We start from the raw sequence: 72,089 nt of genomic DNA, 5'->3' as shown, positions 1-72,089 counted from the left end.
ATCCTTTCTATCTCCTTCCCGCTATAGAAAATCTGCTTTATTTTATCTTTCAAAGCAAAATTCTTCGTAGTCTGATAATAGAAATTATTTTTCTCCATTGTTAGTAGAGCTGTATTACATTTTCAAAATGGTGGATAGTGTGTGCAATTTGCAGTGAAGAGCATCTTCATTCATTTGTCTGAAACGTTTAGATTCCATCTTGTCTTCTCGCCAGATAGAATTTCATTTGTTGCTCACGCGAGAGTGGTGCTCTTAGCGGACTCACCACGTCACTGACAAACGACGAAAGCCTTGCGTAGCACCTGATTTACTGACGAAAATGGCAGATAGTAAACAGAGACAGGTGACAACAGGAGACGGGAGTGAAGACGTTAATAGTATCCCATACCCTTTACGATCGCGAACGGTAGGTTCCCGTGTGGAAACTGAACTAACCATGTCTGTAACAGGGGAAAGTGACCCTGAAGTCCAAACTCGTCCCGCTGCAGCTACAAATGACCTCGGTGCGTTAATGGAAATGCTGAAACAACAGTTTGACGCAGTAAATGAGAATATAAAAACACAAAATGAGACTATAAAAACACAAAATGAGACTGTTAACGCCCGACTAGATGCTGTAAGCGAATCATTAAAAACACAGCTAGGCACAATCAAAACAGATCTGCATAAAGAAATTACGGCTGAATTAAATACCCATTTGGGTGAGGTGCAAACTAAGATCAGTAATCAAATTCAGAAAATGCAGAAACAGGTGAAAAGTGAAATAGCTGAAGTATCTGGAACATTAAACACAAAAATTCAGGCAGCTACCAAAGAAATAAACTCAGTTATAAATGCAGTATCTGACATTGAAGGTGTAGTAGAGGATCTGTCGAGGCAGATAGACTCAATCAATATCAAAGAACAGGTTAAGAGCACCGTGAAAGCACACGCGGAGGCATTGTCGGAACACTACGGTGAATGGATAAAGGGTAAAGATATTTTTATCGAAAAGAAGGTCAGGGAGGAGCTTAGGGAGACTGTCAAGGATGTAACTTATGAAATCTTAGCTGCTCCTGGTAAGTCGGGAGACACAGTAGTTTCTGAATTGGGACAGATTCGGAGGACACTTACACGGGATCTTCCCGAGTGGAAGCAGCAAGTAGTGGACGAAGTAAGAATGCTGAGAAACTGGGTAGAAAATCCGCACACACATACGCAAACTATAGGGAACAACTCTTTAGACGGTGACGAATGTCAGTCAACTCCTTATCGTTCACCGCCTGATTACATGCAAAACAACAGTCCTGTTGAGTCCCGAGTAGGGAAACTAAATGATCCGCCCACAATTGTGAGTTTAATGCAAGAGGAAAGTGTGATTAAGCATCGCACTTTTCCTGTTTTTCATCCGCAGAAGCGAGAAATACACCCCATCGTGTTCCTAAAGAATTTTTCCGGCATATTTCCCAGGAGCTGGACAGACAGACAGCGTATTCAGTTCGTCACTGGCTTTATTCCTGGTGATGCAGCATTATGGGGAACGGAAATGGTAGACACGTGTAGGAATTATGAAGAGTTTGAGAAAATGTTCTTGGCAAAATTTTGGAGTAATGGGGTACAGCAAAGATTAAGTAAGGAGGTGTATGGTGCGGAAATTTTCAATGAGAAGCATGGAAGTCTCCGGCAATACTTTGAGAAGTATCTAGCAAAAATTAAATTCTGGGATTCTCCGATTTCTTCCAAGGACGTAATTATGATTCTCAAAAGCAAACTCCCTGTGTCTATTAGAGAGAAATTAGTAAATGTGTCCGAAGAAGACACGGATGTATTCCTTTCTGTGCTGGATTCCTTAGATTTAATTAGCGAGGATGTGCGTTTCAAGGTTGGCAGCGGCAAATTCTTCCCTGGCAGCCAGCAGAATGCATCGCACGCGGACAACAATGCGCCCAAGGAGAGAGCGAGCTACTGCGACCGCTGTTACCAACCTGCCAGCGGTTATCAAAACGCAAACGGCAATAACTTTAAACGGAAGCAGAAACCCGATTACAGTAATCAGCAGAGATACCACCCAATTTACAACCACCAGGTACAACATCAGTACGGAAACCCACCCTTTAATTCTGCGCCTGAGCAGTATGGAAATTCTCCACAAACTAGTGGTAATTTTTCAAATGGGCCAGTGTACAATCAAAGTTATAGGTCGAAATAAAGCAAGTGGCATGGGCAAGGCGGAGGCCACCCAGCACAACATAAGAACAACTATTCACAGGATAGAGGACCGCGGAACAATTTTCAAATGGCACCAAATGCGAACTTTCCTTCACAAGGAAATGGTTTTGCCGGCAACCAAAAGATCGGGCGACATCAGCCTTCTCAAGTATTCTATTCACAAGGGAATGCACCCAGTGGATTTGACCCCTTTACACCGGCATTTGTACCACATAACCAGCACCAATATGAAACGGAACAAACACTTAAGGCCATGAATGACAAACAGGTTAAACATCCTGCGGAAAATTAGAGGCAGCGCCTTTCAGCCTCCTAGAGGTCGCTGCCGGTTCCAGTGGGAGTACTAACGAATACTCTGATTCTATGTTAATGCGATACGGTACGACCATGAGACCGACTTACGAGATGACCTTGCACCTGACCTAGAAGCTCAAGACATTAATGACATTTATGATGAACAGGTCCAGGCTTCGATTAAGATTTCTATTGCCAACATTCCTGTCACAGCCGTTGTTGATACAGGAGCAAACATCAATGTCATGTCACCATGTTTCTTCAGACAGGTGTCTTCTGTTTCACAAGTTTTATCATTGGCGATTCAGGGCTGCTCCATATCGGGAGCGATTGGTCCATTGAAACAGAGAGTTAGTTTACAGACGCAGCCTCAACTGCAGATAGAATCTGTTTCGGTTTCTTGCTTCTTACGTACTGGAAATTCCCTTGTGTGAACTGTTAATGATAAGTATTGTGTTGAACAGCGCACTGACTACATGGTAACGGCTACTACATGTCATCTTTAAGTATTAAATGCTATGTATGAAAAAATTGTTTATAGTGATGGACATTGAACTGATATTTCTTCAACAAGCTGAAGCAGGAAATTGGGGTTGCACCAAGAATTTCAATTTAATTTTAAGTTAGTATTAAAAAAAAAAAGTGCTTGCGAGGCGATTGCCCGGAGCTATATAAATATGTAAAGGTGAGAAATGGGGAAGGATGCGTAAATAAGCACTTCTCTCAAGGTACAAGAAGATAGATTTATTTTTAGTAATGTAAGTACTTGAAGTTCTGTTGTAAAAGCCCAAATTACCTGCTTAAAAAAAAAAAAAGGTACATGTTCAAACACTCCAGACAGTGGACAGGAGTAGAAGAAATAGCTTAAAGTTCAGTTAAAGCGTGCTGTTAAATGGAAAAACAAGTGGTAACCCACATGTGTTCACGCAAGGAGACAATAAGCTGTAGTAAACTAAGTTAGGTGAAATACAGTACAAATAGAGGCAAACCATGAAGCATCAATAATGTAGCGTAAGTACTCCACGAGGCCACTAATTGCTATGAAAGTAAACTATTTCCCTGTGATCTGAGCCCAATGTAAAGAGTATATGAGGAATGTTAGCTGACGAATTGATTTCAGTAGAATCGAGGTACTAAATAACCACACAGCAAGCCCCCTGTATCATAAATAAGTCCAAGTAAAGATCTTCAGAAGATCTGTAGTGTAATCTAGCGACCATTCAATACCCTAATTGAAGGCTAATCTAAAGAACAAGCAATGCAGTGATATTTAAACTTAATATTGACTATAACCTGAGTAAGACGTAGAAGTAGCAAAGCATGCTGTAAGGAAGGAGGTTGAAGTTTAGATATGTGCTTATGTTTATTAAGATAATTTTATTTACATGCAGATTTTATTGCAAAAATGTCTCCTAAGACACTCCTCTTATGAAATCCATTTTCCTTGTGCCCGTTTCTTTTGATCCTGGTTCATTAACCCAGACCAAGGGTCGACTTGTAAAAGGCACGTGTGCTTCGAAGCAAAGCAGTGCTTATGAGAAATGAGACACGTAGCGTGATGAACTTCGCTAGCTTTGGTAATGTTTGTTATGGACCGGTTGCATAAACCCAGTGAACTGTCGGTAATTCCATTCATGCAAAAAAAATAGTAGACACGCGTTACCCTATTTTTTTTTAACAGAGAACGATTGCTGAGTACATGAAGCGAAGAGGGAGAACTATTGTTATCCAGTCTGCCCTCAAATATAAAAAAATATTTGGCAAGCACAAAGGAAAGCACAAAAAGAAAAAAAAAGATTCAGCGTTAAATGCATACTCGTTAAGTAGTAGATATTCTGCGTGGCAGTAGAAAATGATCTTGGGTGCACTAAAGAATAAATGTAACGAGTGTTGCGAAACCTGTAGTTTTCATAATGAGGAGATGAGCACTTAAAAGAAAGTTTGAAAGAATATTTTTAGGTTCACTAGTGAAAGCAAATCTTGAGATATAAAGAGTCCATTCATAAAGCAGTTGTTCACTGGACTTAACAAAAGGAGTGACCATTAATTGTAAATATTAGCTCGTAAGTGATATTTTGTAAATAGTAGAATATAAGTCTTTCTATACCAGTGGAGGAAACGTGCAAAATTGATTGTTTTGTAAATGAACTCCATCGGCGAAGGAACTAAGCACGAATGCTGTGTGAAGATGCACACTAAAGTGCGACGTGCATAATAAACATAACTGTGGTAGTGTTGTACTGCAAGTGTAAAAAAGAGAAGTCAAGGCTACGACAACAGGTGCAACGCAAAGTTCAGTGTTGTTCTAAGTGCAGCGACAGCTAAAACATTCGTCGTCACTTACCTGTGAGCCTCATGGGAGGCAGTTGACAGAGAAGTATGGAGGCAACTTCAGTGTCCGGCTCCTCCGATGGGAAACGCGCGCGAGGTGTTTGTATCGATGCACTCGTGTGATACGAAGTTCACAAAAAAAAAAGGGAGCAATCGACGACCAGCAGCTCTGTTACAGCCTGAGTGCGAACGGATACTAAGTATTGGAGCTCACGCAACACTGTGCAGCCGCTGTGAGTGGCTGACGTGTGGGTGACGAAACAATCCAAACTTTAAACTGCTAACCGCCATGACTTCAATCGTACATACTGGAGGAAAGACATTTGTACACTTGTGTGACTACATTTTCATATGTAAATTAAGCAATTTTCTTGAGTTGAAGTTAAGATGAGTGAGAAGTAGATTGTTAGATTACTCAGGCCTTAAAGCCATTAATACCGGCACTCCTGAACACTGCTAAAATGAATTATAATCCTGTCTCTTGATGGACAAAGAAAATGAATGTGCACTATAGGAAGACCCTAAACTCCAGACCAGTCCCGATCCTTAACAAATGTATCCAGTAGCTTGTAAGTCATACTAATAATTTTCCACCTCTTCTGTTTCATATTGTAAATAAAAACCCGGGAAGCCACTTGAATTCCTGGCACCACAGTGGAAAGGACAGATGTACTGCATGATGAACGCCGTAGACAGCTAACACAGAAAGTGAAAGCATCACGAAGTGTAGTGCTACGTTATTAAACTGTAATTGAACCACAAGGAGTCAACAGATGCTCGAACATTGTCCACTCTAGTTTAGTGAAAATAAGCACTCACTGTACTTATGTATTAGTTGTTAAGCTCAAGAGAAAGTAATTCCTGAATTCTATCCCCTGAAGTGCGAAATGAACGTTCACTTATTGTTATAAGCAAATATGGACCAAACTTAAATATGCACCTAAATGTTAATCTTGGTATTATGGAATGAAGTGACTGATGAACAAAGAATGAAAAACTTTATTTTGAAAAATGATAAATATCTGATATATGTTTATAAATGTGATTTCAATTTATGTACTTTGTACGCCAGTAACGTTATGTAAATGTCACACCAAAAATCACGAATATCTCATGAGGACATGAGGATCGAGGTAATCCTTCGGCATTCCCTCTCTCCTCATTGGAGGCAATGTGATATTCGCTATTTTTGGCTTAATTAAAACAGCAAATTCAGCCAGAAGGCAAATACTTGTTTATAAAGAATGATTAATATATAATAAGGCGTCGCATGGCGACGGTGGAATTTTCTAGATAATGTAATTCGTCGTCTTTGGGCGGCAATATAAACAGAAAAGTACGGATGGATATGCGATCCTTCACTATTTAGTTCGCTGGAGAACAAATGAAGCCTTCAGCGCTAAGAAGACTTTTACTGTTTTTCTCGAGTAAGACGGACGCAGATTTGTGGCGGTCTGATCTAATTATTTTTACTAAATAAATAAAAACGTGTTCCGTCTAAGTTTTGAGTGAAGTGTAGGAAGAAGAACTGTTGTAACTTACCGTGACGAAGCACGAGCGACTCAAGAGGACAATGGCTATATAAAAGAGCGCTCAATGGACATGATATGGACATAAAAATCTACCGTCATTGTAGTATTAAGCTTAAGGTACGATATATGTTTTAGTTATAATAAATATTTGTTCTGGGAATACTGAATCATTTAGCAGTGCTCATTTCTATTATCTCCTCAGTATTATTTTCATTTTAATTATGCATTTTGCTAATATTACAGACTCCAAGATCAGCAGTCCAATGTGCGTGTTACATTGATAAAAAGGAAACTGTTTAATCGTCTTCTTGCATCAGCTTTAATATTGAATTTGTCTTTTGTGTGATGTTGCAGTTGTTTTTGCGCCCTTAAGAACTTTCTGGTCCCTTAGGAAATTTTTTTTGTCATAACAATAACTTCACAACCGGGTATGATCGTATCTACGATCATGAAGTAATTAGAAAGACGATAACGCAACTTCTTAATCAATAGCACGCTAGTTGTGACTGCCTCAAGCCACGCGAAATCGCAAGTAAAAACCATTCACATCTCATAATGCAATATTTTATGACAATGGTCAATCCATGATTCTTACGCCAATTGTGATTGATAAAACAGTTAGTTAAATCTCAATTTCCAACTTTCCATTGAATAGCAACATCACTTCTATTTTGTAACATCACAAGGCTTGAGCGCAACGAAAATACATCATCCGAAGTTTCTATTATTGAACTTTAACTACAGCGAAAGTAAAAAGCGAAATAATAACGCAAACTAATATTCAATAATCTTTAAAACATTTTCTCATTGACAGTAACATTTGTAGAGGTATGCATGGTAGGGCATATGTAAAGACAGGAAGTAATAACTTCAGTGCTACTAGAGGATAAGAACTACGGCGGAAGACAGAGACTGAAATACAATGCAATAAATAATTGAAAACATTTGGCGCAAGTGCTGCTCTGATAGGAAGAGGTTTGCAATGGAATTGGCATTGTGGTGGGCTGCCTCAAAGCAATCAGACAAGTGTTGGCAGAAAAAAAAGAAAAAATAAATGCAAAGAAATAGAAACCACAACGCAGACAATTAAAGACAGACTATTAAAGATCCCATTGTTGGAGACAACACTGTGTCAAGTACAGACTCTTGCTGAAAGCTCGCCCTAAGGCGCCAGTTACAGGGATCCCATAGCAAATGCGCCAAGGAAATCAAATATTATTTTGGCAATGGTGGGGCTTTTGGGTAGCGGTAATGTGCCACCAAATATAGTGTGATAGAATAAAGGCATTCTCAATAAACAGCTGTGATGGCACTTTCTCATATAATTACAGATCGTTGTCCTTATTACGAGAGATCTGTGGAGGCGATTTGCAAGACAGTAGTCAGTGCAGTAGGGGCGTGCTAGGATATCCCTGACGGTAAGGCGCTTTGCTTTGAAATTCAGAGATCCCATGTTAGTATCTCGGTCCAGAACGCAACTTTAACCTGACAATAAGTTTCGTAAGCACAGACGCTTACGTAATTAAGTCTCTCGTACTTGTAAGCACGACTGCGTTCCAATTTAGCGGCAGCACATACTATGAAGTGGCAGGAGAATAAACACGAGTGACGGCTTTGATACGCACAGCTTATGACGTTTCTCGTATTGAAGCTCATAGCGATTTTGACTTCGGTGGAGCTTCGTGCAAACTAATGCCCTTTGAAGGACGGGTATGAATTGTATTTTGAGGAAACATGAAACCGTGCGTTGCAAATTATTTTGGCAGTGCGCGCACATTAATATGTCCTAGACAGCGTATTGGCTTTGTGTTACCAATACTACTTCATGACTGAACCTTTCCAGCCGGCCGGTGTGGCCGAGCGGTTCTAGGCGCTACAGTCTGGAACCGCCCGACCGCTACGATCTCAGGTTCGAATCCGGCCTCGGGCATGGATGTGTGTGATGTCCTTAGGTTACTTAGGTTTAAGTAGTTCTAAGTTCTAGGGGACTAATGACCTCAGATGTTAAGTCCCATAGTGCTCAGAGCCAACTAACCTTTCCACCAGATGAAATTAATTAGTCTTCAGTACGGATTTACAGTTGTCTTCAAAGAGTAACGAAGACAAACGTGGACTACAAAGTATTACTTAAAGGAAGCGTGTTAGGTCTCTGCTGTCTGGTTCAGGTCACTGATAGCTCCATGACATCGTAAGCACAAACTAGAAGTGAAGAAGGAAATACGCTATATAGATTTCATTGAAACAGTTCTTCGATTTGCTTTAAGAGCTGTAAGTAAGTAGCGGAAAATATAAATCTACTTCCCAGGCGTGAAACTTAACACCAGTTCGCTTGGCTTCAAAAGTCATGTGTAACTTTTTTAATAAAAAGAGAGTACTTTGATACTACATGTAGTAACTTGAATGTAACAGTATTTGCCGTAAGTATATATTGGTAATGAAATTGATCTCTAACAGATGGAAGTTTTCCGACGATAGGTCAATAGTAAAATAAAATCTCACGTGTCACTAAGTTGTTTTGAGATGCCGCATATTCCAAAGTTTGTAATGTGTAAAGATTCTTCTTTTTCGTAGGACCCTTTAATGGTTGTGTTGTCAAGGTATTTCACGCATCTTCCAGGAGATGTTCGCACCAATACCCTAGCTTTCCATTTATCGAAAGCTGGCATTCTGCCGCTTTTTGGAAAGGAAACGTAAGCTGGAATGTGGGAGGAGACTATTGTACCTGTAGTGGAGCGTAAGAAGCAACGCGAGTACCGAAAGAAAATAACAAAAATAACGCTTATTGGAACACGTAAATAACATGTTAGAGAGATATGCTCTTCAGTCAGTCGTCACACTGTTCAATGGTTCTTCGTAAATCACTATAAAAGAAAAAGATTAAAACTGAATTCAAAGGTAATGCTAAGGATATTATTTCCTTTATCACAAGGTCTTGATTCGGGAGATGTTCAACGTGAACTTCGTGTCTCTAATGTGAATCTTCTAACTCGTAATAACTAATCGACTATAGTTTCTGCCTCGTGATGGCTGTGTGTTGTGTGATGTCCTTAGGTTAGTTAGGTTTAAGTAGTTCTAAGTTCTAGGGGACTGATGACCATAGATGTTAAGTCCCATAGTATTCAGAGCAATTTGAACCATTTTTTTTGACTATAGTTTGATTGGGGGACTAAATGGATGAGCTTATATTACTGGGAATAAATTCACGTCACGACATGTACGTAAATAATTAAATTTTGTGTTAGGACGACCCGAATAAAATTTTCCGCTTGGAGTTCTGCATACGTGCAGTTTTGTAGACGTTGACGGAAGATCCTTTTTTCTCACAGTGCAGCTTATCTTTGCGCAGTATTGTAAACATTAATGCTGTTACATGATGCTACACATTATCTCAGTAGCGTGCGATCTAACAGTCACAAATGTGTTGCTGAAAGCGTCTCGATTCAAGACATTAATTACAAGGACGGGTGACTTTACGTGGTAAGAAGCCATCATATGAAATAAAGAAAGTGTATCCATTATATTATTCTTCGTATTTTACGGAATACATTTGCCTTCTGTCTTTTTTTTCCCTTAGTTCTAATGATGGTTGCCTAGCAGCTGAAATCGGTCAGCTTTGGTATTAATTTCAGCGATCTAGGAAGTATCACTAAGGGACTGGTGTTATTGATTGTCTTCGCTGCTGTTATGGAAACGATTTTTATTTACACTTTGATCTCAAAAATTTTGAGAGCGGCAATACTAAAGATATCTAAGCTACACCTCACTTCCGGAGTTCGCAAAACAAATTCATTGAAATTACACGAATGATTCTCCAGATGATAGCATGTTAAGTAGTGATGCGAGTGTTCTATTATAGGCACATTTTCCTACATTAGGTATAACATCTTAAATTTTAACGCATCTATAACGGAATTACACCCTGCACCGAGCAGTCAATCTTCCAGTGATACGAAGAAACTATTGGTAGTAAGAAGATGAAGAATGAGAAACACATTTGCAGTAAGGCAACGCAGAAAGTGAAAATAGTTCGGAAAACATATTTAGTTCTTCGAAGTATAGTGTGTTCCATGATGGTTTTTACAATAATGATCACCTACATTTCAGAAGCAGCCCTAGGTACAGCATAATGTTCACTCACAGGTTAAGTTTTAATAGACGCTCAAGTTCAATTTGGCGACTTCGGTAGTACTTAAGATTTCTAAACGACACCCCTGTTTCTCTAGTGCCCGGCCAAAAATGTCCTCGTTAACGTATGAAATTGCTTCTCTCGCTAATGCGAGCTCATAGTTTCTGCAGGTTCGGCACGGGGCTCGGTAGACGGCATCCTTCACAATGCCCTTAAGAAAAAAAATCCAGTGGGTTAAAATCCGGAGACTCTGGGAAACGAGTCCTTTCTATCCAGCATAATGTTCACTCACAGGTTAAGTTTTAATAGACGCTCAAGTTCAATTTGGCGACTTCGGTAGTACTTAAGATTTCTAAACGACACCCCTGTTTCTCTAGTGCCCGGCCAAAAATGTCCTCGTTAACGTATGAAATTGCTTCTCTCGCTAATGCGAGCTCATAGTTTCTGCAGGTTCGGCACGGGGCTCGGTAGACGACATCCTTCACAATGCCCTTAAGAAAAAAAATCCAGTGGGTTAAAATCCGGAGACTCTGGGAAACGAGTCCTTTCTATCCAGCTACCCGGAAACATGTCGTCCAAAGACTTCTTAACTATCTACAACCAATAGGAGGGTTCCCATTCTGCGGCAGCAGGATATGAGGTTGCAGTTCTTCAAGCTGCGGAAATACAAACTGTTCCAACATTTCCCCCGATAAGCAGTCTAGGTTACTGACGCCTCTGCAAAGAAAAATTGTTCCACTACACCGTCACGAAACAGACCACACCATATAGTTACCTTTGGACTGTCGTTCGCAATTCCCCTGATAATGTCTGAAAGCAAGCTTCTTCCATGGAAATCACCTTTTACGGATAGTCTGGGTCACCGTCGATGTGACTCAGAATCTCAGTTGCAAATGTTTTGCGATTTTGGCCTGTCATCGGGTTGAAGCACATGCTCCATCGGCAGCTTGTAAGCATGAAGATTCAGTCTCTAATGAACCACCATGTGCACCGTGCTAAGAGGTAGTTGAAACTGTCGAGACACTTGATGGATTGATTTTGTTTTGCCCCGAGTAAATACATGTTGCCCCCATTTCACATCTGTATCACCAACTCTCCGACGTCCAGAACTCGTGGTCTTCATGACACTTACGGGTAATCTGAACCTCGTGTACCACTGTCTGATGGTCGCGCGTGAAGGTGTGCTCCTGTGATATGTCCGGAAGTTCCATTGGAACTGGGTGTCATATTCGGTATCAAACATTTCACGCATCGTATTGTAAATTCGTGGGTGGCTGTTTTGGTCAATAATTAAACTAAAAAAATTACCTTACGGCCTATGTGAACCGAATGCTGAAAACCGCTTCGTTCTAAGCATCCCAGTTCCTGAAACACAAATGGTCAATGCTGTAAACTCCATTTTGGAACACCAGCACCGTTACGGCAAACGGTAAAAAGCTACACGACCTTGATGTACAAGAAGATAAGAAAACTATCGTGCAAGGATCTCCTTGCGAAACACTGACGATTTCTAGGGATGGACCTACCTCATCATTGGTGTGCAAAGTTTCCCGTAAATCTCAGCATTTAAGGGAAACTGCACATATCAACATAATATTTTGATGTAATGTAACTGTTGTACGTATACATCAAAATGTCAATGAAATTCGTACACATTCATCACTGTGAAAGTAAATGCGTTTTTGCTCTTAATACGAACACCATCAGAGCTCTACTAAACAAGCGTTAGCTATGTACTCTTATTCGCACAGCTGGATGCGAATACACGTTTAATCGAGCAAGACTTATCATACGGAATTCTTGTGTTGTGCGCATGCGTATAATGCCTTTCACCTTTATACCCTGTACACACCTCAGGCCCACATCACTTGCATGTATCATAATGGAACCAATTATCATGAAAATCACCACCACATCCAGGGGAAAAGAATTTTTTACTGAATCATTTTCCTGAAGAGCTACGAAACAACAAATTTTTGCAGTGGTAGGTTTTCTCCGTTGTGTAAAATGGTGTTCTCTTATTTTCTGTCGCTTTAGTGTTTCCTTCTCCATCTTATATTTCTGTCAACGTTCGAGGGGATTTTCCACCTGCAGTGAGGGAGAATTCCCCTTCGTTCTCTCAACCTAGGATGCTTTTGGGAGAGGAAAGATGTCAGAAATGAGTGCAAGTGACTGCACAGTTTCGTCTTTAGCGAAATTCCTGGCTCGGTTTCCGTCGCTGTACTACCAAATTCAGAAGCTCTATCGTACTTGATTCTGTGAATTGAATGCAAAGATGTTGTCGTCGAGTGACTGTATGAGGTTGGAGGATGACTTACACAAAATGTCTAGTTGGTGAGATGAATGGCTTGCTTCTCAAAACCTTGACGAATGTCAGTTAATGCAAAGGAGTAGTTCAAAATGGTTCAAATGGCTCTGAGCACTATGGGACTTAACATCTGTGGTCATCAGTCCCCTAGAACTTAGAACTACTTAAACCTAACTAACCTAAGGACATCACACACATCCTTGCCCGAGGCAGGATTCGAACCTGCGACCGTAGCAGTCATGCGGTTCCGGACTGAGCGCCTGAACCGCTGGACAACCGCGGCCGGCAGAGGAGTGGGAAAAACAGTCCCTTTACATTGGTAGTGTGTTACATTATACACACACACGTCGATTAAATATATACGCGTATTGTTGCAAAGTGATTTGTAACCAAGCGAGCATGTAAGTGCGGTAGCAGAGAATAGAAATAGCCGGCTTGGGTTTATTGGGAAAAATTTTGCTCATCTACAAAAGAGACCACATACAGAACACTGTTGTTGTTGTGGTCTTCAGTCCTGAGGCTGGTTTGATGCAGCTCTCCATGCTACTCTATCCTGTGCAAGCTGCTTCATCCCCCATTAAGTACCGCAGCCTACATCCTTCTGAATCTGCATAGTGTATTCATCTCTTGGTCTCCCTCTACTATTTTTACCCTCCACGATGCCCTCCAATACTAAACTGGTGATCCGTTGATGCCTCAGAACATATCCAACCAACCGATCCCTTCTTCTAGTCAAGTTGTGTCACAAACTCCTTTTCTCTCCAATTCTATTCAATACCTCTTAATTAGCTATGTGATCTACCCATCTAATCTTCAGGATTCTTCTGCAGCACCACATTTCAAAAGCTTCTAAAAATGTTTCAAATGGCTCTGAGGACTATGGGACTTAACATCTGAGCTCGCCAGTTCCCTAGAACTCAGAACTACTTAAACCCAACTAACCTAAGGCCATCACACACATCCATGCCCGAGGCAGGATTCGAACCTGCGACCATAGCGGTCACGCGGTTCCAGACTGAAGCGCCTAGAACCGCTCGGCCACAATGGCCGGCACGAAAGCTTCTATTCCCTTCTTGTCCGAACTATTTATCGTCCATGTTTCACTTCCACACGTGGCTACACTCAATACAAATACTTTCAGAAACTACTTCCTGGCACTTAAATCTACACTCCTGGAAATTGAAATAAGAACACCGTGAATTCATTGTCCCAGGAAGGGGAAACTTTATTGACACATTCCTGGGGTCAGATACATCACATGATCACACTGACAGAACCACAGGCACATAGACACAGGCAACAGAGCATGCACAATGTCGGCACTAGTACAGTGTATATCCACCTTTCGCAGCAATGCAGGCTGCTATTCTCCCATGGAGACGATCGTAGAGATGCTGGATGTAGTCCTGTGGAACGGCTTGCCATGCCATTTCCACCTGGCGCCTCAGTTGGACCAGCGTTCGTGCTGGACGTGCAGACCGCGTGAGACGACGCTTCATCCAGTCCCAAACATGCTCAATGGGGGACAGATCCGGAGATCTTGCTGGCCAGGGTAGTTGACTTACACCTTCTAGAGCACGTCGGGTGGCACGGGATACATGCGGACGTGCATTGTCCTGTTGGAACAGCAAGTTCCTTGCCGGTCTAGGAATGGTAGAACGATGGGTTCGATGACGGTTTGGATGTACCGTGCACTATTCAGTGTCCCCTCGACGATCACCAGTGGTGTACGGCCAGTGTAGGAGATCGCTCCCCACACCATGATGCCGGGTGTTGGCCCTGTGTGCCTCGGTCGTATGCAGTCCTGATTGTGGCGCTCACCTGCACGGCGCCAAACACGCATACGACCATCATTGGCACCAAGGCAGAAGCGACTCTCATCGCTGAAGACGACACGTCTCCATTCGTCCCTCCATTCACGCCTGTCGCGACACCACTGGAGGCGGGCTGCACGATGTTGGGGCGTGAGCGGAAGACGGCCTAACGGTGTGCGGGACCGTAGCCCAGCTTCATGGAGACGGTTGCGAATGGTCCTCGCCGATAGCCCAGAAGCAACAGTGTCCCTAATTTGCTGGGAAGTGGCGGTGCGGTCCCCTACGGCACTGCGTAGGATCCTACGGTCTTGGCGTGCATCCGTGCGTCGCTGCGGTCCGGTCCCAGGTCGACGGGCACGTGCACCTTCCGCCGACCACTGGCGACAACATCGATGTACTGTGGAGACCTCACGCCCCACGTGTTGAGCAATTCGGCGGTACGTCCACCCGGCCTCCCGCATGCCCACTATACGCCCTCGCTCAAAGTCCGTCAACTGCACATACGGTTCACGTCCACGCTGTCGCGGCATGCTACCAGTGTTGAAGACTGCGATGGAGCTACGTATGCCACGGCAAACTGGCTGACACTGACGGCGGCGGTGCACAAATGCTGCGCAGCTAGCGCCATTCGACGGCCAACACCGCGGTTCCTGGTGTGTCCGCTGTGCCGTGCGTGTGATCATTGCTTGTACAGCCCTCTCGCAGTGTCCGGAGCAAGTATGGTGGGTCTGACGCACCGGTGTCAATGTGTTCTTTTTTCCATTTCCAGGAGTGTATACTGGATATTAACAAATTTTTCTTCAACAGAAACGCTTTCCTTGCCATTGCCAGTCTACATTTTATATCCTCTCTACTTCGACCATCATCAGTTATTTTGCTCCCAAATAGAAAAACTCCTTTACCACTTTAAGTGTCTCATTGCCTAATCTAATTCCCTCAGCACCACCCGAGGTAACTCGACTACTTTCCATTATACTCTTTTTGCTTTTGTTGATGTTCATCTTATATCCTCCTTTCAAGACACTGTCCGTTCCGTTCAACTGCTCTTCCAAGTCCTTTGCCGTCTCTGACAGAAGTACAATGTAATCGGCGAACCTTAAAGTCTTTATTTCTTCTCCATGGATTTTAATACCTACTCCGAATTTTTCTTCTGTTTCCTTTATTACTTTGTCAATATACAGATTGAATAACATCGGGAATAGGCTACAAACCTGTCACACTCCCTTCCCAACCACTGCTTCCCTTTCATATCCCTCGACTCTTATAACTCTCATCTGCTTTCTGTACAAATTGTAAACAGCCTTTCGATCCCTGTATTTTACCCCTGCCACCTTCAGAATTTGAAAGAGAGTATTCCAGTCAACACGGTCGAGTGCGACGAATTTTTGAATACTGATTGTGTGCTTTGGATATCTATCAGTCGGATTGAAGGAAGACACCAAAGTAATTCAGATGCTTGCTGCTGGAATTGTTACCGGTAGGTTCGATCAACACGCGAGTATTACTGAGATGTTTCCTGAAGTGAGATCGGAGTCCCTGGAGAAAATACAACTTTCTTTTATCGAAAAAATATTGAGAAAATTTAGAGAGCTGATATTTGAGGCTGACTGCAAAACGATCATATTGCGGTCAACGTACATTTCGCGTAACGTCCACGAAGCTAAGACATTTACGGCCAGTATAGAGGTAGAAAGACCTATTCCCCGCGCTATGTTTGTAAGTGTAACAGGACAGTAAATTACTAGGGATGATAAAAGGTACCCTCCGCAATGCACCACACGGTAGCTTGAAGTATTTGTCTGTGATTGTAGCTGTAGAAGTGCAGTTTCGTCCCTTGCTCTTACGCGGGTGAGAGAAGAACTTCATACCTTACAAACAGCAGGACTATGGCGATATTACCGTTCCTTGACAGGAATTGGCTGCCTTCTCTACTGTTTCAGTCCGACTGTGGGGCTCAATGGCACGTACTCTTACCCGAGAGATCACTGCTAGGCAAATAAAATGCACAGATAGATACCAACAACTTACTCAACGACAGCTGTTACCACGTGGTAAAGGGGACAATGTAGATTCAACGGCTTATTTAATGAATTAAATTACAGTGACATTTTTGAAGCCGCTTGAACGGCTGGTAGGTTTCTTTCTAGTGTAAAAAAGAAAATCAGAATTTATTTCCTCATATATCTTAATTAACACAGCAGAATTGAAGAGCACCTACTGGAAAGTCTGATTTCTTTGCAACTAATGAGCGTTGCTACAATGGCCAGCCATCTGCAGTTTCAGGGAAAGTGCCACTACCTCAGGAAATTTAGTGTTCGTGTTCTGACACGAAGCACATATTCTTGACCGAAGTACCTTCGCGACAGCAATACGTGCGGTGGGATGCCACATGGTCGTTGTCTCCATGGACGCAACTTGCGTCGATACCAACATGTTTATCTTGGAGATTCGTCTGTATTATGATATATGGCAGCCAATATGAGTCCAAATGTGTGATGTAATAGTCATGAAATAAAGATAAATATTAGAAAAGAAGAAACCAAAGACTATCTAAGACAAAAAGGAACTATATGAAAGGGACAGATATCGGTAGACATAATGTATATGTTCAGACAGATAAACAAAGACAGGTACTGAAAAACTGGACGATTTATTCAAGAGTAAGAGCTTCACAAACTCTGAAATTCAATAGCACGTTGGTCCACTTCTGTCCCTTATGCAAGGATTTATTCGGCTTGGTATGGATTGGTGTAGTTATTGGATGTCCTTCTGAGGGATAGCGTGCCAGATTCTGTCCAACTGGCGTTTTACATCGTCAGAATGCCGACCTGGCAGGATGGTGCCGCCCATAACGCTCCAAATGTTCCCAATTGGAGAGAGACATAGCAACCTTGATCCCAAGATAGGGTTTGGCAAGCAAGAAGACAAGCAATAGCAAAGCGGGCGGGTATTATCTTGCTGAAACGCAAGCCCAGGATGGCTAACCATGAAGGGCAACCAAATGGGGCGCAGAATATCGTCGACGTGCCGCTGTCCTGAAAGGATGCCTCGGATAACAACAAAAAGGTCCTTCAATGAATAGAAATGGTACCTCAGACCACGCCGTGTGGTGGCCAACAGTCGGTTTGCTATACCACCACTGTCCGGGGCGGCTCCAGACCCTTCCTCGCTTGTCATTGAGGGTATTTTCGAATCGCGACTGAGCAATCAAGACTTTCCTACTGAAGATTCCAGGCCGTATATGTGTCTGCAGCAGTGGGTTACCAGCGGTGGGTTACCAGCCTAAATCGCCAGTTGAGAGCGTTCGGAGCGCTATGGGCCGGGCCCTCCAACCAGCTTCGGATTTGTACGATGCAACGCGCCAGTTGGTTATAATTTGGCACGACATCTTTCCGGAGGACATCGAACAACTGCTTGCATAAGCGTCAGATACGAACCAACTCGTGATTGACTTCTCTTGACTAAGTCATCGAATGTTTCTTAAATTTTATTCATTTGTTTGTCTGCACATGCTCTAAAAGTGTACCGATATCCGCCGCATTCGAATAATTCCTTCGTGTGGCGTCAGTCTCTTGTGTCAGTGTGCACATGCATTAGTACATTAAACTTGTAACATTAACAGTACAGTGTTATGGTAATAATGATTAAAATTTCCCATACTAATATAAAACTTTCAATGCAGCATATCGTCTAACTAATTGCGAATATATCTTTTCTGCTATTGTAAGATCTGGTGTGGTACTCCTTTACACAGTTTTAGATGTGATAATATTCAGTATACCTGCACTTAGGTGGTGGCACCTTGCACCATTTGTTCAGACATTAAGCCCGTTCACTACGTTAGGTTAAGATTCTGTTCAGAGTCCACTCTATCTTACGTTGTTAAAGGGATCCCATAGGTTTTGGGGTGGCATACTGCTTAATCTTCTGATAATTCTTTACTTCATACAGTATGGATGTGAAACTTTTATGCCGTTGTTGGCCATTTCATTTTCCTTAGTTGTCTTCACGAGCAGCGGTGCTTCCTCGTAAGTATGATTCACATTTAATGAAGTTGTTCTAAATTATCTACTTAAAACCAGTTTTAAGAAATAACATCTGTGCTTCAAAACTGAAGAGGCTTAAAGCATGTGGGCGTAGAATCAGCACTGCGTAGATGACGCTAGCAATTATTATTTTCTGCAGCCACCGGTTTCGGCGTTAGAGGAGACAAGTTTCAAAGCAGAAGAGCGAAGAGTTAATGAAGATGTTCCCGACGCGATTCCACGTAGTTTAAATAGTATATTGTTGCTCATCTTCATGTTCTCAACAGTTTTAGAAACCTCTTCTTAAATGACAGTGGGCAGTGTAGGATAACCTCAAAGTACTTTCCCTTGACGAAAGTGTTATTTGTATGGCCGGCCGGAGTGGGCGAGCGGTTCTAGGCGCTACAGGCTGGAACCGCGCGACCGCGACGGTCGCAGGTTCGAATCCTGCCTCGGGCGTGGATGTGTGTGATGTCCTTAGGTTAGTTAGGTTTAAGTAGTTCTAAGTTCTAGGGGACTGATGACCTAGGAAGTTAAGTCACATAGTGCTCAGAGCCATTTGAACCATTTTTTGTTCTTTGTATGTTGAGTGTCCTTCGGAACAGCTTTTTATTTTTGTGTAATCCTAAAGGAACCACCAATGTTGTCAACATATAGGCCTGATTTCTCAGGTACTTTATATCCGTCCATATGTCCGTCACGTAAGATGATAACGATAAAACTGAAAACGTAAACAAATTAGTCTACACGAATTAAGCGAATATGGAATATGATTTCGGTGAAATGATACATGGTTCATCGTTAACGTGTAATTGTGCTGGGGGATTCGTATTGAGGTCGTAAAATGTTTGCGAAATACCCTCGGTGAGTTAGTTACGAACTGATAACGCGCACGTTTTGCAGCCTGCCATTGACATTGATGCTCTGTGATCTCATCCTCTACATGAAAGCTGACCATTCGTCTCTCTGCGTGGAAATTAGTTGTAGCGGTAAACTGGTTCAGTATTAATCCCTGCTTGCAGAGCGAGTTGGATTAACCCTCAGGGTTTTTCCCGAGAGACACTTCGGCATGTACGAGCTGTAACAAACAGCCCATGCATCGGAATCTTATGCTAGTTAACGCGCGGACGTCGATAATTGGAAATTCCTCCACGTCGACGCTCCTCTGCAGGGCGGTACGAGAATTTGCAATGACGGGCAGAGCATGGCAAGTGCCATATCCCGAATTCCCAGAAACTTCGCTCAGTGGAAGAGGACTCAAAATAAGCGTACAAGTGTCTCGGCTTATCAGTAGATAATCGACTGTCTCTACTGCAGTCGAGGTTTTAGAGGTACTTCATGTGGCTTTTACCGCACTGTAATTTCAGCAAAAATGATAGCACAGTGGAGAGCTTTCCAGGAATCGCAATATTGTGCCTCGTTTCGATACCCGATTATTGCTTTAGCCGTAAAGCTAAGGAGGCGGTGGGGTCTAGCCTTTGTGCCACCGCTACGGTTGAAATACTTATTTACTAAACGGGATGTACAGTACCTGGAATACTTATGACCACCGTTTTCTCAGTAATAGTCGAGTCTTTACGGATAAACCTGGAAAGATGAAACGTTTTCAATACTTTGAACCCTCTTCCACTGACCGAAGTTACTGAGAAATTGTGATTGGCACTTCCCGTGTTCTCCTCGTAAGCTTCATAGACTATGAGGTTTGGAACGTCACAAGCTATGTTTGGTGTTACCACATTGGGGTTTGTCGTCAGTTATTGCCAGAAAACCAGAGACACACCTGAGCTACCGCTCAAACTGGCCAATAAAATGTCATAAACAGGAATGAAAAATGATTAAATAATTATTCTTCGTGCATTTACAGTACAGATGGAAGAAAATATGATTGAATTTGTAAGAGATTTTGGTGGCGAAGGGGTACGAAGAATATTACAAAGTACCGCCACCTCTTATAGCAACTATGGAACTAACCTAGCAGGGCACCTAGCGAACTGAGCTTGTATGAATAACACGCATATCTCCTTCATTGCTACTTTTACTCTGCACCAGGGGCTTGCGGTTTTTGAAACGTAACGTAACAGAGACCACGAAAACATGATACAGCCGCTGGTCTTAACAGATGAACAATTTTCAATTCTTCCCGGCATAGTGTCTCTTGGGTCAGCGACAAAGACCCCGAAAACGAAGGATTTATTTCAGTTTTTAGTCGCGATGTTTTATTTTGCTTAATGGCTGCCAATTCCGATACACAGTACCACGATATGGCGAACATTTGGTCAAAAAATCGCAGCACATAATTAAAATTATTATTCAGGAAACACGTACAAAATATTTTCTCTCTGTTATATCAAACGTATGATATGAAGTGCAGCCCTAACAGGCAGTCATCATGTTCGTTCCCAAGTAGGTGGGTAAATGTCAATGCCACGCTTTAAATAGATACAAACTGCGGCCAGCAGTAATAAGAACGTCCGCGATGTACAGGGTTCCTTGATTTTCTTTCTTCAAGAAGAGTCACACTGTAAAAAACAGGGTGTCGACGATTGAAGTCACAGTTTGAAATCGCTGAAGAAAGTGTGCCACTGCTAAGAATGAAGTCAAATTCGAACAGCTTATTATTCACGCAGAGGTAAACATCCTGGAACAAACAATAATAATAACATACAATGTAGGCTTTCACGGCCGGTGTTGTCTTCAGTTGAAACTTCCGGGCTGAGAGGCCGTGGTTGATGTATAAAATTTCCACCTAATGTTTCGTCTCCATCTGCGGGAGGCATCTTCTGAGGTCGTCCGGCTACTGCCACTGAGGCTCCAGGTACTCTCGCATTTATATAGCGCGTATAGGGGACCATCATTCGTCACATGTTGCCGACGGTATGCGTGTCAGTGGAAGTCATCATCTTTCTCGATTAAGAGTAATCGATTGTCATTCTGCTGGCGCAACGTCGACATCCATATTTTGTCTAACTTTAAAATTTCTTCTTTTCTATTAAAATTGTTATGGTCTTTCTGAATAATAATAACAATTTGACCAATAGATGGCACTGTAAGCGTCAGAATAAGCACGCCAACAGAGTCGCGACACTCGGCTGTTCCTTAATTTTCGTACGAGACGCCCCAACACTACTGTCCCTATGAAACTCTTTTACAAGAACGGTGACTGTGCGTCAGTTGCCTTGCAGAAGTTCCGGACACTCAAGGCTACGAAAAAAGAGACGTTGGTCCGATGTCTGATAAGAATCTGGAGAAAATAATTACAAAATTCGAAAAAACATGTTCTTTTAAAGTGCAGTGTAGGAGGAAAGCAATTGATCCGACGTCTGTCGAAGGTATGCCCAGAGCACTGTCCGAGGGGTCCAGTGACGGTGTGCAAACAGTTGTCCCACCATCGAACGGGCATGCGAGCACAGTGCATAAAATCCTACGAAACATCGTGCATTGCTATCGATGCAAAATCGCCAATATTCAGGAGTTGTTTCCTGCTAACGTGCCAGCAAGACATAAGTTCGCTCTGGAATTTCTCGGTCGAGTGGAATGAGACATTCAATAACTATTGAACATTCTGTGGTCAGACGAAACCTATTTCTAACTACAACGACATGTCAGTACGCACAACTGCAGAATACGAACAACGGAAAACCAATTTATTTTGCAAAAGTGACTGTGTGCTGCTAGTTGACGGCATAGTTTATCGTAGGGCCGTATATTATTCTAGTAGATGAGTCCTGTTTGTCCTGTTACTTGTACCGTCATCGGTAAACACTATGAGAGTGTTATCTGTCTCGAGCTGACTGCAATGTAAGTAAAAAGAATTACACCAGACGCGTTTAGCTTTTATTTATAAAGCATCTTCTGTGGCAGTCTGTTAATTGGATATATACGTTTGTACATTTATTTTATGATTCGTTTAGGTTAAAAACAGCGTTTTCTTTATGAAGTTAGTCTGTAAGCTACTAACGGTGTTTCTTTAAATAGTCGCACCTTCCCCTCTTGCTAGGAGTGGCTGATGTCGGCCGGCTTAATTTCACGTCTGCAGTTTTCAGCATTGTACGTTATTTCCGGCGCTGTACTATTTATAATTGACTTTCTTAACTGTTTCTCATCCATCATTGCTGCAGTGTTTATGCCTATTCGTTTGTTTTCGTGTTGTGAGTGTTGCCAACCTATGAAACGATTTTGTGTATGTATGTGTGTGTGTGGGGGGGGGGGGGGGGGGGGGGGAGAACGACAGAGATTGCCTGGACAGTGATTATGGGATAGATCTGGGAGAAAATGGTGGTGGTAAATGGACCCTGTGGTTATATTTGTACTTTTAATGTTATATTAAGTGGTGAATCAGTTTAAAGAGTGTGTGGTTCGCCGAGGTTACCTGATCATTTATGAGCTGTTTCTTTTCTGCTTTCGTTTTATGGATGTGGTAGTTTTCTTGTAAGGTGAGGAGGTGTTTTTTTAATTGTTTATCGTTATGATATCCATGTCTGTGGTTGTAATTTTATGTTGGTGTTGATGTAAGTGTTCTGCAAAAGTTGAATGATTTGTCCTATACTTCTATGCTCTTACATGTTCTTTGTATCTGGTGTCAAATGTCCTGCTGGTTGGACCTACGTATCTTCCATCACACCTGTTGCCTTTCAGTTGGTGTATTCCTGATTGAAGATACAGATCAGTTTTTCCTGCTGTTTTTGGGAACTATTTCTGAATTGAGTTGTTGATTTGGTGTGCTATTTTTATGCCTTGTTTTTTGAAAATACTGGATATTCTGTATGTGTATTTGTGGTCGTATGTCATTGTGTGCGATCTTTTATTTTCTGCTTCTTTCACACTTTGTGCTGTTTCTAATCTTGTATATTGTGTATTTCTTTGTGTGTGATATTGTCCTTGTGTTGGGTGTTTGTTCTTTTCTGTTTCTCGATTTTATTGTTCAGCTTTGCTACTAAGTTCTCTTTGTATCCTTTGTTTGTGGCTATTTGTATTATAGTATTCATTTCTTTCTTGTAATTGTCTGTATCTAATGGTACTGTGTTTAGTCCATGGAGCACGTATCTAAGTGCTGCCTGCTTTTGAGAATTGGGGTGTTGTGATGTCTCGTGTATAATTGTGTATGTTGTCGGTTTTCGGTATATGGCAAATGTGTGTTGGTTGTTTTGAATCTTTATGGTGATGTCCAAGAAATTTAACTGTCTATTTTGCGCTTTCTCTATTGTAGAACATATCTTATCATGAACAGAATTTATGTCTGTGTGTAACTGGTCAGTTTTATTGTTTGGTTCATCTATCAGGCAAAAACAATAAAATCCTTGTCGTTCTCCCCCCCTCCCCCCCCCCCCCCCTTGGAAAAAAAAACACCTCTTACGTCTCTATCTACACGCAAGGCATTTTCACTCTCTCTCTGTCTCTCTCTCTCTCTCTCTCTCTCTCATACACACACACACACACACACACACACACACACACACACACACACACACACACACACACACAAAATAGTTTCATAGGTTGGCAACATTCACAACATGAACGAAAAGATACGAATAGGCATAAACACTGCAGCAGTGATGAATAAAAAACAGTTAAGGAAGTCAATTATAAAGAGTGCAGCGCAGGAAATAACGGAAAATACCAAAAACTGCAGATGTGAAACTAAGCATTAGGACATCAGCTATGTAAAGAAACACTGTTAGTAGCTTACCGATTAACTACTTAAAGAAAACGCTGTTTCAACCTAAGAGAATCAAAAAATAAATTTACAAACGTATGCATCCAATTTACAGAATGCCACAGAAGATGCTTTATAAATAAACGCGAAACGCGTCTGGTGTAATTCTTTCTAATTACATTGTAGTCAGCTCAAGACAGATAACTTATAATAACAGATGTTAACAGCTGCTGCGGTAGATGGCCACTCAAACAAACGTACTATGAGAGTGTTTTGTGCACAAACGTGATTCCAGTACTTCAACAGCGTTGATCTGTGGGTAGGATCACTTTTATGGAAGATGGCGCTCCCCCGCACACTGCCCAGCCAGTGAGGCAGCTGCTGCAGAAGCAGTTTGGAAATGCTAGGATTATCAGATGACATTCTCCTACAGACTGAAAGTCCAGATCAGATATTTTGTTCCATGCTCCAGTTACGAGCGTACCTAACCTGAAGGCACGCATTGAACTTTAATTATGGACACTCTAAAACTAAACTTGTTCATGATTTGCTCTGTCGTGACCTGACATAGGTGGGAGTGGGAAAAAGGGGTTGCTGGTCAGTTTGCGCTCCCGAGCGCTACAGAGCAGAAGGCAGAAGGACAATTCACAGTGAATGTATTTGATTGTTTTCTTCTATCTGAGACAACACTGGTACAGGCATTTACTAGAAATGCAGGTGGTGAGACTCGGTAGGGAAATCGTTGTGGAGACTCTTGGACAAAGACGGTTTTTAAATAATTGTTTATTCCAGAAAGGACTAACTAATACACTGGAGGCTAGTTCTAGGGTTAGAAAGAGCATGAATAACGCTGTTACAACAGAAGCCACTGCAGAAGTCCCAGGAGTGGATGCTAACCACAGTAGCAAACACTATCAGCATCTTAAGATAATAACTTAGTTATTAATGTGACACTGTTCACTGAGGCACTCCAAGTGAGATAGAGAGAGAGAGAGAGAGAGAGAGAGAGAGAGAGAGAGAGAGAGAGAGACAGAGAGAGAGAGAGAGAGCAGACTTGCGCGGAGCTGGACCGGCGCCCACAACGTCTGACTGAGAACTCTACCAAAATTCGTAATCTAGGGGCTTTAAAGAGTCGCTTGGAGGCACTGTTTTTCCCACTTAAAGCCACCCAGCCAACCCCGTAGGTCTCTTGCAGTTGCCTGCCAATCATGGTTTAATTAGGTCCCTTCTACTGCTCCTGCTGCTGCTCCTTAGTTGCACTAACTTAGTCTGTATTTGGTATCAACATTGTTCAGCTGAAAGCTAAACGTAATTGCTCTGCCAAATAATGCTTGCAGCATTATTGTTATACGTCATTTAGCCCCGCCCCCCGACGAGGGACTTCTAGGTCAACAGTTTTTGGCGTTTTCACTCTCTTTCCAACCCTTTTGAGTCTACTGACGTTGCTGTTCTCAGGGCTGGTATCAAGCTGGCTTTATACACTAGTACGTGCCTGTTGGTTACAAAGTTCTACTGTGACAACCTATTACAGCGTCTAGACGAGATATGAAGTTACATGTTAATTACGTGAAGAGTAACTAACGCCCTGGGACGCCGTCTGAGGGCGTCTGCATTTTCGCAAGGCTCTCCTCTTACTGTTTACTTCATGTAGTTTCGCCTGTCCTCAGCATCGTCTCTACTTCCGCGCCTTGGAACGCCTGTCCTCCTTTCTCACAGCTTCAGAATAACACTACAGTAGCAAGGAATAATCAGTACATTACAACTCTATTAATTGAAACGGTATCGAAAACTTTACAATACTTCCTAGGATTAGCCTTGACTAAAGGATGACACAAGGCCTATGTGGACTTGAATACTGATAACACGTATAGATCGTTTATTGAAGTGCAGATACAAGTAACTTATGGGCTCCCTATATAACAACGGAGCTACTAGCAAACGCTCATCCTGTAGTGAATGCTACAGATTTACCGTGTCAACACTTGTTGCATTCAGCGGTACTCTCGCAGGACTCGATAGCATCAATACTCGGTGTGACTGTGTAGCTGAGCAGCGGAGAACAGAACTCCGCTGTTTCGCCGCCTCCACGGCTCCCACTCAAAGTTGCACCGGTTCGCCCTGTTGGTATTCCGCTAGTGTAGCCGACACCACCAGGCGGCCATTCTCATTCATTGCGCAGCTCCGCCAACACCGCCGCACGCTGCCGTCGCAAATGAGATTAGCTCCCCTACCCCACGTTGCTGCCCTCTTTCTGCCACGATGCAACCGTTACCAGTGCGAACAGCTGAATCGCAGTCTCTGGCGGGTCTGGGTGTGTAGAGGTTGCGGCAGTCTCCCAAAGAGACGAGTCGCTGCGAGATGTGACACTGATCTCACAATTTTCTCGCCGTCAGCTCTAATTACTCGAATTAAATTTGCATTTTGAAATTAACTGCAACTGCAACAACGCCTCATTAGCTCTGTAGACAAATTAACGTGAGATTTACAGCACTTAATTAGCTGCATATTTAGTGATAAATCTTGTTCATTGCACCTACAGGTTCATTCGGAATTTCGTACGGTTTTCGGTGGTAGGTATATAATTCTGTATGTGAGGTTGAAATGCCCTAATTTAGGAAGGGCACTTATATGGCAGTCCCAGGGCCGTAAGTTCATACTGTTTGTGTCCAACGACGAATAGTTTGCCCATGTCCATCGTAGAATTGAAGGTTTGCGGGACTTCATCCTTTGACTTACATACTAAAATGAAACACCGGCAGCCGTCATTTTAATGTTAGTTTCATACATCGCAACGAGTTTTGGTGACTCAGAACACCAACTTCAGGCCTTAACTGAGCTGAAGATGGTGTTTTGAGTTACCGCATCTGGTTGTAATTTAACAAAATAGTATCTGAACGACAGCTGCAGTTGTTTCGTTTGCTTCCTTCACCTATTCTTCAATATACTTCCTTCCCTTTTCCTTCCCTTCCCTTTTCCTTTTTTTACGTATTATACGGGGTGTCCCAAAAAGAATAACCAGATTTTAAATAGAATAGAATTAAGCCAAACACTAAATAGTTCAGAAAAGACAGAAGTTTGTAAAAATCCATCATAAATGTTCAATATGTCCTCCATTGGCTCCAAGGACGACTTATAGCTGATAGCTGAATTAATATCAAATCGAGCATAAGGTGTCTTCTGTCACTGAAGCTACAGCAGTTGATATTCTGGTTTTTAGTTCATCAGTGTAACGATGTGAGGGAGGACATGTTTAAGATATCCCCACAGGAAGAAATCACATGATGTTAAGGCAGAGGGCCTCGGAGGCCAAGAGTGCAAAGCCTGGCCTCGCGGTCTTGTACTCCCTATCCAACGTTGAGGCACATTGGCATTGTGGGAACTGCGCACGCTGTTGTGCCAGTGTGGTGGTGGTGGTCCATCTTGCTGACAGATGAAATTATCAGGGTCAAGTTTTGGGAGTAACCAGTTCCACAGCACTGCAAGATATGATCGTCGTGTTGCGATTTTTTCCTCAAAAAAGTAGGGTCCATAAACCTTGCTTTGCTAAGCAGCACAAAAAACGTTCACTTGTGGTGAATCACGTTCGTGTTCAGTTGTTTTATGAGGATTTTTGAGCTACCATATACGCACATCATGACGGTGAACCTTACCGCTAGTATGGAAAGTTGCCTCATAGCAGAGATCAACCGTGATATAAAAGTGTCATTGTCCATGTCCTCTAGAATAGCATTGCTAAAGTCCACTCGCTTCATTTCTTCAGCATCTCGAAAAGCTTGTACCAGTTGTAATCAGTATGGTTTGAGTGCTAAACGACGCCGTAACACAACGCAACACTGTCATGCGCGGTAACGCAAGTTCTCGGCTAGCACGACACGTAGACTTGCGAGGGCTCCGCTCAAATGCTCGTTGGATATGTTCCACTGTTAATTAAGGAACGCGTGACCAGCCAAGATTTTTGCCTTTACAGAGGCACCCTGTTTCTCCAAACTGTTTATACCACCGTCGAGCGCTGGTGTAGCACGAAATATACTATGAAACGCCCACTGAACTGCGATCACTGACTGAGTACGACTGAATTCAATAACACAATACGCCTTCTGTTGCGCGTACCCCATACTGCGTGAGACTGGCTTCACGCTCCAGGCAGCCCCCCGTAGTGACATATAGCGGATTTTCTTTCTGAAACTTTATACCATGCCAATTACATCTAGCGCTGTTTCAGTTACTTAGTGACATTTGTCTCAATATTATACAAGCTAAAATCGGGTCATTCTTTTTGGGGTACCCTGTACAAAGCGTATCTTAGATACGAGGGACGTTCAATAAGTAACGATTTATTTTCTCGGAAAGTTTCTGTTGAAAAAATTCGGAATTTGTTGTAAGACGTCGTGGAATATTCCCGCCTTATCCCCTATACGTTCATGAAGGTGACTGCGCTAAACGTAGCCTTCAAAATAGCGTCTGTAACGGAGGTAAGATCCAAGCAGAGAGTTGTCATTGAGTTTCTCTTGGCAGAAAATCAGAGTGTCGCAAGTGTTCATAGGCGCTTGTAGAATGTCTGCGGAGACCTGGCAGTGAACAAACGCACGGTGAGCCGTTGGGCGAGGCGTCTGTTATCATCGCAACACGGTCGTATCCCTAGTCCCGAGTGCCGACCGACCGCTCACACCTGCAACTCCTGCAGTGCTGGAAAATGTGGACACTTCCATTCGAGGTGATCGAAGGAACACAATCAGATACCTCTCTGCTCAATTGATGGTCTCTGTTGGTAGTGCTGACACAGTCGTCCACAAGTTATGGTAGTGAAAAGTGTCTCCTCGCCGCCTAACAGAAGACCATAAAGAGCAACGAAGGGCCACCTGTGCGGATTTTTTTTTGTGCTTTACGAGGCTGATCGTTACAGTTTTTTGTCGACTATTGTCACAGGCGATGGAACATGGGTTCATCCCTTCGAACCAGAAACAACGGGACAATCCAGGAAGTAGAGTCACACCTTCTCTCCTGCGATGTAAAAGTGCAAAGCCGCGCCGTCAGCCGGTAAAGTCATGGCGACGGCCTCTGGGACTCTGAAGGGGGGTTACTCGGTTTCGCGTCCTCCCTCATGGCGCAGTGATCAGCTCTGAAGTGTATTGTGCTCTACCGTCATAAAATTGACGAAACAACTTCAGCGTGTTCGTCACCACAGAAAGGCAAAGGAAACTTCTCCTTATCCATGACAACGCAAGGCCTCACGCAAGTCTGCACATGTGAGAGAAGTTCATAAAACTTCTTTGGACTGTTCTTCCTCATCCACCCTACAGTCCGGATCTCGCACCTTCCGATTTCCATCCATTTAGCCCAATGAAGGATACACTGCGCGGGCAGCACTACGTGGATGAAGGGGAGGTTGCTGATGGCGCAAGACGTTGGCGCCGACATCGGCCAGTGGAGTGGTACCGTCCAGGCATACAGGTTCTCCCAGTAAGGTGGTGTAAGGCCGTCGCACTGAGCGGAGAAGATGAAGTATAGGATTCTGTAGTCAAAAGAGTGGGGATTAATACGGGGTAACGGAATCCTAAATAAAACCAACCTGCTTTCAGAATAAAGAGTTGCATTACTCATTGAACGCCTACCGCAATATCAAAACTGATACTGGTGAAAGTATGCAATACTAGCAGCAAAATCGTTCCTAACTAGACTCTGGCGAGAAATTTGTGAACATGTAGTAACAAACCACCATTTTTTGTTGTTGTCTTAGTTAGTGTCAGTGTATCTGACGAAAAGTATGCAGATACCTATTAATCTTTATGGCGACTTGAACTCCATTATTGACACTTTCAGTGAGGTCTCTGTGGAAGAATGGCTGCCAGTTCTTCCAGAAAACGGGAACTAGGAAAGGTAGTGATGTTGCACTCTGGAACTAGAGGTAAGTCGACGTTCTACTTCAGCCCAAAGGTATTTGTATGGGTTCTGATCGGGACTCCGAGCAGGCCAGTCAGTTTCAAGAATGTTGTTTCCTGCAGACCATTGGCACTCCGAGCAGGCCAGTCAGTTTCAAGAATGTTGTTTCCTGCAGACCATTGGCTCACACATGCAGATTCATGAGGCGGTGAATTCACACACAGAAACAATCTCCGCATAAGATCTGTACCTCTACTGTTCCCAGTACACAATGCTGTAAAATGTACCCGCATGCTTCCGCATTTCGGATTTTCTTAAGCGTAATAAGGGGGCTGAACCGTAAATTTACTTTCAAACCTATTCTTAAGAATTTACTTTATTTTCTAGCGATTCATAAAGAACATTGACACATTTAATCACACTATGTCAGCGTGAAAGTAGTTGCCAGAGAGTAATTGATGAAATCAAAATGGAATTACTTTTAACAAATGGGAATTTTATTCCTAAAAGCTTTTCTTTAAAGAAACAGATTTAAAATTATAAGCACAAAAGCACCCTCTAATTATCAAGTTACAATTTATTCAGAGGCACAAAGAAACAAATTTTTGAGTGTATGAGCTTTTGGGCTGAGAAACTTACCGCTCCCCTTTGACACGGCCGTAGTCACGACTGCTCACAACAACCTCTGAAAGACTACACAGGTGCGAATCTGCAACACACCAGATTACGTTGAATTAAAAGTGTTAACAATTCACACAAGCACACAAACTTTGCACCTGGTAGGAGGGATTGAAATGGTGCAAAACATGCTCTACAGTACACATAGCCCGCATCTCGTGGTCGTGCGGTAGCGTTCTCGCTTCCCACGCCCGGGTTCCCGGGTTCGATTCCCGGCGGGGTCAGGGATTTTCTCTGCCTCGTGATGGCTGGGTGTTGTGTGCTGTCCTTAGGTTAGTTAGGTTTAAGTAGTTCTAAGTTCTAGGGGACTGATGACCATAGATGTTAAGTCCCATAGTGCTCAGAGCCACAGTACACATATACCGCCTCTCAAGACGATGTTGTTGTTGTTGTCTTCAGTCCTGAGACTGGTTTGGCGCAGCTCTCCATGCTATTCTATGCTGTGCAAGCTTCTTCATGTCCCAGTACTTACTGCAACCTACATCCTTCTGAATTTGCTTAGTGTATTCATGTCTTGGTCTCCCTCTACGATTTTTACCCTCCACGCTGCCATCCAATGCTAAATTTGTGATCCCTTGATGCCTCAGAACATGTCCTACCAACCGGTCCCTTTTTCTAGTCAAGTTGTGCCACAAGCTCCTCTTCTCCCCAATTCTATTCAATACCTACTCATTAGTTATGTGATCTACCCATCAAATCTTCAGCATTCTTCTGTAGCACCACATTTCGATAGCTTCTATTCTCTTCTTGTCCAAACTATTTATCATCCATGTTTCACTTCCATACATGACTACACTCCATACAAATACTTTCAGAAACGACTTCCTGACACTTAAATCTATACTCGATGTTAACAAATTTCTCTTCTTCACAAACGCTTTCCTTGCCATTGCCAGTCTACATTTTATAGCCTCTCTACTTCGACCACCATCAGTTATTTTGCTCCCCAAATAGCAAAACTCCTTTACTACTTTAAGTGTCTCATTTCCTAATCTAATTCCCTCGGCATCACCCGACTTAAATCGACTACATTCCATTATCCTCGTTTTGCTTTTGTTGATGTTCATCTTATATCCTCCTTTCAAGACACTATCCACTCCGTTAAACTGCTCTTCCAAGTCCTTTGCTGTCTCTGATCCTACCGCCAATGACTGTTGCCTGAGCAACTCGAGCAGACTGGCGGCCTAATGCGCAGACACAGATGCAGGAACTAAGCCCCCAATCGGGCGACCACTCGTCACGTTCTCTCATTGCGCCACACATTCGGACTAGAGACTGACCCCAGACTGACTCCAGACGCATCCAGACTGACAAACTGGCGAGCTCATAGCGCCCCTTAAATGCACGTGGTCAACCTTTTCCCTCTCCCACCAGAGGGAGACACCAAAGCTGCGAATGCCACAGCGGTGCCACCGCCAGAAACGGAGGGCGACTGCTTCACACAACGCGTTGCGGCGCGCTCTTCATAACAGCAATTTTTGCCATGGCTCAACCTCCTGCCCTCAAACTAGAACAGGCGCCCGAACTCAGAGACTTCACCTGGCTCAAATGGACCCGATATTCCCTACCGGTCTGATCATGTCTGACTAACAGGTTAACTGGCCCCAACACACGGAATACCATGCATGGATCTATAAAGCAGGGCATGAACTTCTCTTCCTCGACCTTGAACATTCTTAATATAGACTTGATCCCCCGGTTTTCCCTGATAAGGACGCCTATTGCGGTTGTACCGCATGGCTTGACGACCATAGGTTCAAATGGCTCTGAGCACTATGGGACTCAACAGCTGTGGTCATAAGTCCCCTAGAACTTAGAACTACTTAAACCTAACTAACCTAAGGACAGCACACAACACCCAGCCATCACGAGGCAGAGAAAATCCCTGACCCCGCCGGGAATCGAACCCGGGAACACGGGCGTGGGAAGCGAGAACGCTACCGCACGACCACGAGATGCGGGCTGACGACCATAGGCAGCCGCTATATTGCGACGAGCCCGATTCCAGTTCATTCTAATTAACCCCGGGATACTCGCTCAGGAAGTAAGTCTTTGATGGGCCATACGTTAGACAAAGGCCAATTGATAATATAGGCAATAAGAGAGAGGCCGGAGTAGTCTTCAATGCCTCATGAACCGCAGTGTTAAACGCAAAATTAATCCAGGGGAAGTTAGTATCCCTCTTACTTGGTTTAACGTGAAGGTAATTTATTAAAGCTGATTTTAGGTTGCGATTCACACGTTCAGCAAAGGACCCCTGAGGGTAATACGGTGTTGCGCTTATGTGCTTGATGCCATTCCCGAAACAGGCCTTAAACTTATCTGACACAAAAGCTGGGGCATTATCACTAACCAAGCTCTTAGGAGGCCCAAAGATCGAAAAGATGTTAGTAAGGTGAGAAACTGTTACGTTGGTAGTACTACTCCTACTGGGAATAAGCCAAGTAAAGCGAGAAAAGGCATCAATTACCACCAAAGTATACATATGCCCTCTACTGGAACGTGGCAACGGACCCACATTATCGATATAAAGAGGATCCATCGGATAACTTTCACGTTCCGAAGACAATAGACCTTGCTGTAGGGCATTGCTAGGTTTCGCGGACCGGCACAAATGACAACCGACTACTAATTTCTTAATGTCACGCTCAGGATGAGGCCAGGTCACATACTGCTTAAATTTCTGAATCGTTTAATATGTGCCTAAGTGACCTCCCACCGAAGAGCAATGATAATACTGGAATATTGGCTGGATTAATATTTGTGGCAGACAAATTCGGATGTGGCGCACTCCACCCACTGCCTTACACAGAATACCTTTCCTCAAGCTGTAACTTGCGAGTATCTCACCCGACATAATTCGCTGTGTGATGGAACCCAATTCAACATCCTGTTCCTGGTTTTCTTCGATATTACTAAACAGTTGGGGTACTTCCCCCCAAAACCAGAAGCTGACCCTGAAGTGGACCCTGGTGGTGCTCCTCCGAACAATCGAATGGTGGGTCTAACATCCAGCTGAGGGCATCAGCGACCACTTTCTCGGAACCGTCGATATGCCTAACCTTAAATTTAAAGGCTGAGATTCTCACGGCCCAACGTGCGATCCGACCGGTCTTACGTGGCCTAGCCAAGACCCAACTCAAGGCTTGATTATCAGTCTCCAGGAAAAAAGGTTTGTGCTCAAGGTAAAACCGGAATTTTTCTAATGCAAATAGGATCGCCAAGGCCTCACATTCGTAGACTAAGTATTTTGCCTCAGCATCATTCAAACGGCGCGAGGCATAGGCCAAAGGTTGCCGCTGACCTTGCCATTCTTGTAATAAGACGGCTGACACACCCGCAATAGACGCGTCTGTCTGAACTATAAAAGGCTTATGAAAATCAGGCATCCCCAAGCACCGATGGATTAGCAATGGCGGTTTTGATCTGTTCGAAGCCCGCCTGCTGGGTGGGACCCCAAGTAAATGTAACTCCTTTTTTACGAAGCTGATTCAAAGGGGTAGCTAAGGCCGCATAATTCGGAACGAACCTCCTGAAATAATTTGCCATGCCAATAAACTTTGCGACTCTCCGCTTATCAGTAGGAGGTGGGAGTTCGCGCAAGGCTTTAGTGCGCTCTTGATCGTTCCGAACCTCATCGCCTGAAACAATATGGCCTAGAATGGAAATCTGTGGCCTCGCAAGGGTAACCTTCGACAGGTTAACGGTTAAACCTGCCTGCCAAAGCTTAGTAAATATGTAAATGACTCAAATGCTCTTCAAACGATTTACTATATATCACAAGGTCATCCAGATAGTTACAAGGTCATCCAAATAGTTAAATTCACCCAGTATACTATCTAATAAACGAGTCAACACAGCAGCTCCGGTAGCCAGCCCAAATGGGACCCGGTTAAATTCGAATAGATTCCAATCGGTGCCAAACGCTGTAACATGTTTACACTTCTCGGTCAACGGAGTCTGGTAATAAGCTTGATTTTAAGTCAAGAAAGGTGAACCAAGACGCGCCTGAAAACCAAGTAAAGGAATTGTGTAGATCAGGGAACGGAACTGACTCCAACACCATCTTCTCATTCAAACGACGGTAATCGACCACCGCCCTGAAATCGCTACCCTGATCCTTCGTTACCAAGAATGTCGGAGAGGCATATGGAGAAGTCGAGGGACGAATAACCCCTTAACATCTTCTGTACGTTTTCCCGCAACACTTTCATCTTAGCTGGTGTGAGACGATATGGGGCTGCCTAACTGGAATATTGTCAGTCAAACGAGTATGATATTCGAATTTATTCGTTATTCCAAGTTTTGTCGCAAAATAAGTCAGAAAAAGCCTCCAGTAACTGATGGACCTGTGGAACATGATTAGGGGAAAGATGATCAAGATTGACATTATCGAGAGTAGTGACCGACAAGGAAGGAGGCATGGATGACACCGCCTCTCGACATTCACAAAATCCGAACTTCTGACTTGGCGCAAATTAAAAATAAAAAAAAAGACTTACCCCCTGAATAATCCAGATCATGTTGAGATTTGAAATGAAGTCACAACCCAGCGCCATATTTACCGGCACTTTAGCAAGTATAGCAAAGGTCGTTGGCCATTAGAACCGTCCTACCGAGACACTACCCTTAATCCACCCCGCCAGGAGCAACACCTGACCATTGGCCATACGACATCTGCGAAGCGGGATCTTTGTAGGTTTGAGCCTGGTAAGACTGCCAAATTCCAGAAGCTAAGTCGCATTATGCAAGGAATAAGTGCTACCCGTATCCAGTAAGGTGCAGAGGGGTTCCTGGTTGAAACTCAGACAAACATAAGGTTGACAGCAACTACGGCACGCCCCTCTCTAAACAGTAAGTTACTCCTGAAAGCGTGCCGCCTGCCCTTATGTCACTTAGTACTTCTTGCCCCACCTAAAACCGGACAACTCCTAACCAAATGCGTACTAGCTCCACATCGAAAACATTTCCTGTGTACGCCTTGATAATTACTACTTGGCCGATGTCTCTCCTCCAAAATTTTCCTTCGTTTGTCTCAACACACTAACATTCCTAGAGTCCTCGCTTAACTTTAGCGCACATGCAGAAGTAACAACAACAGAGAGTTCTTCCCAGGTCATCGGTGGTGACTTGAAAATAAAATTTGTTTTCTCAGCAGCCGCCATCCCATCCAAAACTACTGTAATTAATTGTTCTTCTGACAAATCACTTAGTAAGGTCTGCGAAGCTACCCTTACCCATTCTACATACATCGACAAATCTTCACAAGCGGCCTGCACATTCCAAATATACTGACATTCTAGATGTTTCCTAAAACCCTCTGTGAGTCTCTAAGTGATTATTAGTTGTCTAAGTTGTCGTAACGAAAACCCCTCCGAAAGAGCTCTAGAAATTAATTCGTTACACTTCCCCTTTGCTAACGGGTACAGCAGAGCTAACAGGGTGGAGTGCGATATTCGAAAAGCAAAGGAATGCTGCTCAAAATAGACCAGTAACCACAGAATTTACTGTATCTTCGCCAACGATTCTACACTTAATTCTCCTTCATCCTTTAACAGGAGTGCAACCGGGTTAGGTAGCTTTGCGAAAAATTCCGAGTTAGGTTCAATTCCGCGGTTTGGGTTATTTAGTTCGCTTCCTGTTCGTGACGTATTGACTTGGACCTGCCCACTAGATTCTAACCCAGTTAATCTAATCTGCAACGCAGCCACCTTTCGCTGCAACTCAACCACTTCCTTACGATCAGCTTCGTTTACAGCAACTTGTTCTAAATCAGATACCCGGTTAAAGACGTGCACCAAATTTGCTCGTAGTCTAGCTAATTGCTTGCGGCTCGGTTAATCAACACAAAACCAGTCTAAGTGTTGTTGGAACTCACCGACCTCTCCTACAGCCGCTGCCGTGGCTGTCGGAAAGGAACCAATAACTTCCGGTGAAATTTGGAGCGGATTGAGCAAGGCATCTTTTAAGTCCGCAAGAAACTCAGGAACAGTGCCTTGTTTGTTTATATTACGAATGCGCAACTCATATAAGATATGATTTTTGCGCAACGTGCTGAATGCTGGACATTCTCTGGGCACCATAACAACCTGAAACATGCAGCTAAACAGTCACTTGGCCAAACCGAAATATTACTAAATTATAAAATAAGTAGAACTACAATTCCATCAGTTACTCAAAGAGTGTTAGCAAGAACGCTAACCACCCTCTGCTACCAGTAATGAACCGTGAATTTACTTACAAACCTTTTCTTCGGAATTTACTTTATTTACTAGCGATTCATTAAGAACATTAACACATTTAATCACACTATGTGAGCGTGGAAGTAGTTGCCAGGGGGTAACTGGTGAAATCAAAATAAAATTGCTTTTAACAAATGGGAATTTTATTTCTGAAAGTTAAAAAAAACAGATTTTAAATTTTAAACAGAAAAGCACCCTCTAAATATCAAGTTATAATCTATTTAGAGGCAGAAAGAAACAAATTTTTGAGTGTATGAGCATTCGGGCTGAGTACCTAGCCGCTCCCTTCTGACACGCCCGTAGTCACGACCGCTCACAACAACCTCTGAAAGATTACACAGGTGCGAATCTGCAACACACCAGATTACCTTAAAGTAAAAGTTTTAAAAATGTACACATGCACAGAAACTATACACCCAGTAGGAGGGATGGAAATGGTACAAAACACTAAAATTAAAATATTAACTTGCCACCGAAGGTGCAACTTGATTTTAACTTCTAAGAAAAGTCTTACGGTGGAAGGGTGGCAACTTTATATACTAAAATGACCATTTAAGTAAAAACCCATAAAATGCAATCTTACATAAAATTATACAAGGTTGGCCAAACATGCTCTACAGTACACATATACCGCTTCTCAAGATGATAGGCAGGATAAAAACATATTTCAGGAATTAGACCGTTGCAGTTCAAGCAATAAAATCGTTAACACACCGAATCCGACATATATCACAGAGGCAGCTATTAACGTAAGGCAGATTGATAGGGAGATTACCGAACAACCCGAACCGCAAGTTGCTCTAACCCTACCCTACTCCACAAGGGAAAAACGGACCACCCAATTCATAAATAACCACCTTTCCGCGGTTGGGCAAGCGGAGAAGAATAGTGGGACGACCACAAAACAAAGCGGTTGGTGACCTCACCAAGAAAACAACTAGAATTTAACAAGTAAATGAAACAACATATCACCAGTCACTTAACTCCTAATAAACTGCGATTTCTGGCGAAGACCTGGCGCAGCACCCCCAAATCAGTCTTCCGAACCGTCCGCTTCCAGCCGCTTCAAGCACACGCAGGGTGGCGCGCCGATCCCTCGTCTCACGGCGCCGCAGCTCGCACCGGCCAGACTGATGTGGGTTGACTCCTGTTGCTCTCGTGTCGGCCGCGAAGCCACTATCCCTCGCTATACGGCGTGGCCTACTGGGCTCACGTGGCAACCTCACATGCGCCAACGCTCAAGGCGGACAAGGCATCTTGTGCCTCAGTGCGCGACCGACCAACTGATCGATCCAGCCGCCAGTGACCATTACCTGAGCAACTCGAGCAGACTGGCGGCCTAACGTGCAGACTCAGATGCGGGAACTAAGCCCCCAAGCGGGCGACCACTCGTTGAGTTCTCTCACTGCGCCACAAATTCGGACGAGAGACAGACTAGCAAGCTGGGGACGAGAGACTGACCCGACTGACTCCAGACTCAACCAGACTGACAAACTGGCGAACTCATAGCGCCCCTTAAATGTACGTGAACAGGCAACCTTAGCCCTTTCCCACCAGAGGCAGACACCAAAGCTGCGATTGCCACAGCGGCGCCACCGCCAGAAACAGAGGGCGAGTGCTACACACAACGCGCTGCGGCGCGCTCTTCAAATCAGCAATTTTTACCACGGCTAAGGGGTCACAACATAATCACGAGAAATGTCCCCATAATGTAACACCACTTCCTCTGTAGTTCAGTGCTGCCATCACTCATGATGGCACCTATCGTTCTTGAGCTACACCAGACCCTAATCTTTCTATAGCATTACCGTGTTTCCAGTCATCCACTGCCTAGTGGCTTCACTCTTTACACCACTTCTAGCGTCGTTTATCTCTGATTACGCAGGAGTTCCTCTGCCATGTGGCCCATTCATGCTTCTACTCGCTCTTAGCTCTGTTGATGAATTTCTTAATATTATGAGTCGCTTCTCTTCCACTGCTCTTCCAAGTCCTTTGCTGTCTCCCACCTGTTTGGAAGAGTAGTTGAACGGAATGAACAGTATCTTGATAAGAGGATATAAGATGAACATTAACGAAAGCAAAACGAGGATAATGGAATGTAGTCGAATTAAATCAGGTGATGCTGGGGGAATTAGATTAGGAAATGAGACACATAAAGTAGTAGATGAGTTTTGATGTTTGAGGAACAAAATAACTGATGATGGTCGAAGTAGAGAGGATATAAAATGTAGACTGGCAATGGAAAGGAAAGCGTTTCTGAAGAAGAGAAATTTGTTAACATCGAGTATACACTAAAGTGTCAAGTTTTTCTGAAAGTATTTGTATGGAGTGTAGCCATGTATGGAAGTGAAACAGGGACGATAAATAGTTTGGACAAGAAAATAAAGGCTTTCGAAATATGGTGCTACAGATGAATGCTGACGATTAGATGGATAGATCACGTAACTAATGAGGAGGTACTGAATAGAACTGGGGAGAAGAGCAATTTGTGGCACAACTTGATTAGAAGAATCGATCGATTGGTAGGACATGATCTGAGTCATCAAGGGGTCAGCAATTTAGTATTGGATGCCAGCGTGGAGGGTAAAAATCGTAGAGGGAGACCAGGAGATGAATACATTTAGCAGATTCAGTAGGATGTAGGTTCCAGTAGATACTTCGAGAAGAAGAAGCTTGCACAGGATAGGGTAGCATGGATCCAGAAGGATGCAGGTTGCAGTAGGTACTTGGAGATGAAGAAACTTGCACAGGATAAGGTAGCTTGGAGAGCTGCATCAAACCATCTCTGGGCTGAACAAAAAAACAACGAGTAACTTCTATAACTTATTGTTAACTCAGCATAAATGCGAGGTCAGTTTGCATGCCTTAGTTGAAGACCTGTTAGGGTTGTCGTTCAAATTTTATTTATATACTTTGTTACTGAACTAGCCCGGGTATTCACTATTTAAAATCAAGCAATGTACAGGTTTCTACCTGTTCATGTTGTAAGCGTTGGTGTTTATCGGGTTGGAGCCTTCTTTCTTTCTTTTTCGATATTACGTGTGCCGGCTTTTGTACTCAAGAATAATTTTACTACTTGTGGTTTCAGTTATATTTTGTTTCTTATATTTTATTTGCAATGTTTTACCTTTGCCCACTTTGTTTCTTTATTGTGAAACTCTTATTAATCCAAATACTATTCCCGTTTTAGTTCATACTGAGCGTTACTGATTTTGTTGAAACAGAACATTTGGAGTGGGATGAGACTCTACGTTTTGGTATCTCCTGATAAGTTTACAAATTCTAATTTAAGAACTGTAGTGTTATGTTACTGGCTTCCATGTAATACTTCACTTGTTAAAGAAGTAAATAATAAATACCTGCAGCTCCTGTTTTGAAATAAAATTTTATTTCCTAGATGAAATGTTGTTTTTTGGTAGCTTCTGCACCTTAGCGCTCCCAGCTCGATGATGGATTCCAAACAGATTATCACAATTTCTCAAACATGATACCTCCAGCCCTAACTCCCTTTCCTTGTCAGTCTTAGAGGCTCCTATTACGTAAAGCACAACAGCTTTGTAACAGACTTTTTCATACTGGATTGCACACTCGTCTGTATAACTTTTTAGATAAAATTACAGTGCCCTTACATAAATAGCGCACTAGTTTAAACAGTTCAGATATCAATAAATGCACCGGGTACTACAATACAGATTAATGATAGATACAGTCACATCCCAACTGAAATTTGGATTGAGCACCATAATAGATGAGCGATGCCAGCGCCGAAGCAGTATTTTTATGTTAGTGGAATGTTTAAAAACTAATGAAAGTACAGAACAAAATTATTCGTTGCAACATTTTCCGTAGGAACTACCGTAAAGAGCAACAAATAAAACTTTCTGGCATGCATATTTTCTGCATGAAACTTTTCATAGAGTGACCTTATTACGAAGAGTAGTGCGCTAGAGACTCAAAACTACCTTACGTATAGGAAAATATACATTCTCCTGGCTTGTAGTTGTTGGTGTATCACCTACCTTCATTTCAAGTGAAGTGTTTCGCGTATCTAAATGTCCGGAGGGTTTCAAAAATTTTGCAGAAGACATTCTGAAACAGTGCAGTTTAAAAGCACAAAGCGCTTCCTTCATCAGCATACTAATCCGCACATCAGATTTGCATTCATTTGCAAATGTTGCCTGCCAGAGTTGCGCAGCTATGCACTTCATACTCCCTCTCTCCGCAGTTATGGAACAGTTAGCTATTTATTTACAGCAGAAGTGCTCTGCAGAAACTTTCGTGTTTGTAAGTTATTCATGAAACTTTTTCCAGCAAAAAAGTAAAGACCTCAGTGAATGCAGAGTTCGCTGCTGTTTTGAGAGACTGTCGTTCTTATCAGACCGAATACCACCGCCAATGATATGTGATCCACTTTTCACGTATTTTATTATAACATTCGATTTCCTAGAAAGTTCCCTCAAACCATTTCATATCTTAAGAATATCTTTATTGGCAGGAACATTAGACTGACCCGGTATGAAAACTGCATAGTGTGACGTACGACAAAATCTTCTATGATGTTGGGCCGCTTTATGTTCCTCTCCAATTCCTTCCACCCGATCGACGTTTCCACTCATCTATTGCAATCTTCTGATGTTCTAGAACCCGTATTGGTTTCATTTATAAATTGCGCCTTTCCTCGTATATGAAATAGAAACATATCGCTCTTAAGTCAGAAGCTAACCTTTCCCCCGCGAATTCACATACGCACATTTATGTCACATACACAATACGAAAAAAGAAAAAGAAATGAAGAAGGCACATCATTAAGGAACTAACGGAACAGGGTGTGACTCAGTAGATGTGATGTATATGTACACACAAACAAATGATTACCATTGCAGAAAAACTGGGTGATTTACTGAAGAGAAAGTGTTTAAAAAATACAACAAATCAATAACACGTTCACCTTGGCATTGATAAAGCTGTCGGATGTCCTCTAGAGGGATATTCTTCCAAATTATATCGAATTGGCGCGCTAGATCGTCAAAATCCGGAGCTGGTTGGAAGGCTCTACCCGTAGGCACCAAACTTTCTTAATTAGAGAAAGATCCGGCGACCCTCCTAGTCAAGCTAGTGTTTGGCAAACTCAAAGAGAAGCAGTATAGACTCTCGCCGGGCATAATCTTCATGCCCAGAATGGTTTACCATAGAGGACAACAAAACGGAGCGTAGAGTATTGTACCGCTGTGATGTAAGGGTGCCGCAGGTGGCAGCCAAAAGGGGTCCTGCTATGAAAAGAGATGCCACCTCAGACCATCATAAGGTTGTCGGGTCGTATGGCGGGCGAGAGTCAGGTTGGTGTCTCACCGTTGTCTTGGGCGTCTCCAGTTACGTCTTGGTTGGTCATCGGAACTCAATTCGGAGAAGGCTCACCGCAGAAGAAAATTCTACTACAGTCGATGGCATTTCAGGCCGAAGACGTGTGTGGAGAGAGCCGGTTAGTGTGTAAAAGGAATCGTGTGAAATTATTTTAAATGCCTTATCTAAAACTTACCATGAGCAGTTAATCAGAGCACTGACTCTCAAAGAGACACAGTCCTACAGTTTTCGGCTTGGTTAGCGAAGAACAGGAAATTAATGACCATATGGTCATTGGAGACTCACTGTGTGCAGCTGTAATTTAGATCACAAAAATAGGTAGGAAGACCTTTCCGCTAAGGAAGAGCGACTACGGATGTCCATAAATATCTAGTTGTGACAGAACATACACACATACATCGGTTAAATTATGAAGTAATCGAGAGTTTGGAGAGAAGTACATCCCATTTTTAAATTGTTCAACTTTAGTCTCGCTGCTTCTAGATCAGCCTCCAAAGTAACCAATCTAGATTTTAAATCCTCATTTTCAAACCGTGCTACTTCCTTTAAGTTTGTCTCCTCGTCACACATCCATGTAATGGTGTTAAATTTGGATTTTAAAACCTGGCTAGTATGGTTTAAGTGTGGCAGTACTTCACACTTGGATTCTGGGGAGTCGTCAGATTCTACATTAAGTGTATCTGTACTCGCACCCTCATTTAACTCGTTATCATATTTGTTATCTGCCCCTGAGACTTGCAGATTCAAATATACAGCTGTGTCGTCATTTATTATGACACTGTTTTCTGTGTCTGATGTGATGATTACATAGTCTTGGTAATACTGCCGTACTACATCCTCGTATTTGGCGAAATTGTATACATTTGAGTCTGATTTATCAGACTGTTCACATACTTTATAACCTGGTTCGTTTTCTGATCCAAATTGATATTTTCCCTGTACTTGTCCTCTCTATTATCGACTTATTCTTCCCGATTTTGTTCGATTCCCGCTATCCACAATGCCTCAGATCCTTTCTGCTTATCTTCCAAAGTTTTGTGGAAGGATTATAGTAGATCTTGTAGCGTGTCGAATTTTCGATCAGGTGTACTTATCCGTACTTCATTCTTTTTTCTATGACCTGTATCAGCCGTATTTTGTCGGTTAATTATATAGTCTTCATCAATCGCAGCGTCACAGGATATACATTATCCTGCTGAAAATCATTTTTCGTCTGAGCAGGTTGAAACATCTGCACCGTATACACTAATGCTTCGTCATAACTAAATCATTCATTAATAGGTAATGTTGGGAGTTCATCCTCATCGTCAGTGTCAATCCTACCTATCTTGTCCCAGCACTTCAGTTGTGAACTGTCTTCTCAAGCCCAGTTTGTTAAACAGAGATTCTAAATAAGTATGAACTTGGCCCTGTAAGGCAACTAGTATCAGGTGTGGATCATATATATTCTATAAAGACAACACAGCTATTCCCTTTTTTATTGTACATATAATTTATCAACTGTGCATTCAGGGGTCAAGTGATACACAAGATTCAAGTTCAATTGCTTTTGACACTCAGTAACAAAATATTTAACTCTTCGATGTACTGATTATTAAAATCGTCAACTCTACACATACAAGTTTTTATCACGGGAAAGAATGTTTAAAAATCTTCATTAACTCATTTACATCTACGTTGTCATAGCTGGTCAATGCACTGAGTTGGTGGAGAATAAATTTACTTTTTATAGCAATGAAAATTCTCTCATGTACTCAATGTGAGGGTACGTTAGTATCCTAGCTTTTGATAATCAGTGACCAAAGTGTACGCAAGTTAGAGTGAGCAAAATCTAGGCTCAACATTTACTGTGGCCTAATGCATGATGGTTCTTTACCAAGCGGAATCTGCTAGGGTGATGTCTCTGTGCAGGATCTAAAATGCTAATTCCTTATTCTGGACTTGACTGAGTTCACTCAGTTTCAACTTTCCTGCGTCGAAATAATGGCTATTGTACACTCGCTAAGGATTTGAGCAACGTGCACAATTTCTTTGCCCGCAATAAGTTCTGCAGGAATAATTAAGTACCTCTTTGATATTTGTCGCCTCGATATGTGAAGCGTATCGTCCTCACTTCGCAGAAAGCAAAGCTCTCAATATCCTCACTTACTTCCACAGACTTGTGTTGTCTGCTGCGAGATAAGAGAGATCGATCTAGAAATTTTAGTTCTCGAAATGCTTTTATATAATGGGGATCTCCCCACTGTGTCGCATCTGAGTTGCTCAGTATGGCTGCAGCCAATCTCGGTCTTGCTGGAGGTGAATTTTATTTTTCTCGCTGCTTCGCATCTTAGCCCTCTTAATGCCACGCAGCCACTTACCCTCGGTCCAGGCTATATTTGCGTTAAAACGAATAATGTATTGTTCTGCCATTATTCCTTTCTGCACTGAAGCTCATTGTTATCTTGTTAAATGGGGTTTCCTGATGCCATTATCCACCTGCTCAGTTCGTCTCCAAAATCGGTATCACTTTAACTTTTTTATTTATGCACCTATCCATATATTTGTAGATATTGTTTTGTTATTTTTCGGTACATAGGATTAAGTGCAGTTGCCTTTTGTTGAAATAAAATAATTATTTTTTTCTGAGGATCTCATACTGTACCGTACTGTCGTATTGGATCAAGCTTATATAAGTACCGTAAAGTCTGGACGCCTTTCAAGATGACTCTCGGGTTGATAATACAAATGATTTTGGTCTGTCACCAGCACAACATGAGATACGAGCCCAACAAAAACCCCTTTTTATGTGCAGCTTTTTGGAGCACAGACGAAGTGTATTCGTAGTTCCGAATATGGAAAACCATAGACTGTATAATGGAACGATGACAATGAAAATTTGTTCGGGAGCGGGCTAAAACCCAGATTTTCTGCTTTACATGGGCGGTCACATTAACCGACTCATGGACAGACGTAAACTTCCGTATGTCGTCGATCATGAGTCACAACCTTACTCGCAACTTACAATAAATTTGATGTTCCTTATGACGGCTATAGTCGCTGCTGTGCCTTTTCCTTCCGTCATGCATGCTCGCCTGAAGAAACATCGCTTCATATTTCTTAACAAGAAAGGCACATCAATGTCATATTTATTTGCTGATAGCAAGGATCAAAATGGAATTAAAATGTCGTCGCCCTTACGAAAATACATTTGTGATACAATTGCTGGTTGTGACACATGAACTATGACTTCCAGAAATTCGGGTCTCGCTGTGAATTGTGCACTGATAGCCAAAGTCGTTAAGGAGTGGATGTCTGAAAAAATATTGCATCACACTTCTTAACAATGCAAGCACTTCAGTACCGTTTTGGAACATATTGGTAAGCACTGCGTTGCATGCATACTGATACCCATTTGTGGTGGGTGGGTGCCAAGAGGTTCCATATTAAAACTCGGCGAGAACTTTCCAAACGAATTATTTGATTCCTCTACAGTGCCACTTTCACCTCAGTCTGGGTCACAGGGCCCCGCAATGCTGAGGAAGCACCCCAGCACCTTGTGCAACGCAACGCTGTGTCGTGATGGCCTTGTACACCAGCTGCAGATTTCCGATTACGTCAGGATGGCTGTGCCAGGAGCTGACTCAGTGGCTACCATCCCCGTTAACTCTGCGCTGCTCCACCAGGAGCCGAAGGCTGGCCCCGCTGCTGCTTCTTCCTCGCTGGCATAGCTGAGAATGTGGTGGCAACGACTGACCGCGATCCGACGTCCGAAACTCCGCCCTTCCCCTCAGAAGTCTCCAGCGTGTGACTGGAGCTGAGACAACTGCCTGTGGTAGCGAGCCGAGTAGTGGCCCGCCGCTGGCTGGCTGCAAACCCCGCCGTGGTCTGCGATGCTGGCACCCCATCTGTTGCTGCATGTAGCCTGGTGGTGTGACACGCCCCACCCTCCAGGAGAGCTGTCACACTTCAATGACTGTTACTATAAAACAACACCTATTTATACTCGGCTACGTGCCTCTGTTACTAATGCGTCACTTCGCGTCACGTACGCATAACACTTGTATGAGATCCAAATATGGATCGAGAGGAATTCGAAGACAGAGGAAAATAATGAGAAGTAGCAGAAATGACAGCAGCGAAAAACTTAACAACAGAAGTGATGTTCACGATGTAGATGAAGTCAACTAGGACATGAAAAGCAGACTATAACTGGCTAAAAAGGACATTCCTGGCCAAGAGAAATCTACTAGTATCAAACAGAGGCCTTAAATTGAGGAAGAAATTTCTGAGAATGTCGTTTGGAAAACCGAAACAGAAGAGAATCGAAACATTTGAGAGGTGGTGCTGCATACAAATGTTAAAGTTTAGGTGGACTGATAAGGTAAGGAATGAGTAGGTCCTGCACATAATCGGAGAGGACAGGAATATGTGGAAAATACTGGCAATGAAGTCATGGTAGAACATCTATTAAGATATCTGGGAATGAGTTCCAAGGTACTAATAATTGAGGAGGTAGGATGTAAGCACTACTCTGAGATGAAGAGGTTGTCACAGGAGGGGAATTCGTGAAGGATCTCATCAAACCACTCAGAAGACGAAAGACTAAAAATAATAAAAATAAAAAAAATAAATAAAAGGAAAGAAAAGAAAAGAAGTTGGTTTAGCAGATTCAGAAGTCGTTGGAACTGGCATAACATCGCAGATAGTGGTGAGGCGGCAAGGTTGGATAAAGAAACAAGAAACAGCGTCGATTTATCTAGAGAAACTCAAGGCATTGTCAGAAGAAGCTTGCTATAGCAACCAAAACATATTCAACGTGGACAAGAGCGCCCATTCGACAGTTCATGGTTGGGAGGGTACGGTTACACCTGAGGGTATGGCGATTTTTTTAATAATTTGGAAGGTGAATAGCTACTTGTAAGTAGCCAAAAATAGCTGCAGATCCGAACATGTTAGAAATCTTTATGACACTGACTTCAGAAAGGTTTTCTTGAAAGAAAAACATCTGGATACATTTTTGCTTTTGCCTTAGAGCCAGGGCGGCCGCGGTCCCCCCCTTCCTAATGGGTATGGCCGACCTTGAACGTAGATGGAACTGGTCTATTCAGGAGGAAGGGGCATAACAGAATATTTATTGCGCACGAAGAGAGAACCTTTCCATGTTTTGAAGCATCCAAAAATCGATTTACACTGATGGTTTGCAAGAATGCAGCTGGTGAATGTAAATTAAAACTTATCTTAGTTCACAGATCAGAAGACTCAACAGCATTAACCAATACATCTAAAACTGGCTGATTTGAAAGTCGAGTTTTAAGTGGTCATCACATTGGTTTCGCATCCAGGACTGTTACTCAGATCCCTGTCCGGCCATCCACATTAATGTTTCCCGTGATTTCCCTAAATCGCTCCTGGAAAATGCCGGGATGGGTCCTTTGGAAAGGACAATGCCGATATCCTTTCCCATCCTTCAGTAATCCGTGCTTCTGCTCCGTATCTAGTGACAGCACTGTCAATGGGAAGTTGAACTCTAATCTCCTCCTCCCCTTCTATCGAATGCTACAGCTTGAGTGACAGCCCTCTGTGAGGACTGGTTATCACTTCGGATCTGGGCCCTAACGTTAAAATAATGTAAAGTAAAGTAATGGTATTAATCGACAACGCACCGAACGTAATTCCACAGAGACCAGGAAGACTTTAAGGAGCCTTCTACGTCACAGTAACTTCGCTTTACTATACTGTACTCTAATATAATTTTTTTTATTAGTGAACATTTTATTAAGTATTTTGCTTCTAAATTAAATTTTTTTCTACACTCTTTGGTTACGACTGACAAAACTTGTTGGTATTTATGTGTAAAATAGGAGCCGGACTTACTTGAAATCGTCTTACACCTACACGGTTATCACTCGGTCCCACAAATCGCGTAAGTAAGGGGTATTACTACGTTTATCTTTCCAGACGTTATATTACATGTATTTACTGCATGAGTTGCGTTTACGTAATCCAAGTTTTCGCTTTTAGTTTCACTGTTTCAGAAATTAAGCCATTACTAAAATTTATTTATAATCATATTACCTCTTACTGTGATAATCTGTTTCAGGGTGGGGGGAATGGATTTCATGAGGTAATCCTACTAATCCAGAAATGAGAACAAATTTGAGTTTACGTTTTTTGCACTTACTTAAAAACATTGTAACCACGCGTAAGGAGATTTGTTATTGAGAAACAGTTCTGATGATCACTGTGTTGGTTAGGCTGGTCTCCTTTTCTGATCTCCGGAATTTGCAATGGAGAGGTGACAACAAGGAAAAGTCTGAGAAACCAACGAAAGGGTAACATGCAACGAGTCGTAGCACGTACTGTCAGCCGCCTAAACGTGCTAGTTAAGTTGGAAAATCTCAAAAGGTAGCCGCAGAGGTTCAATCTAGGTATAATAAGAATGGCAAAAGCAGAATGGGAGGGAGCTAAACATTTTCAGCTATACGAATAAGGTATAACAGAAGATAGAGCAAAGAGTGAGTTGTAGTTTAGTGATGGTATTATTCTGAGTAGAATCAACGCCGACAATATTATTCGGGGATATATGCTGACATCAGAAGCAAATCATGAACGGGACTGAGGGAATGATTCACTATTTAAGGGAGGAACGGAATTGAGAGTTTGGCGTCATTGGCCGGGAGGCCCCTTACGGGGCAGGTCCGGCGGCCTTGGTGCAGGTCTTACTACATTCGACGCCACATTGGTTTACCTGCGCACCGGATGGGGATACTATGATGATGAAGACAACACAACACGCAGTCCCCGAGAGGAGAAATCCCCCGACCCAGCTGGGAATCGCACCCGGGCCCGTAGGACGGCAATCCGTCACGCTGACCACTCAGCTATGGCGGCGGACAAAGGAGGAATAAAATCTTATAGCTATGCGGGATTGGAACTCTACAGAAGGGCAACGAATTAAAGGCAAAGTTACGAGTCGATACGGGCAAGGTAATAGGAATCAGAGAGGGGAAAGACTCCTTGAATTCTGCAATAAATTCCAGCATATGATAGAAATGCACTCTTAAAGAGTCATAAGGGGCAGGTACGTAGATGGAGAGCCCGCATCTCGTGGTCGTGCGTTAGCGTTCTCGCTTCCCACGCCCGTGTTCCCGGGTTCGATTCCCGGCGGGGTCAGGGATTTTCTCTGCCTCGTGATGGCTGGGTGTTGTGTGTGATGACCTTAGGTTAGTTAGGTTTAAGTAGTTCTAAGTTCTAGGGGACTGATGACCATAGATGTTAAGTCCCATAGTGCTCAGAGCCATTTGAACCATTTTGAACGTAGATGGAGAAGACGTGATGACAAGGTAAGATACCAGGTGGATTACATTATGAAGAGATAAATTCTGAACAACCAGATGTAGTGTAATTAAGAGTATCTCGGAGCAAATATAGTCACATTTCGCAATTTACTAGCCCATAAACTATGTTGAACATAAAGAGAATCGTCAGGATCAACTATAGAATGGTCACGATTAATGATTATATGAAGAAGCGGAATACTAAAGTACTGGATGAGATGATGGCACTCACGACTCCAGAGAGTACTGCACCAAATCGATAAGTCGCACTCAAAACACTCCAACAAAAAGGGTTCAAATGGCTCTGAGCACTATGGGACTTAACATCTGAGGTCATCAGTCCCCTAGCCTTAGAACTACTTAAACGTAACTAACCTAAGGACATCACACATAACCATTCGCGAGACAGGATTCGAACCTGCGACCGTAGCAGGAGCGCGGTTCCTGAGTGAAGAGCCTAGAACCGGTCGGCCACAGTGGCCGGCTCAAAACACTCGTGGCGCAGGAGTTGTATGGGTTGGCAGTACCAAGTATACTGAGATCTGCCTGGGGGAGCAGCTGCCATCCCATGGGCATCACATGTGTGGACAGCGATCGGTCGTTACCTCTTTAAATATCAGAACACTGAGCTACGGTGGACAGTTCTCTTCATTGCGCCGAGTCGTGTGCAGTATCCAGCTCCGCCGAATCTACAAGCTCCATAGGCATCGTAGACCAGCTCTGGACTACATGTAGACATCGCTCAGGGGCACAGTGACAAGACTTTAATATTTTGGAGGACTTGTAATAATTTCAAACGTCTAATTGTACCGGACATTTCACAGGAAGAAGCATCATTTGAGTACTTCTTCATATATAATAAACAAAATTGGTTCAAATGGCTCTGAGCACTATGCGACTTAGCTTCTGAGGTCATCAGTCGCCTAGAACTTAGAACTAAGGACGTCACACACATCCATGCCCGAGGCAGGATTCGAACCTGCGACCGTAGCGGTCGCTCGGTACCACACTGTTGCGCATAGAACCGCATGGCCAGCCCGGCCGGCTATAAGAAACATAAATCTGTTATTGACTGTTGGGAATCTCCCTGATTGAAGGTAACTTACGCCGTCCTCCTGAATTGTAAACACTGGAAGTTTGATCAAAGCTCTCTATGGCTGTATACGTATATTGCGATAAGGAGTACCGCACAACAAAATTCAGTCAAAGAAGAATCGAAAGTCCTGAAAATACGAATGTTGTCCAGAAAGTTCCGATCGGTTGCGAAATACACTGTTGTGTTGGGTAGTGTCTCTAGTATGACCGTTGGTCGCATCAAGACGCTCTTTTCGGTTGTGAGCGCATTGTGAGCGAGTAGAAGTGCCTAGAACAACGATCTTTCCCGCCAAGTAGGAGGGCCCGCTGAGGGGCATCGCCTTAATGAATGCAGCCCTCCTAACACGACTGCCACACACTTTCTTCTTCATGGCAATACTCAGGCGCACTCTGCGGAGACAGTGAAGACGCTCCTGCAGTCTTTTCGATGGGAAGTGTTCGATCACTCACAACACCGCCCTAATTGACTCGTCCTGAGTATCATCTCTGTTCACACGAAATTCTGATGCGAAGACAACACTTGGGCACAGGCAACGCGCTGTAGACCAGCTTAGAGAATTATCGGAAAGCACAGGTGGCTGCCTTCTTTGACGGTGGTGTTGGAAATTTGGTATAACGCTCCGACAAATGTCTAAGTCCTAGAGGCGTCTATGTAGAGAAGTATCTGGAAAGCGTAGTTAACTCTTGCAAATAAAATATTTCTGCTTTTCAATGCGGTTTCCATTTAGCGACCGATCTGAACTTACTTTCTGAACGACCCTCGTACTTATCACTTAAATTGGACAGATAAAGATTAAATGAAAGTAACTAACGAGAAAATTTGTGTAATGGAGGAAACAAAAAATGGTTCAAATGCCTCTGAGCACTATGGGACTTAACTGCTAAGGTCATCAGTCCCCTAGAACTTAGAACTACTTAAACCTAACTAACCTAAGGACATCACACACATCCATGCCCGAGGCAGGATTCGAACCTGCGACCGTAGCATTCGCGCGGTTCCAGACTGTAGCGCCTAGAACCGCTCGGCCACTCCGACCGGCTGGAGGAAACACTTAAAGTTTTCAACGAAAGAAGGATATCCTTTCAGAAAAGGAATGAATGCTCCAATGTATAGCAGGTGAATAAAAATACGGAAATACCGCGAGAAATGCCGGCTTGACCATAAATGCAGATGCCGATCAAGCTGCAAGTTGCACTGTCGTATTTAACCAGGAACGGCATGAGTGCTACGTCTTCAATACTTTGCTAGTCACAGCCGTGCTCCGAACAGTGTTCTGTGTAGTTGTGAATGCGTTGTGTCGGATCTCAATGCATTCGAAGGTGAGTAAATTGTTGGTAATCGTGTGGTGGTTCCTTCGGTAACCAATGTAGCCGAAAACTATCGTTTTTCAATAGAGGCACTATTGCAGGTTTTTGCAGCATACAGGAAAAGAGGAAAAACATCATCATCTAGGTCACAAAGCAGATTAAAATGTATGTTTAATGATATTGATGGACGGTCGTTGAAGAGGCTTTTGACTGAAATTAAGAGGCGGACTTATGCGTAAGTCATTGCAGAACTTAATTTCGCACTCGCGAACTCCGTCGACAACAAAACAATACATAGGAATCTCCATAATCAGGGAACTACATGGCGAGCTGGAATTACAAAACCACTCATCAGTGATGTAAATGCCCTTAATAACGAAACGAGGCGCCAAATCTATAAATACTAGACTATGGGGCAATGGAAGACCATCATTTGGACGGATGTCTTGCTTCACTCTCTTTCCAAAGAGTGAAAAGTGAGGGGGTTCGGTGATAAATTGGGCAGCCATATCGTGGTATTACACAGGCCCTATGTTTAATCTGCCATGTCGTGCTACTGCCAAGAATTGTGACCATCTTGGCTGATCTGATTCACCCCATGGTAAAACGTTTGAAAGCAAGAACCTCAGTTTATAAAGGATTGTATCTCCAAATGTTTAGTTTGTACGTCGAAGAAGCATACGCATATAAACAAAAGAAGTTGCTTCGTCTTCAAGCATGCTGTTATTGGTAGAAAGAGAGGAGGGAATTATTCATTTATGTGGCCATAGCGTCCGGGGTTCCTTTAGTATTACTAAAGGCACTTAGATCCGACTGTGCAACTGCTAGAAAATGCGAATTTATAGCACCATATGCGTTTCATGTCGTTGATACAAACCGTCAGAGTAAATCAATGGAAGGAGAACGTTGTTAGCAGTATCAGAAAAGGGACTTTCGCATACCAAGGTCGTTATCAGCAGCAAATTTATTATTTCAACAATAACAAAAACACAGCCAATTCAGGAAAATTACCTCCGAAATGAGAATAGCGAGAACCTGAACCCAAAAACAAGGGACAGTGTTAACCTTTAAGTGAAGGAATTCTGGTACCTTTGCGGCAAATATTGTGGTATCCAGTCCTATATTTTATTCAGATTAATATTCACGATAGCACTGCGTGTGGAACGTGAATCAACATTAATCGTATTCTCATTATATTAATGGAAAGGACATCATCGATAGTAAAATAATAAATAATTATTGTCAATGACATAATTTAATATTTTGAAAAAAATTATATCTCAGACAATACCCATGGAAAAAGACAATGAACATCTCAATCTTCTGATATCCATGATTCTTATAGAAAAATCCTTCTTGTTCGAACTGTTGTACTGATACCATCTGAGCTACCGAAGCACGACTCACGCCCGGTACTCACAGCTTTACTTCTGCCAGTTTCAGAATCTTCTTTGTATGGAGTTTTGTTTCATTGTAATTCTCGTTCAATATACTCCTAAATGTCAAGTGTTCTGCTCAGCCACAAAAGAGCGGAGTCATTAGCGCTATTGATCTACAGCGCGGTTTATTGGCAAATGCTGAATAATAAGCTATTAACACTGATACATATTTTCAAATGCTAATGCATATAGTGAAGGTACAAAAAGATTTAATATATACACTCCTGGAAATTGAAATAAGAACACCGTGAATTCATTGTCCCAGGAAGGGGAAACTTTATTGACACATTCCTGGGGTCAGATACATCACATGATCACACTGACAGAACCACAGGCACATAGACACAGGCAACAGAGCATGCACAATGTCGGCACTAGTACAGTGTATATCCACCTTTCGCAGCAATGCAGGCTGCTATTCTCCCATGGGGACGATCGTAGAGATGCTGGATGTAGTCCTGTGGAACGGCTTGCCATGCCATTTCCACCTGGCGCCTCAGTTGGACCAGCGTTCGTGCTGGACGTGCAGACCGCGTGAGACGACGCTTCATCCAGTCCCAAACATGCTCAATGGGGGACAGATCCGGAGATCTTGCTGGCCAGGGTGGTTGACTTACACCTTCTAGAGCACGTTGGGTGGCACGGGATACATGCGGACGTGCATTGTCCTGTTGGAACAGCAAGTTCCCTTGCCGGTCTAGGAATGGTAGAACGATGGGTTCGATGACGGTTTGGATGTACGGTGCACTATTCAGTGTCCCCTCGACGATCACCAGTGGTGTACGGCCAGTGTAGGAGATCGCTCCCCACACCATGATGCCGGGTGTTGGCCCTGTGTGCCTCGGTCGTATGCAGTCCTGATTGTGGCGCTCACCTGCACGGTGCCAAACACGCATACGACCATCATTGGCACCAAGGCAGAAGCGACTCTCATCGCTGAAGACGACACGTCTCCATTCGTCCCTCCATTCACGCCTGTCGCGACACCACTGGAGGCGGGCTGCACGATGTTGGGGCGTGAGCGGAAGACGGCCTAACGGTGTGCCGGACCGTAGCCCAGCTTCATGGAGACGGTTGCGAATGGTCCTCGCCGATACCCCAGGAGCAACAGTGTCACTAATTTGCTGGGAAGTGGCGGTGCGGTCCCCTACGGCACTGCGTAGGATCCTACGGTCTTGGCGTGCATCCGTGCGTCGCTGCGGTCCGGTCCCAGGTCGACGGGCACGTGCACCTTCCGCCGACCACTGGCGACAACATCGATGTACTGTGGAGACCTCACGCCCCACGTGTTGAGCAATTCGGCGGTACGTCCACCCGGCCTCCCGCATGCCCACTATACGCCCTCGCTCAAAGTCCGTCAACTGCACATACGGTTCACGTCCACGCTGTCGCGGCATGCTGCCAGTGTTAAAGACTGCGATGGAGCTCCGTATGCCACGGCAAACTGGCTGACACTGACGGCGGCGGTGCACAAATGCTGCGCAGCTAGCGCCATTCGACGGCCAACACCGCGGTTCCTGGTGTGTCCGCTGTGCCGTGCGTGTGATCATTGCTTGTACAGCCCTCTCGCAGTGTCCGGAGCAAGTATGGTGGGTCTGACACACCGGTGTCAATGTGTTCTTTTTTCCATTTCCAGGAGTGTATTATCTGTTAGTAGTAAAACAGGGCCTGAAGCAGAATCGATAAGTGATTGTCTTGTGTTACCTGCCATCTTAGTGAAATATTGCAGCGGCAGTTTTAAATTGATGTTCTATATAGACATAAACGTTGTTGGTCATAATTGCGATAATAATCGTGTTTTGGTGGCCCAGAACCCAGTCTGTGATAATAAATTCCAGTTAGACTGTGAATACAGTAAACTTCTTTGAATGCAGACATCATCTTACGTGATATAAATTATTATCTGCTGATGTATGAAGCCTGGTTATTTCGTAATAACTTTTATGAAATAGTTTGACAGAAAAAATGTATTAGTGTGTGTTCGTGTGGTATTGTGTGACAAATCTATTCATTTTGCTTAAAAAAAATGTGGCCACCTCGAATAACAGTAGCGTTAAATTCTATAAAAGATCTGCAATTAGTAAAGAGACTATTATACAACAGCACTGAAAATCACTGTAAATCATTACCGGTAATCTTTTTTAGTTCAGATTACTTATCACACGTTTAGCTTGTTTGCTGGTTATATATGGTTACTTTTGTGCATGAACTTAGTGACATTTACATTGCTTGACCGACAACATTGCAACACGTTCCCAGGTGGATATTTCCTTAACAAAATAACGATCATTAGCCGGGAAAAGCAGTGATTAAATAAAATCTCATGTTACAGTAATAATAAATACCTAGTTTTATTGTAATCTTGCAGAAATTGTACTGCACGCAATCAAACCAAGCACGCCAAAATATGAAGCAGATTAGCTCGGACAAAGTAGCATTTCTCCCAAAAAGAAGTCCACTAGTATCAAATAAAAGTTCTAATTTCAGAGATAAGTTTGTAAGAATTTAGCTGTGGAGCACAACATTTTAGATGAGCGAATCATCGACTATATAACGATAAGAGATTTGGAGTGTTTGTGATGTCGTGTATAAGAAGGAGTCTGGAAATTGACTGAGCATATAAGAATTGAGGAGATCTTCTGCAGAATAGGCGAGGAAAGAAACACAATGACTAGAAGAAGGGGAAGTATAATAGGACACTTATGAAGACATGAGAGATTACCTTCCACGGCACCGTAGAGGACCAAACCGGTCAGGGAAGAAACAGAATGAATAGATCCCAAGAATAGTCGAAGTCATTGGGTGTCATTGCTTCTCGGAGATTACGAGGTTTATACGGGAAGGAAGCAGCGGCAGGCGGCATCAAAGCAGCAGGAGGCTGATGGAAATATGCTTTTTGAGGCAGTTAGCTATCTCAATCGAAGGAACATCTTAAAATAAAAATTGTTTCGAGAGGAGATCCTGTTTTGTCAATAAACGACTATATTAAGACAACGATGCGATAAAAAATGCCTTGACAAAATATGATTCCAGAATCTTATTCAGTAACCTAAAAGTTTTTGACTCACTCACGTAACAACACTTTATTTTGTTCTACGTTGACAATATTATAACGACTTTCGCTTTTTTGTGTTTCTGCCCATCTATCCTCATGTCATCCATGTCAGTTCAACATATTACAAATATGACCTGCTGTACTGGCACACTACAGGAGACTTTCGCTTTCGTTGAACGCTAAACAGAACTGTCTTTCTGCGTTATTTAAATTTAAATCAAATGTACAAGAAATGACACCGGAATACTCCAGGGACAGGTTCATTACACCAAAACAAGAACAAGACTGATAAACATGGGCTCTACCTTAAGAAATATTGAGCATTTTTTCATCTTCAGTACTATGAAACAATTCTCTTCTACTGCAAGCTCCTCACTTTCTATATTTTGGCAGGAAGTAGTATGGACAAAAACAAGACAAAAAGTGTAGTAAATACGGACTCCAAAATGCATACCTGAGAGTTTTGAGCACTGTTCATAAAAGAGGTGTGTATCACACTAGCGAAGATGAAAAAGTGCCCATAGCTCTCAAGGTGTGCACTTTAGTTCCCATGTATACTGACAGTTTCTTCTCGTTTTGGTGTAAGGAACATGTCCCTAAGGTTTGTCGGTGTAATTATGAAACACTCTGCGTATTGTGTAATTCATTTTTCTCAACATTAATCGTAATTATGACGTGTGGTTAAGCTGCTGACGCAACAATGTCGTAACATATAACATTACTAAAGAAGTTGCTTCGTCTTTGGGCAGGCAGTTATTAGTGGTAGAGAGCGATAAAGAAAATTTTCATTTTTGTGGTTATAGTGTCAGAGTTATTTAAATCGGTTTGGGAAATTACTAGATATTGGGTATTTGTAGCACCATACGAGTTTCGTTTCGTTGATACAAAACGTTGTCAGTATCCCGTTTTCATTTGTACTTTCATATGTAAGTTAAAAAATGGACATAAAATGCCTCTACTTCCAACGATTTATATCAGTGAAACGGAACCCTTGTTAAATAAATATGCATTTTATCGCAGTGAAACAAATGTGTTTAAAAGGACATTGGTGGGTGATCTTGGAAAGTTGCCACACTGTGTGGTGACAAATTATTTTGGTTTTAAACAGCTTTATGATGCAACACTGACTGCAGTCAGAACTGAACTCGAAGTATATGTTTTATTCATATGTTTCTACTGAAGTTGTCAGTGAAAGAAGTAAATGTTATAAGAACCTTCTTGTTACTAAATATTATACTTACATCAGACGTCAAGGAAAGCAGTGGGTCTGCATCTCCGAACGACATCACATCAATAGGAGACGTGAATTTTGCTAATTACTAATGTCTATTCATGGAGACTTGTTGACTTGCGGAAAATGTACACTAGCTGGATCTAAATTTTTATCAAAGTTGGGCAGTAACATTCAGTGCATATAATAGAGATTTGTTAAGCGTTACGGAGCTAATGATGGGAACGTGCTGTTGTTATGAGTTGCACGTCAGTAGCGATACATCAGTCGAAAGCGAGCGTTTCAGTAATCCATTAAGTTGGGACAAAGGCAGCATTCGCATTAGTGCCTAATGGCTAACGTTAGCTGACGTGTAGCGTATCCACTTCCGATGACAGGGCAAGAGAGGAACCACCAACATTTCGAGACTAGATAATTATAACGAACGGAACAAAACGATGTCCAGAAGCATTGACCTGGACGTGGGAAAACAAAGAGCCAAAAGCCGTTTCGCGTGTGTTGCATTAACCGCTTGCAGATTAGCTGTTGCTTAATTGGTATTGAGAGTCCATGAATGCTCTAGCGGCAGAACAGGAACATCCAGTACTACTGATGGGCACCATTCGCTCTCGACATATTTTGAGAACCATGATGCAGTCTATGGTACTCAGTCTTCAGGTAGACTACACTTCCATCACCCGACGTTTCGGTAATTGTACCCGATTCTCAAAGCTTCGTTTAATGAAGTCTTTAACACACAGAGGGCCAGTACATGTCATCTGCACAGAGGTATTTTGCCACAACGTACGTGGCTGTAATTGCTCAGCAATAAATTATGTTTACAATAAGCAATTAAGGTGCCACAAAGACAGGATTTGAATTCCGAAATTTTGTTCTAATTGACAGCATTAGATGATGTAGGTCGTTGGGCTTCAGAATGGGAACGTTAATAACACATGCAGCCAACATTTACAATTACCGACAAGGCTACTGAAACGCTCAAATCAAAACGGCGCACTCGGATTTTCCTGCATCATTACTTGCATACTGGCGATGGTAATCAAGGAACGTCAGTTTGATAACAGTGTAACAACATATACAAAGTTCCTTCCGTATGGCCTGACAGTCGCTGGTCAATATACCTGTGTCCGAGCTTTTGTGATGTACTTCGATTCCGAAAATAGGCACTGTTATTATTTATTACTAACTTGTAATTGATTAGTGATCATTATCACTTAATACTAAACCAAAAATTTCAGTGCAATCGATTCTCTTAATCTACTTTTAAAATATTTAGCCTTCGTTCATGTGCTATGTACTACTCATGCCTTCCGGTTCATATTTTATTCATTTGGTTCCTGTCAACTTATACCCCTTTTCACAGCGTAAAGACAAAGAATCCACAAAGTCTGTCTATCTCCAATGCCGTCTCGTTCTATTTTCCTATACACCATCATTTCTTCGATGCAGGTTCCCTTCGACAAAAGCATCATACAACCACACTATTTGACTGTGTTGTTTCTCATCTACTACATTCACCTCTAAGTTATATGTGTTGCATGGATATACTTGCTGGACTTGTGGCTACACATCTGAAATTGACGTTCTCGATGTCCATTTTCTATAGAAATTATGCACGGAAGGAATTCTATTACAGTCTTTGCTGTTTGGTTTTAGTTTTAGAGCACCCGCTATTAATTCAGTTTTTCAATATTTCTTTACTCTGTGTCTCTGTCGACTAAGCGCTCACTTGAATAACGGGTTACTTAAATGAAATGCACAGCATGTCTATATATGCTAAGAAATGTGTCACTGTTTGTTTTAATTTTTCATTTTGCGCTCGTAAACACTAAACAGGAAATATGCGATAACTCGATTAATTTCGTCCACAACATATAGGACATTAGTTGTGACCCATTCTTGAGTACTGTTCAGAGTGATTTGGATCCGCGACAGGTCGAATTAAAGTAAGACATCGAAGCAATTAAGAGGCGGGCTGCTATATTTGTTACCGATGGATTCGCACAACACACAAGTTTTACGAGGATGATTTCGGAACTCAAATGAGAGTTTCTGAATTGAAAGTGCCGTTCCTTTCGAGGAACACTGTCGAGAAAATTTAGAGAACCGGCATTTGAAGTTGACTGCAGAATCTACATTTCGCGTAAGGACTATGAAGATAAGACAAGAGAAATCAGGGTTGTACGGAATCATATAGATAGGCGTTTTTCCCTTGCTGTACTTACGAGAGGAATACAAACGGAATGGCTAGTAGTGGTACAATGTACCCTCTCCCATGCACGATACGGTGGCTTTCGTTGCGGATGTAGAACCTGCCATTGGTCGCTCCCTGACACAGTCGAAATTACGTAACATTAAAAAAGGTGAAAATAAATGACAACTAATTTGCCTTAGGTGCCAACATCTACTGTTTTCAAAGGAAATGACAATTAAAATTTCGACACGACTTCACCAGTCTGCTTTCTGACTGCAACTAAAGTCGGTTGGAAGCATCTACACATACATCCACATGGATACTTTGCAAATCACATTTAAGTGCCTGGCAGAGGATAGTACCTACTTCGATAGTTTCTCCATTGCTATCGCGAATTGAATGCATTTTGTTTCTTGCTGCTAACATACTTCACAGGCTTGAGAGCATGATCTCAAATTTTTGGGCTCCGTGTTCAAATTCTCTATTACTCCAATCTAGTATAGCGCGCGGGAAGAATGAACACCTATATCTTTCCGTACAAGCTCTGATGTCCCTTATTTTACAGTAGTCATCGTTCCTCCCTGTGTAGGTCGGTGCCAACAAAATATTTTCGCATTCGGAGGAGGAAGTTGGTGTTGGAATTTCGTGAGAAGTTTCCGTCGCAATGAAAAACGCCTTTCTCTTAATCATTTCCAGCTCAAATCCAGTATCATTTCTGTGACACTCTCTCCAAAATTTCGCTATAAAACCAAACTTGCTGACTTTCTTTGAACTTTTTCGATGTACTCCGTCAGTCCTATCTGGTAACGATCCCACGCCGGGGAGCAGTATTCTAAATGAGGACGGACAAGCATAGTGTAGGCAGTCTCCTTAGTAGGTGTGTTGCATTTTCTAAGTGTCCTGCCAATAAAACGCAGTCTTTGATTAGACTTTCCCACAACATTTTCTATGTGTTCCTTCCAATTTAAGTTGTTCGTAATTGTAATACCTAGGTATTTAGTTGAATTTACGGCTTTTAGATTAGACTTATTTATCGTGTAACCGTAGTTTAACAAGTTCCTTTTAGCACTCATGCGGATGACCTCACACTTTTCGTTATTCTGGGTCAACTGCCACATTTCGCACCATTCACATATTTTTTCTAAATTGTTTTGCAGTTTGTTTTGATCTTCTGATGACTTTATTACTCGATTAAACGGCAGCGTCATCCGGAAACAACCGAAGGCGGCTGCTCAGATTGTCTCCCAAATCGTTCATATAGGTGAGGAACAGCAAAGGGCCTATAACATACCTTGGGGAACGCCAGAAATCACTTACGTTTTACTCGATGACTTTCCGTCAATTACTACGAACTGTGACCTCTCTGACAGGAAAGCACAAACCCAGTCATATAACTAAGACGATAATCCATAAGCACGCAATTTCACTACGAGCCGCTTGTGTGGTAAAGTGTCAAAACCCTTCAGGTAATACAGAAATACGGAATCGACCTGAAATCCCTTATCAATAGCACTCAACATTTCATGTGAATAAAGAGCTAGTTGTGTTCACAGGAACGATGTTTTCTAAACCCATGTTGACTGTGAGTCGAAAGATCGTTTACTTGCAGGAAATTCGTAATGTTCGAACAGAACATATGTTATAAAATACTGCCGCATATCGACGTTAGCGATATGGACCCGTAATTTAGTGCATTACTCCTACTACCTTTCTTTGATATTGGTGTGACCTGTTCAACTTTTCAGTTTTGGGTACGGATCTTTCGTCGAGCGAACGTTTGTATATGATTGTTAAGTATGGAGCTAATGCATCAGCCTACTCCGAAAGGATTCTAATTGGTATACAGTCTGGACCAGAAGACTGGCTTTTATTAAGCGATTTAAGTTGCTTCACTACTCCGAGGATATTTACTCCTACATTACTCATGTTGGCAGCGGTTCTCGATTAGAATTCAGGAATATTTACTTCGTCTTCTTTTGTGAAGCCATTTCGGATGGCTGTGTTTAGTAACTCTGCTTTGGTAGCACTGTCTTCGATAAGATCTCCATTGCTATCCCGCATAGAAGGTATTGATTGTTTCTTACCGCTAACATACTTCACATGCTTGAGAGCATGACCTCGAACTTTTGTGCTCCGTGTTCAAATCAGTAGTACATTTTTTTATCTGTTATTGTTGCGGAAGTATCTGGCGTAAATATGTTTTGTGACCTTTTGATATAAATATAATTTCTGACAAAAGAAATAAGCATTTCACATGTTATTGTAATAGCTTTAGTCTTCAGTAACTGTAATTAGAAAAACATATGAATACTAGTTCTTCTGTTACCTTATGTGATGGATTGTTTGTAAATGAGATCAGAATACCTTTTATCGGCAAGTGATGAATTACAATCACTGAATACAGATATTCCCAATCTCATTGCACACGAAAGGGAAATCACAAGTAGAACCGAAGCAATTAAAATTCACTCCTTGATCCGTTGTTAATAGGAGGCTCCACCATTCGAGAAAATGCTTCAGCATGCGTTGTCTGCCACAAAATTGTCGCCAGATCTAGAGGTATCTAGCAGCGTTAACGAGATTGTTTTACGTAATGGTATTCAAGCTAAACAGTGTGGCTGTGAGATACGCGCCTTCGCAAGTTCCAAGTGGTGCTCCGAATTTTTATATCTTGAATGCTATTATGATAGATATTGACGTGGGGAATGCACTAGTTCTCTTAAGGGATACAAGCAAAAATTAAAACAAAAATTGAAGTAGTAGAATCCATACACTTGTATTATCCATTCTTAACTACTGTTAATGATGTAAGACTAAATAAGGTTTGTGAAGAGAAAATCTAAAGTTTAGAATCATTTGAAAGTCTAATTCATTTAGTCAATAATTCTACTGTATTTCACAATGTCACAATAAATATGGATGATACATTCTTCCACTACAAGAAAACGCAAAGAAAGAAGGTACAAAAGATTGCATTTGAACACGGGACTAAGGAATTCGACACGATGCTTTTACTCACTGCGCTACAAGCTCTGTTAATTTGACAATGAACGTGCGGACTGACAAAGTGATGTCGAAACTTTGACCATCATTATCATGGAGACTGTCTGTTGTTGTAACCTTTTATTTTCAGCATCGTTTTATCCTGCGAAGTGTCGAATGTGTCAGAGAGCGACCTGTTAGTGCCATAAATTTTCATGTAATGAAGCCAGACTGTAGACAAAATTTAGCTATAAGATCAAGATCTTATCGCACATTTCCATCATGTAACAATTAACATCAGCTAGCCACTTTCAATTACTTTCTCGCTGGGAATGTTCTTGGCCATTTTCTTCGTAGTTCGAAACTGTATTAATGACGTAAACAACTTTGAAGTACTAAGGTGTAAGAATAAAAATAAAGTTTTGATCTTATTTTTTGCAAAAAACTTTAGGTCATGATTGTTCCTTGTTAGTGAAATATTCAAACGCCGCAGATTAGACACGATGACACTTCCCCAGCAGGACAAGACGTTGCATAATTCAGTCCACCAATAAATGAAATTCATTGAAGTGAACACATGCAGGAGCATGAAGACAATGAAAATGCAGAGTCGTGATTTGGTAGCAGTGCAAACTGTAATATAATGACTAGGTGGGAATAATAAAAAAAAATCTTTATCAGACCACAGCTTCTGGCCCGGTTTTCTTTTCATCGCCATACGTCGCCCTACAGTCATTTTGTTTGCGTCAGACTATTTTTTATCGAGATGACTAATATTTTGTCCGTTGAGCGCAATAAATGGCTTACTTCAATAAATCAAACAGCGTTTCTACATATATTATATCGCTCACCAAACAGTATGTCATTCTAGTCACCTAAGTGCTGTTTTGCATTCTAATCAGAATCAAAGTTTCATTGTCTCTGACATTTACGCCATTCATTGAAAAGTCGATATAACTGAACTGTTTGTATTAATAACATTCAAGAATGAATGTTTATTGATTTTCGCCTCATTGCACTGCATATTCTATACAGCTTCTTTTAGCATTAAGCCAAGTAACCTCTGATGGTGGTTTCTTTTGTGGAGTGAATCTGGTATGTGTGTGTCTCCTTCAGTCGAGCATTTCATTCAGCTGTCCACCTCTTCTTCTCCGGATAGCCACTGTAACCTGCACCCATTTCAGCTTGTTTACTTTGGTCAATCCTTGCTGTCTGTCTGCAGTTCTCAGTCCCCGCACTTCCCTTCATTACTAAACTGATCACTCCTTGACGCCTTTGGAAGCGTCCTATCAGCCGATACCTTCTATTAGTCAACCTGTGCGATAGTTTTGATTTGTCCTCAGTGTTCTCCTCTGTACTGTGTATCCCAGTTAGTTATCGATTCTACCCATCTACCTGACAGGACAAAATATTTAGAGTCTGGATAATTAAACAATAGAGAAAAGTTAAGATGGTGCTTTTAATGATTTAGGTGTTCTGCACCGTCTCCTCCCCACCTGATTACAGCACACAGAACGTTCATACAACAATGTGAAACTGTCAGAAAAGTCCTTCTTGATGTTGAGGTTCAACTCGCACGTGATATTAGCTTTAAAACCGGTTACGTCGACAAACGGTTGACCCTTAATGCAAATTTCTGCTATTTTTTTGTGTTTCGATTGGTTCATATTGAGAACTCCAAGTCTAGCCAGTCATGATCGTTTTTTACAGAGAATAACTGTCCGGGTTTTGCATTTGAGTCAAGTCACGGCAGATGTTTTTGTTCCGGAGGCAACGTATGAAGGACCAACTCTTCTTCAAAGTGTAAGAGGTTTTGCTCTTTTGCGATTTGTGACGAAATAACGTCGAAAAACTACCGTCGCACCTGCAGTACTTTAAATACGGGCACTACTGACTGGTCGAACGCACATCGATTGTCCACAGTTGCTGTATTTTGCTTCCAGCGTAGTTACTGCGCTACGTCCCTTATACGCCACGAATAATATCAGCCTGTCAACTTTTTTGATATGACGTGTAAGCTTTAACATTTTTCTGTAGCACATCATTTCACGAGCTTCTACTTTCTTGTTGTCTGAATTGTTTATCGTTCGCGTTTTGTTCTGTACAAACCTACCCTCCACAAAAACACCTTCAGAAAAAGAATTTCTAGAACTCAAATTTTCATTTCGCTGTCCAAATAACAAAACTCATTTGCTACATTCTGTACCTCATTTCGTAATCTAATTCCCTCAACTCTGTATGATTAATTTTGTTTCATTTCATTACTTTTTTTTCATTTGTTGACATTTGTCCGAAAACATCATATCGAGATAATCCAATTCCAGTTGCAAATCCAGATCCTTTGCCATTTCTAGCAGAGTTTACGATGTCGTCGGCAAAGCATAGAGTCTCAACTACTTCTCCCTGAATATTACCCTTTAAAAATGTCTGCTCAGATTCTTGCACAACTTCCTCAATTTTCAGAATGAACAACATCGGGGAATTACTACTACCTTGATCACTACCTTCCCAGTAATTCCTTTTCATGTCTTTCGGTTCTTATAGCTGTGATCTTTCTTTCAGTAATTATAGTAACCTTTCACTCCCTGTACTTTATCCGAGCTAACTTTTATTCCAGTCAATATTTTCCAAAACTCTCTGTTTAACGTTTTTCAACCTAAAATAGGGCCTAGAGTTATTATGGCTTCCCGTACTCCTCACTTTCTCCGCATCCCAGATGATATTCCTTGAGGTCACTCACTATCAGTTACTCCAAATAATTCACGTTAGGTAAAAAAAGTACATAATGTGCAAACTTGGTAGGTGTCGTGTATAACTTTGGTATCTGAATTTTTTTGTATCTGAATCGATTGTGAGCGAGCAGCGATGTTGTAAGCTAGATCGTAGAAACTAAGCTTAAGTCGAGGGCGCAGTGGGGAGCAGTCAGTGTTTAGTTTTTGATAGAGAGAGCAGTCGAAGTTCAACTGTGTTAGGCTGATAATGTGAAACAGTGTTAGAGTGATGAAGCTATGGCAATATTATGATTCAAATTTAATGTCTCAGTTTATCATTTTGTGCAGTTAACATGATTATGAAACTGATTTATGAAGGAAGAAATCTAATGGAATGTCAGGTAAATACAATAATGATGTTACATTTTGTGCTGCGCCATCGAACTAACTTGGTTATTGTACTGAAATTTGTTAGATTTGAGAGATAGGAAAGTGTATTGTTTGGATGTTGAGAAGTTCATTAAATTCACAATTTGCTTTGAGCACTTTTTCACAATATACAAAAAACAACATAGTGTTGATATTTTTGCTCGTATTTCATTTTCTTACCAACCTTTCATTTACAGTTCTTTTTAATGGATCTTCCAACCAAGTATGTTCGATCAGCAGTTTGATTTGCAATTAACAGACAACTCAGTGCACATCTCGAGAGTCTCTGTGTAGATACAGTAATTTGCAACTTTTGCACAGCGGCGCTGAAGACAGTACAGGTGTCATTACGACAGTTCATTTGTTATTACAGCTCAGAGCTTTCAACCAGAAACAGAGTACCTCAGTCAATATTTTTATTATTTAGATAACTTTCGCTTGGTGATGTACTTGTACGGTACGGGCGACGTAGAAATTTTTTGAGAAACCATCAGAAACTTTATACTGCTCTGTCTTACTTTCTTTATTATTGTACTTTAGCGCTACGCATAATTTACTAATGCTGTGTTTTGCCTTTCATCTTTGACACTGTCAGCAAGTTACGCACTACGATGAATACGCAAAAATCATATTGACAAAATGCGACCGACAGCAATAATACCTATGCTGATCATGCTATTGCTACTAGTAGGGGCCTACTAACCATATTCTGCCGTAATAATGCAAGATGCTGTGTCTTTCCAACCAGATAGTCAGTGGACGAAAATTGTAGACACTCTTGATACTGACGTAACTCAACATTCCGATATTAATATTTGTCGTAAAACTGTATTTAATTTTCTGAGAGCGGTATTATCACACACATAATTATGGAAGATTCAAAATCCGACACCTAGCCTTTACGGAATTTTTCCGAAAGAGCAGACAATACGAATTTCTCGCTGCAAGCTCAGCTCGATAGTTTGTTTCAGTTCTTAGAAGATATGCAAAAACAGAACAATCAACGTTTTGATAAACAATCCACTCGTTTTGATGACCTTAAGAACGGTAATGAGTCACTTACAAAGGATTTTCAAGAACTTAATAATAAATGTAATAAAAATCATGAATCTCTTACAGAAAGTTTTGATGCACAGGCTATTCATCTGGAAGAGCTTAATCACAAATTCGAAGAACAAAAAAAATCTTTAAATGCGCATCGTGACAATCACTCTCTGACGAATTAAAAGACAGCCACAAAACTTTAACAAACCGTATAAATGATATTACTACAGAGATTACAATGTTACATCTCGTTTAAGCAAACTAACTACAGCTCATGACAACCTTAATCAACGTGTGTCAAACAGAGAAGCAGCCATTGATGAACAACTTAATGCCATTTCTGAAACTCAGTGCCAAGACAAAGCCCTACTTATTGCTAAAATTAGAAAGTCGATACTCAGTGAAACTGTTGTTACTCTAAAAAAGAAAACGCGGGGTTATGCTGTACAGTTACGGTAACTTAAGGATCATACTACCAAAATTTACGAACAATACGACAATCTCAAAGCTGAAAATGATGAACTAGCCAACATGGTAGCTCGATTAAAATTAAATCATGATAATCACTCTGCAGGTACATGACCAGTACACTTCACTGATAATAAAGAATTTCAGTCACTTGAAAACTTTCGGCAGGGGCAGATGCAAATTAATCGTCAAATCAAACAGGAACTTAATAAACTTAATGCTGGCTTCCCTGACAATAAGAACTATACCATTTCTCAGAACAGCTCACATAACTTGGCCACTCATTTTATCGATCAGAATATAGAACATTCTTCGCAACCTCAGCTTATTGAAACAGTCAGGGACACATGACAACTCTCGCACCTTTTTCAACCGACAGCATTCTTTTGATATTTTTAGGACCGATGATTTCGACTACAAGGGTTTTTTTTTCTGTCCGAAAATTTAAAGCATTTCGAAATGGTCCTAATTGTCTGCATCCCTTGGACTGGATTCAGCAATTTACCTTTTCTTTGCCGCCAAACTGGCCTGTCTCTCATAAATTATAATTTATTTGTAGCTTTTTGGAAGGGGAACAGTCAACGAGAATGCGACCTATTGGACGACAATGTTTTTCAGTTGAGGATTTCCAAAGCGCTTTCCTCGCAACGTGCTGGGCTGAGACGACACAGCGTGCTGTAAAAGACACATTCATAAATTTACCGAACTTCAACGACTCGAATTTTGAAACGTTAACACAAGACTCTGAATACATGGTACAAGAAAACCAGACTTTACTTGAGCCATTCAGTCCGTCAGGTTCGATCCACCTCTGTATTTCAAAACTTCCAGGAAATTTGGAATCTGCGTTAAGAGCATGTCAACAAACATGTAACATACATGCTTTTCGTGACGTTTTACAATTGATTGATCAATCGTTTTCTCAGCAGAAGAATAATAGTAACTTTTCTAACACCAAAAGCAGTTTTCACTAGAAACACAATGGTTGTCGTTCTGGTACGTTTTTCAATCATAATAAGAGTAACTATTTTGGGAATGAAAGACGTAACAGAAATTTTGACAACCACAGCCAGAAATTTGATCGCCATCAGCAACGACATTTTAAGCAGAACCGAAGTCTTCCTAATAACTACCAACAGCAGAATCACAATTTTCAACAGGCTAGTCAGCAATATGTTAATTCCGGACAACACATAAATCAGCCTTTGCCGAAACAGCTGTCACAGTAGCAATCATTATCGCAAAATGATTCTGATAATGATTTTATACGCAGGAGCACTTCCCGTAACTACAGACAAGAGCCGTACCAGCAAAACTCTTATGGCAATGTTCAGCATTTTAATGGTCACTATGTAAATAAGCATGGAAATAGAAATTTTAATCGTAATGTCAGGAAAAAGGGGACTTCAATAACAACCTGTCTTTATGCTTAAACGAATCAGATTCAAATTTTCATCCGGCTCAAGGTAATCACAATCATTCAGAACCACAGCGCACTGCTCACATCATTGAAGTCGCATCTGCCAACACACCGAGCGGTGTGCAACGCAACAATGACTAACTGATCAGGCGTTAGATGATGCCGACTACGTGCCAGCACAGCGTACATCGCATTCTGCACACATTATAGAGCATATGGTCCGCTTAGAAGACATCAGGGACTTACTGTTACGTGAAACTGAATAGCTACTGAAAGATTTTTTTCATCCTATTATCACCATTCAAATTGGCAAACACGTATTAAAAGCAGTTCTGGCTTCTGGTTCCCCCGTTACTGTCATGATAATTCTTGCACGATGATACCTCACAATAAAATCAAAATAAATAGTGCTGCACCTGGTAAAAGCGTTAAAGTTAAATCTCAAACTCATTTACAATTTTCTACTCAAGGTCACATATTTTTCACCAACTTTCTTATCGCTCCATTATTAAAAACCGAAGTCATTCTAGGCATCAATTTCTTAAACAGACACAAAGAAATGCTGGATTTTAAGAACTTTTGTATTACATTACAAAACGATGACAATATGATGTCTTTAAATTTTGATCACAATCTCTCTCGCGAGGAACAATGTATAATCGCCAGCATTTTCTTTCTTCAAATAGAAATATCGGCTGGTACACCACAGAATTTAATTCTGCTGACCCGTACTGTGGGCACAACGTTGACGGCACTGTGACTGACGTTTTCAACACCATTCAGAACAAAATTGACAATTGTAAAGCCACCTCTGATTTTTATAAACAACAACTACGGGAAATTTTAAAAACTCATGCTCACGTCTTGATAATACACCTGGCACTATTCGTGGTTTTCTTTATGAATTTCAAGTTAAGCCAAACAGTACTTTTGTTGGACGAAACTACACCATTGCTTTGGTCTGTCGTCAGAAAGTAAAAGAAGAAATTTATTCTATGCTTTAACAAGGTGTTACTGAGCCGGCAGCCAACCTTTATAAGAACCCGCTTCATATTGTACAAAAGAAAGATGGTTCACTGAGGCTTGTTCTCGATTCGAGACAAATTAACAACATTATTATTTCATGGCGTCACAGTTTTCTTCTCTATTGATTTAAAATCTAGTTTCTGGCAGATTGAATTGCACTCTAATTGAGCAAATACACGCCCTTTCTCTGTTTTGGCGTATGCTATCACTTCCGTAAACTTCCTTTTGGATTAAACATTTCGTCTGCAGCATTCATCAGAGGCTTAAATTATATTTTACCAGAGCATTTCAAAAATAAGATTACCACTTCTCATATCCGAGAAGACCTGGGATGAGCGCAATGATACCTTAAATTCTTTATTACAAGTCTGTTCTGACTACAGTGTTACAGTGAACCTGAGCAAATCTGAATTCGGCAAATCTAACATCAAACTTGTAGGTCACGTCATATCTGTTTCTGACACTGAACCTGACCTGGGTAAATTGCAAGCTATCCGTGACATCACCACACCCACTTTCAAACGCCAAGTCAGTTTTCTCGGTTTGGTCAATTTTTTCTGTCGTTTTGTGCTTTGCAAGGCTCTCGAGACCCCACGTTTGTGCAAACTTAGCAGCAAAAACTCCAACTGGTTCTAGGACGTCCAAGCTCAACAACAATTTGTCAATTTAAAACAAGCTTTATTGAACGATCCTCTACTTTATCATCCTGATCTTTCATAGGACTTCTGTTTGGCTACGGCCATTGGTCTCTATCTGTTTCAAGGGATCGAAGAAGACGGCAGTGTTGTTAAAAAAACCATTGCTTTCTCTAGCCGCGTTTTCTCTCCAGCTGAACGTAACTATTCTATAGCAGAACTCAAGTTCTTAGCAGTCGTGTGCACCCTTTCCAAATTCCGTCACGTCTTCATTGGCAGCAAAACTTTCTCATGAGCTTGTACTTCGTTGGCCTATATATGTACAAGAATTTCGCTTTACGGTCATCTATATTCCCGGTGTAGAAAATATTGTCGCTAATAAATTATCTCGCTGGTTCTTCAACGGAATTTTGTCGCGCCAATTTCAGTGTATTATACATTCAACAGGTAGCTTTCAAAAACTTCATTTCTTCGGCGATGACCGACATTGCTAAAGAGCAAGACAAGGATCCGATCTGGAGAGACATCAAACGGCAATGGCGCGACAAAACGAAACCTCTTATCAGACTCTACTATGTCGTTCGGGACAACATCTTGTTCAAACAGTTAACACCTGACAGTCCTATCTGGCTTGTCTGCATTCCAGAGCGTCTAGTTAACAAACTCATATGGTACATACATCTCAGTTACGCTCATTATGTAGCCCGAAAATACTTTTTCGTTATTTGTCAAACTTCTAATTTCTTTAATATGGAGAAACGCATTCGTAGTGTTCTTATGAAGTGAAAATTATGCCAGAAAGCCAAGACAACAACATCTTCCCTTTACGCTCAGCTGCATCCGATCATTCTTGTGAAATTACGTTATCTAGCAGCCGTTGACTTATTCGGTCCTATTGTTATCAGCAGAGAAGGCTTCTCTTATACTTTCCTAGCTGCGTAAAGCTACTAGCAAAACTGTGTCCACCGCCTTTGTTAAGAATTTTTTAATAGAAGTTGGTCGCATTGACATTTCAGACAACGGTCCGCAATGTAGGTCAGGTTAGTGGACTCTCACTCTCTCGAGCAGCAAAATCAAATCCATTTACATTTCCCACTATCATGCTTGTTCAAATCCAGCGGAACGCATTATGAAAGAGATAGGTAAACTCTGCAAAATTTTTGTCATACGAAATACAGAGATTGGGACAAATAGATTCAAGCATTTTCGGATGTTATCAGCTCTATTCCCTACGCTTCTACTTTACTTTCTCCGTACCTTGTACTGAAAAACAAACTG

Source organism: Schistocerca serialis, chromosome 4 (assembly GCF_023864345.2).
Source record: "Schistocerca serialis cubense isolate TAMUIC-IGC-003099 chromosome 4, iqSchSeri2.2, whole genome shotgun sequence".
Classification (NCBI taxonomy): domain Eukaryota; kingdom Metazoa; phylum Arthropoda; class Insecta; order Orthoptera; family Acrididae; genus Schistocerca; species Schistocerca serialis.
This window is presented reverse-complemented; position numbering follows the sequence as displayed.